The sequence below is a fragment of the Diceros bicornis genome, chromosome 4 (assembly GCF_020826845.1).
Source record: "Diceros bicornis minor isolate mBicDic1 chromosome 4, mDicBic1.mat.cur, whole genome shotgun sequence".
NCBI classification, from domain to species: Eukaryota; Metazoa; Chordata; class Mammalia; order Perissodactyla; family Rhinocerotidae; genus Diceros; species Diceros bicornis.
The window spans coordinates 84,770,695-84,831,642 of record NC_080743.1 but is presented as its reverse complement, the minus strand read 5'-3'; the positions used below and the strand labels follow the sequence as shown (position 1 = coordinate 84,831,642).

The window sequence follows — 60,948 nt, the reverse complement described above, 5'->3', positions numbered from 1 at the left end:
TGGATGTTGCTGGATTACTTTTACCATAATTGTCTGTCCTATGTTGCTTGTCCAGTACACTCCAGGTGGGCAACCTCCCCCCTTCTCTGTGGAACTGGCACCTCTGCTTGACATGCCTCGATGCAGAATTACCTTGCCTAACACAGTACCTAGCATGAGCTACAAGCTCAAGTAAATGTTTGTGTTGACAACTGAATGAGAAATATCTGCAAAGTATCCACAGAAACCCTCAGAGAATTAAAGAAAAGGATAAAATGATCAGTTCCTTCCTTCTCTCTCTCTTTTTTTTTTTTTTTTTGCAGAGGAAGATTCACCCTGAGCTAACATCTGTGCCAGTCTTCCCCTATTTTTTGTATGTGGGTTGCCGCCACAGCATGGCTGCTGATGAGTAGTGTAGGTCTGCGCCTAGGAACCAAACCCAGGCTGCCGAAACGGAGTGTGCCAAACTTAACCACTATGCCACGGGGCCAACCCCCCTTCTTTCTATTTCTACAAGAAGGCCCAGGGTGCATGGCGTTCTGGAATTACTGGAGGCCTGAAAATAGGCTCCTTTTCCCATTATTAAAGAGCAGGATGCCCTTTCTTAAAACTTACCCAGTAACTACTCACTGAACATTTTCTATAGTAGGTAACACTGCTCTCAAAAGTAGGAATATCATTCAGAGAAAATCAGACTTAATGAGATGATTCAAAGTTTTATCGAATATGCTTTATAAATGGACATTTTGATTGACATATCCAGGTACTCACTACAAATCATAAAACCAAAGCTTAACTTTAAAACCTAAAGCAATCTTGCTGCTCCTAAAACCTTAAAGAAAATCCTTAAGTTTGTCCCTTCCAGCTCTTCTTAACTTCATTCAGTGATACCCATTTTACACCCAGGAATACCTAAGATACCGTTTTTCCCAGCTCCTCCCACTACAAAGCTCCATCTTCACCACCACAGTGAGGATAATGGAAAGAACATCAGACTTAATGCCAGAATATCTGTTCGGATCCAGACAATGACACCTCCTAGGCATGTATTAGAGTCAATCAGCATGTCTCTAACCTTAGTTTCCTCATCTGCAAAATAAGGATTACAACATTTACCTTACGGGATTGTTTTGAAAACTAAAAGAGATAAAATATGCAGGTGTAATTTAGAAGTTATAAATTATCATAAAAATGTAAGGTAGCATTATTACTCCTCTATGAATATGGTTCATTCATTATTCAATGAATATATATTGTACATTACTGTGGGGAAGACACTTTGCTAGGCAGTAATGACACAAATCAAAAAAATATATTTCATTGGCCCTAGAGAGCTTAGATTCCAGTGGGGAAGAAGCACGCTCAAGGTGGAGAAAAGCATGCTCTGATGTGGCTACGGTGCTAGGCAGCCAGGAAGAGGACTCACACTGGGGTGTAGAAACTGAGGGTGGTCAGAGGACTTCTTGAGGAGGTGACACTGGAACTGTCTCACTACAGATCCAAAAGCAAGGAAACAAATCCAAGTCACTCCTTGTGAGGTGGTCTGCACACTCCATGGTCCTGGGCCGCAAGCCAGTTCAAAAGTGTCCCAGCCTCTCAAGACAGAGTTTCTCAACCTCAGTACCACTGATATTTCAGGCTGGATAATTCTGTGTTGCAGGGGACTATCCTGTGATCGCAGAATGTGTGGCAGCATCCCTGACCTCAATCTACTAGATGCCAGTAACACCACCTACCTCCCAGCTTTGACAACCAGAAACATCTCCTGACACTACCAAATGGCCCCTGAGGGGCAAAATTGCCCACAGTTGAGAACTACTGCCTTAAGGTCATGGAAAACCAGTGCAGGTGGTTCTAGAAGGAATGGAATGCATACAATTATTACCTAGACTTATACTAGTGCTCAACAAATATTGAATGAATAAATGAATGAGCCTCCCGGAGCCCATTTGACGTTCTTTTTGGGTCTCATGCAGAAGAGCCCTGGGCTAGTAATTAAGTTCTAAGGTGCCCAAGTGAGAGGTAACAACACCACCACATCCATTTATACAGTGCTCTGTACAGGTTGTATGATCTTGGGTAAGTAGCTCAAACTCTGAGTTTCAGGTTCTTCAGTTCTTCTCTGGGGATATTAACCCTATCTTGCAAGGTCACTGGGAGAATTACATGAGATAATTGATGTAAAACATACAGCATTAGAGGTCTAGGCATTCACTCCTTTCGTGCAATTGACAAGAGGAATCTCAGCAGGATGCCCTCCTAGCTCCTGCCCCCTAAACTCTACCCTTAAAAAGACCTAGAGTAATTGGAGCATATACCTTTTTTGTTATAAACATGTGGGAAATGCCGAGCATTGGACCAGGAACTGCTGCATCAGCCATCCAACTCATCCCTTCCAGGCAACCAGGTTAGTTAAGAGGTCCAGAGAGTAGTGACTTGCCCAGGATTACACAAGGCTCTGTCAGCACTCAGGGCTCAGCAACACTCAAGTGCTGACCACCACTGCCTCCCTCACACCAAGGCTTGTTTGAACTGTGTTTTTGGAAAATGCTTTCTGTATTCTGTGTTCTGTAGTTTCGTATAGACGTAGATGATCAGATCAGGAAATTTCTTCTGAAAATAGTGGGAAGGTATTCCAATTCTCGACTTCATCCTGAAATGAAACATAAATGCTTTGGCATGCTTGCCTCAAATTCTTCTTCCCCTCCTTACAACACATGGCTCCAGAGATCTCTTTGCTCCCTTGGTTTCTATGGCAAAATGAATGAGGACTTGAGAGCCTGACAGAGCGTGATTCATCTCCTGACTCTACAACTAATCCTGTGCACTTTGGCAGCTTATTTCTTGTGAACCTCGGTTTTATCATCCATAAAAGGCAGATAATACAACTCCACAATCACTTATCTACAATTCTAAAATCTAAAAGAGCCCTGAAAACTGCAAGTTTTTTGTGAGTTTGCAGCTAATATTCTTGGCAACAAAAGCTGATTTGACTAATGTGGGGCTACTTTCTAGGCTTTCATAATGCTACATTCATTGCACCCAGCTGCCCAGTCCCCTGTGTTTCTTCACACAAGGGAGTCACTAGCCTTCTGTTCATGAGGGCTCAGCAAAAGCTAAAAAGGAAGATGAGAGCCTACTGGGCATGTCCATGAGTTCACTGTAAGACCCTCGTGGAGTCCCTTTTCTGAACAACGGGGAGGAATTACTTTTCTTTCATCAAAATAAATGTTGTTCTTTCCATCAAGTAGCAGATATAAATTTAGAATTGGATTTTTTTAAATCATTCTCATCTCATATATGACTTACGGGAATGAAAACAATACTTACTTTTCATTCTTTTTCTCATCAATGTGTTCTCCAACGTTCCGGATGAACTTTAGCAGATCACCCACAGTGTTCTGATAGAAATTGCTACTTTCTTTATAAAACTTATTCATCTTTTGCATGACATAGCTGTCAATCTAAAAAGCAAAACATTATACAAAATGTAGGAGCAATACAAAATAAATCCTGATGGAATGTTACTGCAAAAAGGCAAAATACAAATTTTAATATATGCCAAAATTACCACTAATTAATAAAATAAATTAACAGAAAGAAAAGAATGGAAGTGAACACTCTACACCAAAATGCTAACTGTAGTTGTGTGTAGATGTGGAATTATAAATAACTTTAAATTCATGTATCTATTTCCCACGTAAATTGTTTTCATAAGATGTTAAATATATTCACATGGTTTAGAAAATCTTTGGCTGCTATACCAGGAAATTTGCTCATCATAATACACGTATTTTTATCCTTGTGGCCACCCTTGCAAATTCATACTTTATTACATTTCCTCTTTAAAGAAGGTTGTCTGTACTGAAACCAGGCCTGGCAGCCACCGCCAAAGTGAGTGGGGTTGTTTTTTTGTTTTATTTTCTTTTGAATTATGTCTCCAAAGGTTACATGTTTCTTGTTGCCTCTAGGCGTCCCAGGGTAACTTCTTTCATATGAATGCCTTCCTCTGTATGCTTGCACCCTTGTAGATGGCTCTTGTATTTAGAAAGAGTTTGGAGTAAGAGAACAAGATGCAACAACCAGGAAGCCAGAGGGTCCCTTAGGAAGAGTAACTAGTGACTAGACCAACCCTAGTGAAGACCTGCTGAGCCCGCCTTGGTGTACGACATGCAGAGCACGTCTGAGAAATGCTGAGCGATGTAGTGGGGCAGGATGGGGCAGCTTGTGGAGGAAGGCAGAAGTACACACTAGAAAACTTGGGCTGTAGACCTGTGCTGCCAAAAACTGATTGTACGACCAGGAAAATGGGCAAGTCACTAAAATCAAAAGAAAAACAAGCCTAAAATGGAAATTAAAAAATAAGAATTGAGTGACGTCAGCAACATGGTTGAGTGAGTTGTTCCCTGTGTCTCTCTCCCTTCAAACTATAACTAAAAGGATGTTCATGGATCAGCGGAGGATACCCGCACAGCACACCAGGACGCCTCAGAGACCCAAGCAGCTGTATATCTGAACTATATATGGACTACCCCCCGCCCCAAGAAAGTGGTGGAGATAGGTGAGGACCCTCTGGACCCCAGGCAGCCCAGCACACATGTGCCACTACTTTCCCAGCTGGAGTGATCATAGCATCGCTGGGGCCCCGAGGATGGGAGCGTGCCTCAGCATGACTGTGGAAACAGGTGATGGCAGCCCTGAACCCCCCATGTGATCACTTCCCTGTCTAGTGGGGGAGCCTTCAGGGCCATGCAGCCCACAGAGAGCAGCATAGGCTTGGGACCCAGTGGGGAAGCCTTACCCACCAAGCACAAAGGACAATGCTACCTAGGAGCAGAGGGGGGCTGAGCTCCCAGTCTGTGTGAACAAGCTCCCAGCTGCTGTGAACACCCACAGTACTGCTGCAGCCCCAAAGAGGGGAAGCATGTCTCAGCGAGACTGTGAGAACCTGAGGCAGTAGCCCTGAGCCCGCAGGTGATCACTCTCTCGTCTGGTGGGAGAATCCACAATCCTACCCAGTTCCAGGGAGAGGCTTTGGCTCAGTCTCAGAGGGGAGCTCCTGCCCACCAAGCACAACAGCTGGTGTGACCTAGGAGCAGAGGGCAGCTGAGATCCCAGTGTGGGTGAACAAGCTCCCAGCTTCCTGAACACCCATAGTACCACTGTGGCCCAGCAGTAGGGAGCACAACCCCCGGGGTCAGCGGGAGTAGGCAGCAGTGGCCCTGAGACCCCCACGTGACTACTTTCCCACTCGGTGGGAGACCCCACAGGGTCACTGCGATCCCAAGGAGTGACCCAGGCTTGGACAGGCACAACTGACAGGGATCGCAGCAGTGGGCTCAGATTACACAGCTCCTGCCCACTCCCCAAGTGGCAGCAGGCGGAACCTGCATCCAGAAACTATCACTATATGCCGGCACAAATCCACCCCATCAAATGGTATAAAGAAATTTATTAATACTCCAGATCAGAAGGAAAAAGAAAAACACCCAGAAACCAATCCTGAAGGCATGGAAATCTATGATCTTAATGACAAAGAATTCAAGACAGCCATCATAAGAAAACTCAATGAGCTACAAGAGAATTCTGAAAGACAGTTCAATGAAATCAGGAACCAAATTACTGAACTGAGAGAATTCTTCACAAAAGAGATTGAATCTATAAAGAAAAACCAAACAGAATTGTTAGAGATGAAAAAAACAAAGGATGAGATAAAGAAAAATCTACAGTCCTTAAACAACAGGGCTGATAATATGGAGGATAGAATTAGCAATCTGGAGGACAGGAACACAGAAATGCTTCAGATGGAGGAAGAGAGAGAACTTAGACTAAAAAAAAAAGAAGAAATTCTCTGAGAAATATCTGACACAATGAGGAAATGCAACATAAGGATTATAGGTATTCTAGAGGGAGAAGAGAGGAAAGAAGGAGCAGAGAGCTTGTTCAAAGAAATAATAACTGAGAACTTCCCAAACCTGGAGATGGAGCTGGAATTACATGTAAAAGAAGTCAACAGGACTCTTAATTACATGAATGTAAAAAGACCTTCTCCAAGGCATATATTAGTAAAGCTGGCAAAAGTCAAAAATAAAGAAAAAATATTAAGGGCAGCAAGGCAGAAGAGAATACCCTATAAAGGAAACTCTATCAGGCTTTCAGTGGATTTTTCAGCAGAAACCTTACAGGCTAGGAGAGAGTGGAATGATATATTCACAATTCTGAAAGACAAAAACTTTCAGCCAAGAATACTATATCCAGTGAAAATATCCTTCAGAGATGATGGAGAAATAACAACTTTCCCAGATAAACAAAAACTAAGGGATTTCATTGCCCCAAGACCCCCCCACCATATTTGATCAAGAAAGCCCTCATACCTGAAAAAGACAGAAAGAAAGAAAGGGTTTACAAAGCCTTGAGCATGCAGATAAATAGGCAAACAAAATCAGAAATTGCAACTCTCTATCAGAACAGATTAGCAAACACTTCATTATAACTCTAAAGATAAAGGAAAAGAAAACATCAAAAATAAATATTATCACTTCATTTTAACCACAAATTTACAACACTTAATGGAATAAGTTGTGACGACAACAACAACTTAGAAGGGGAAGAGGAGAGGGATGAAACCTGCTTAGACTAAGGGAACAAGACGCTATCAGGGAATGGACTATCTCATCTATGAGATCTTTTATACAAACCACATGATAACCACTAAACAAAAAATCAGAACAAAGACACAAATGATAAATAAAGAGAAAACTGAGAAAACCATCATAGAGAGCCACCAAACTGAATTAGCAGTCCAAAATACATGAGAGGAGAAACAAGGGAAATACATAACAACCAAAAAACAAGAGATAAAATGGCAGCATTAAGCCCTCATATATCAATAATCACTCTAAATGTAAATGGATTGAATTCCCCAATCAAAAGACACAGAGTGGCTGGATGGATTGAAAAACAAGACCCAACAATTTGCTGCCTCCAGGAAACACATCTCAGCTCTAAAGGCAAACACAGGCTCAGAGTGAAGGGATGGAAGATGATACTCCAAGCTAATGGAAAACTAAAGAAAGCAGGTGCTGCCATACTTATATCAGACAAAGTAGACTTCAAGATAAAAAAGGTAATGAGAGACAAAGAGGGACAATGTATAATGATAACAGGGACACTCCATCAAGAAGACATAATACTTATAAATATATATGCACCCAACACAGGAGCACCAAAGTACACAAAGAAACTACTAACAAACCTAAAAGGAAATATCAACAACACAATAATAGTAGGGGACCTTAACACCCCACTTACATCAATGGATAGATCATCCAGACAGAAAGTCAATAAGGAAATAGTGGACTTAAATGAAAAACTAGACCAAATGGACTTAACAAATATATATAGAGCACTCTATCCAAAAAGAACAGATTACATGTTCTTCTCAAACACGCATGGAACATTCTCAAGAATAGACCATATGTTGGGAAACAAGGCAAACCTCTATAAATTTAAAAAGATTGAAATCATAACAAGCATCTTTTCTGACCATAATGTTATGAAACTAGAAATCAACTACAAGAAAAAAGCTGGGAAATTGACAAAGATGTGGAGACTAAACAACATGCTACTGAACAACCAATGGATCATTGAAGAAATTAAAGGAGAAATCAAAGAATATCTGGCGACAAATGAAAATGAAAATACACCATATCAACTCATATGGGATGCAGCAAAAGCAGTCCTGAGAGGGAAATTCATAGTAATGCGGGCTCACCTTACCAAACAAGAAAAATCCCAAATAAGCAATCTTAAACTACACCTAACAGAATTAGAAAAAGAAGAACAAACAAAGCCCAAAGTCAGCAGAAGGAGGGAAATAATAAAAATTAGAGCAGAAATAAATGAAAATGAAACCAAAAAAACAGTACAAAGGATCAATGAAACAAAAAGCTGGTTCTTTGAGAAGATAAACAAAATTGACAAACCCTTAGCCAGATTCACCAAGAAAAAAAGAGAGAAGGCTCAAATAAATAAAATTAGAAATGAAAGAGGAGAAATCACAACAGATACCACAGAAATACAAAGGATTATAAGAGAATACTATGAAAAACTATATGACAACAAATTGGATAATCTAGAAGAAATGGATAAATTCTTAGACTCATACAACCTCCCAAAACTGAATCAAGAAGAAAAAGAGAACCTGAATAGACCAATCACAAGTAAAGAGATTGAAACAGTAATCAAAAACCTCCCCAAAAATAAAAGTCCAGGACCAGATGGCTTCTCTGGAGAATTTTACCAAATATTCAAAGAAGATTTAATACCTATCCTTCTCAAACTATTCCAAAATATAGAGGAAGATGGAACACTTCCTAACATGTTCTATGAGGCCAACATCACCCTGATACCAAAGCCAGACAAGGACAATACAAAGAAGGAAAATTACAGACCAATATCGCTGATGAACATAGATGCAAAAATCCCAAACAAAATATTGGCAAACCAAATACAGGAATACATTAGAAAGATCATACACCACAATCAAGTGGGATTTATATCAGGGACACAGAGATGGTTCAACATCCGCAAATCAATCAATGTGATACACCACATTAACAAAATGAGGAACAAAAACCACATGATCATCTCAATAGATGCAAAGAAAGCATCTGACAAGATCCAGCATCCATTTATGATAAAAACGCTCAACAAAATGGGTATAGAAGAAAGGTACCTCAACATGATAAAGGCCATGTATGACAAACACAGAGCCAACATCATACTCAACTGGGAAAAACTGAAAGCCATCCCTCTGAGAACAAGACAAGGGTGTCCACTCTCACCACTGTTATTCAACACAGTGTTGGAAGTTCTGGCCAGAGCAATTAGGCAAGAAAAAGGAATAAAAGGACTCCAAATAGGCAATGAAGAAGTGAAACTCTCGCTGTTTGCAGATGACATGATTTTATATATAGAAAATCCTAAAGAATCCATCAGAAAACTATTGGAAATAATCAACAACTACAGCAAAGTTGCAGGGTACAAAATCAACTTACAAAAATCAGTTGCATTTCTATACTCCAATGACAAACTAACAGAAAGAGAACTCAAGAATACAATCCCATTTACAACCGCAACAAAAAGAATAAAATATCTAGAAATAAATTTAACCAAGGAGGTGAAAGACCTATACAATGAAAACTATAAGACATTATTGAAAGAAACTGATGATGACATAAAGAAATGGAAAGATATCCTATGTACATAGATTGGAAGAATAAACATAGTTAACATGTCCATACTACCTAAAGCAATCTACAGATTCAATGTAATCCCAATCAGATTCCCAATGACATTCTTCACAGAAATAGAACAAAGAATCCTAAAATTCATGTGGGGCAACAAAAGACTCCGAATAGCTAAAGCATTCTTGAGAAAAAAGAACAAAGCTGGAGGCATCACAATCCTTGACTTCAAAACATACTACAAAGCAATAGTAATCAAAACAGCATGGTACTGGTACAAAAACAGACACACAGATCAATGGAACAGAATTGAAACCCCAGAAATAAAACCTCACATCTACGGGCAGCTAATCTTTGACAAAAGAGCAAAGAACATACAATGAAGAAAGGAAAGTCTCTTCAATAAATGGTGCTGGGAAAACTGGACAGCCACATGCAAAAGAATGAAAGTGGAGCATCTGCTTTCGCAATACACAAAAATTAACTCAAAATGGATTGAAGACCTGAAGGTGAGACCTGAAACTATAAAACTCCTGGAAGAAAACGTAGGCAGTACACTATTCATCATTTGTCATAAAGGGATCTTCTCAAATTCCATGTCTACTCGGATAAGGAAACAAAAGAAAAGATAAACAAGTGGGACTTCATCAGACTAAAGAGCTTCTGCGAGGCAAACGAAACCAGGATCAAAATGAAAAGACAACCCACCAGCTGGGAGAAAATATTTGCAAACCAGATATCCTACAAGGGGTTAATCTCCATAATATATAAAGAACTCACACATCTGAACGACAAAAGAACAAATAACCCGATCAAAAAATGGGCAGAGGAAATGAACAGACATTTTTCCAAGGAAGATATACAGATGGTCAATAGGCATATGAAAAGATGTTCAACATCACTAACCATCAGGGAAATGCAAATCAAAACAACACTAAGATATCACCTTTACACCCATGAGAATGGCTATAATCACCAAGACAAAAAACAACAAATGTTACAGAGGATGTGGAGAAAGGGGAACCCTCATTCTCTGCTGGTGGGAATGCAAACTGGTGCAGCCTCTATGGAAAACAGCATGGAGATACCTCAAAAAATTAAAAACAGAAATACTTTATGATCCAGCTATCCCACTTCTGGGTATTTATCCAAAGAACTTGAAATCAACAATCCAAAGAGGCTTACGCACCCCTATGTTCATTGCAGCATTATTTACTATAGCCAAGACATGGAAGCAACCCAAGTGTCCATCAACAGATGATTGGATCAAGAAGATGTGGTATATATATATAATGGAATACTACTCAGCCATAAAAAAGACAAAATCGCCCCATTTGCAACAACATAGATGGGCCTGCAGGGTATTATGTTAAGTGAAATAAGCCAGACAGAGAAAGACAAACACTGTATGACCTCTCTCACATGTGGAATATAAGCTAACACACAGACAGAGAGAACAGTTTGGTGGTTACCAGGGGCAAGGGGGTTGGGGGGCGGGCACAAGGGGTGAAGGGGCGCATTTATATGGTGACTGATAAATAATAATGTACAACTGGAATCTCACAATGTTATAAACTATTATGACAACAATAAAAAATAAATAGATAAATAAGAATTGAAGTCAATCAAAATTCAATATAAGTCAATGAAGTTTAGGGGAAAGAATCAATGAAGTGGGAAACAAAAGAACAGAATTCTCTTCCCAGCTCTGCCAATCTCTGGTTTTCCAATTCTGAGTGTTTTGGGTTCCCTCTCTGAGCCTCAAGTTCCTCAGCAATTAAAAGAGTTGGTGGGGGTCGGCCCTGTGGCTTAGCGGTTAAGTGCGCGCGCTCCGCTGCTGGCAGCACGGGTTTGGATCCTGGGCGCGCACCGACGCGCCACTTCTCCGGCCATGCTGAGGCCGCGTCCCACGTACAGCGACTGGAAGGATGTGCAGCTATGGCATACAACTATCTACTGGGGCTTTGGGGGAAAAAAATTAATTAATTAAATTTAAAAAAAAAAAAGAGCTGGTGGACTTGATGGCATCATAGCTTTGTGCACGAGTGGCTTTAGCACATGGCGTCTGCCACCAGACTGCCCAGCTTCAAATCCTGCTGCATCCCTTCCTGGCTCTGTGCCTTTGGAAAAATTATTTGTCTGTGCCTCAGTTTGCCCATCTGCAAAATGGAGATAATGGCCTCAAAGATTGTTACAAGGATTAACTGTGGTAACTCACATTAATTCTTGAGAACTATAGCTGCCATATAGTCGGCACTACACAATCATTAGCGATTACTGTCATCTGCTCTGGTTTCAAATTGCTCTGATTCTACAAATTTAAGTGTTGGCTGAAGTTTTTTAGACATTCATTTAGCAAAGAGTCACGGCACACTTACTCCATACCAAGAATACAATAATGAACAAGACAAGGGATGGTCTCTACTCTGGTGGAAATTATAGGATAGCAGCAAAGACAGATGTTAAGCCAGCAATTATGAGTATGATGTGTAGCCTGGAGACGAGCGAGGGAAGGAAAGCAAAATGAAACCTAGAAACAAAGAGGTATGGGAGAAGCACAGTCCTAGATCAGGCTTAAGATAGGGAAGCAGTTGGTCTCACTCAAAGACCTGAGGATTACGGATTCTCCCATAGTGCTCTGCACATATCCCTGCGGCGCCCAGCATGTATCACACAGCCATCATTTCTGTGGGTCTCTCGGCCCCACATGGATAATGCTGTAGTCTGCTTTGTCTATCCATGGCCTCGCACGGGCCTGGCACATAACTGGTACTTGACAGATGGCTGCTAATTAATAATAATGAAAGTTCTGATGGTACTGACTAGATTGAGATGCTGATTCTTTTTTTATGTTCCACCATACTCAGTTTAAGTTAAGTGGACTTTTTCTTAAAGAAGAGGAATTTAGAAGGTCATCTTTTCTTCGTAGTCTCTTTTCTCAGGCAGAATGTAGGTGTGTATGCGGATCCTCAGAGCTGGGCTGTTCACAGGCAGTAGAGGCAGCTGGTCTCTCCTCAGACTGAAACGCCTCACGGTGGAGTGCCTCCTTTGGGTTAAGCTCGATTTAATCAGCTGCTCTTGTCACAGCAGTAACAGGATTGTTAGCCAGGCCTCTCTCAGAAAACAAGGTTTGAGGGAAAGAGCCACAGAAAAGGAATGGGATGGGACAAGGCCATCCTAAAGAGGAGCCTAGATGAGAGTCTGTCGGGGGAATCTGGCCTCTGAAAGACCCGAAAGTTCAAATGGAAACTGGGATGGGGAGGAAGGGAAGGAAAATCCCCTCTTTCACCCCTTGGTTGGGTCAGGCCAATAGTATTAAAAAAGTTAGAAAAACTAACATAGCACATTACACAGATTCTTATCCCTGGAATAACTCTCAGACCATAGGAATCGTTCATACCTCACGAGTCCACCGGGCAAAACTTGTGGAACGTTCAGATTTTCCAGGTTGCAGTAGTTGGAGGATCTTGCTTTCAGCGTTTCTCGTTTTGATGTCGGATTCATTTCCCACATTCCTAAGGGTCCTATAGCGGCTGAGGATGATAGAATTATCATGCTCATTCCATCCTTCCCACTCTTTCCAGAAAGAGAAAACTGTTAGATTTTGGGTTTTGATAAAAGTAGTAAAACCACGGCTCTAAAAATTCTGCACAATGGGAGATACAGGCTTCTCTCCTCTCCCTTTTTCTACTCTTCACAAGAGAAAACCAGAGTCCAGGGAGGTTAAGTCACTGCTCCAAGGACCCACAGCCAGGAAATGCCAAGCTGAGAGGAAAGCCTGGATCTGCAGATCCCCAGCCTGACTCCCGCCACACCACCTCGCCATGATGGTTAATTTTATGTGTTAACTTGACTGGCCACAGGGGGCCCAGATTAAATACTATTCTGGATGTGTCTGTGAGGGTGTTTCCAGACGAGATTAGCATTTGAATCAGTGGACTCGGTAAAGCAGACTGCCCTCCCCAGTGTGAGTGGGCATCATCCAATCTGTTGAGGGCCTGAATAGAACAAAAGGCAAAATTTGCCCCTTCCTGTCTGATTGCTTCAGCTAGGACATTGATCTTCTCTTGTCCTCAACTCTCTTGGTTCTCAGGCCTTCAGATCCTTTCTGGAATCCATATCATCAGCTCCCCTGGTTCTCAGGCCTTTTGATTTGGACTAAATTACACCATTACCTTTCCCGGGGTCTGCAGCTTGCAGACGGCAGATTGTGGAACTTCTCAGCCACAATATTGCATGAGCCACTTCCTCATAATATATATATCTCTATGAATCCTGAAGAACCCTGACTAATACACTCACTGTCTCCGTTCTGGAGACCTATGATATGTACTCAAGTTTTACTTACCTCTCCCAACTCCAAAAGAAGGGATGATCCAGCAGGCCACTCAGATGGTCCTTCACATTTTCCCCAGGGTAGAACAGGTGATACATGAGGTTCTGAGTCACCGCGTCTGAAGAAAGTCGAATCACCTCTTCATAACTTTGAGTCGTCAGCTTCTCAAAACAGATGGCTCCCTTCCTTACAACATACAGGACCAGCAGTCCAAGGGCCTGCACAAAAGCCACAAATCAAGCCAAATGTGCTTACTCACTCTATTTGGGTAAACTTGCAGGGTGTGGTGCAGGCTGTGAGCAAATGGGAAATGGGAGGAATCTCGAGGAATCCACAGGGGGAGAGAAGACACAGGTTTGTGCATTGTGAACTCTTCAAGGCAGTATGTGGTCCCCACAATCTAGGTTTATAAGGAGCAAAAGATAATCCTGGGCCAGAGCTGTCAGGGAAGACTGCTTAGAGGAAGAGGGATTTGAGATAGACCTTAAAGTATGGATAGGATTTAGATAAACAGAGGAAAGGGAAAATGTTTTAAAAAACAAGAGGAATGCCACGAATCTGGCTGGGCACTGGGAATTTAGGTCCAGGGCTATGACAGGCAGCAGATACAGGAGCCAGTCCAGGTCCAGCGGGACACAGTTATGGCCCCAGGAGTTAGGCCACAGCAGGGAGGAAGGGCCAAGAAGGAGGCCGGCATAGGATCTCCTGTACCTTGTAAGACAACAGTCAGGGAAGGAGTTGAAATCTGGAGCCATGGAACCACAAAGGCCGGACAGGGATGCAGAGCTCTTGCTCATCGGGTTGAAAGTTCAGCACCCTGGGCAACTCTCCAGGAGAGGTCTGTCCTACCAGGGTCAGAATCAATCTGGGAGCCTTGGTTGGCAGAGGCCAGGCTCTGTCTCTTCTCAGAAGAAACAGTTATTTCAGGGACTTAATCTTTTTGGCCAAGCTTAGTGTCTTTTGAGCTGGTGATCCACTCCCTCCTTTCCAGGTGTTTCCGAGGGCCTTAATGTCTGGCCCTCTTCAGAGTTTGAATGGAGTGGGAAAAGAAATCTCATTTACTTTGTCCTTAAGCAGAAAATACCTCCTGCAGGAATTTTGGAGAAAACCCCTGGAGGTAATTCTAGAAGAGGTACAGCACGCTCAATTTATTTACTATTTAGCTAGTGGAGGAAGAGAGAGATCCAAAGAGATACAGAAAGGAGCCACAGTGACAATCAACTCTACACCAACCCAGAGAAATGCTGCTGTCTGCAAGGGAGCGAAGGCCGTGAGCAAGACTAGGGGAAGGCCTGAGAGTTCTTTCCTTCCTAGTTAAAATAGGAACATCCTCTCATTGGCCGTAGGAAATAAGGTAATGAACGAATAAGGAAGCAGGAAGATGGAAAAGTAAACTGACTGTAGAAATTACCTTTAGATCTCTCTTGATTTCCTGTGGCTCGCCAGACCACTTGATGCTTTTATCAAAATCTGCCAGGCAAACAGCATTCCTGGAATCTAAGGGATAGTTTGTAGAGGTGCGTTAAAAATCTTCATTCTCCACGTTGTGAGTAATTAATTTAAATAAATATGTAGCACAATGTGCAATCCCTCATCTCTGAAAAAGGCAATAAAGCTTGTATCTGCATTGCTGTTTACTCCTCAGAACACTGTCATATGCACTGTGTCCTTTGACCTATTAGGCATCTGCCAAGAGCAGGACTTACATTTTATTTTTTCCAGGTCAGGGGGTGGGGACAGATGAGAATAAATTTAACCAGCTCCCCATTCATGTAATTCCTAGGGGCAAAGAGCAAAGATTTATAAAGGAGATGCTGGCAGGAGTTAAGATTATAGCCTATGGCTAAAAGAACAACTAACCAACAAGTCTCCAAATCAAAGACCACCTTAGCATAGCGCTCCACCAAATCGAACCTGCTAGCCACAGCCCACCATGATACTGTAATCAGTTATCATGGATCAACCATGTGCTTAATGAGTGACTGCCTCCTTGCCCTCTTCAGAACGTTTCTCCCTTGAAGGGAGCCACTGAGTCCTCAGAAAGAGAGATGCAGGGATGAGAGAGGTCAGGAACAAAATGAAAGGGGGGCAAGTCAGTGATTTGTCCTCTAAGAGGTGGCTCCTGCTTCTGGCTTCACGGAGTCTGAGGAGGAAGGCTAGGTATCCCCAGATAGGATGATGGCCAGTGCAATTGTGTGCTTCTCGAACCCCTTTTATTCTGAACTTAGACATCAACATTGTGTGGAAACCCAGAATCTAACAAATATGAACCCATCAAATTTTTCAACAAGTGTTTGGTGAGGGGAAAAACAACGGTGAAGGAGAACACAGGGTTTAGCATCTCTGGGCAAGGAGACTGATACTAAATTAACAGTTACACAGATAAACATAAAATTAATTGCAATTTTGAAAATGCTAGCCAAAGTGCAAGATGTTCTGAAAGTGTATTAGAAGAAGAGCTACATGGCTGTGGGGTGGGGGGAGAAGTCTTCCCTCAGGAAGAGACGCTTAGACAGAAAAGGTCAGTAGAATTTGGGTAGATGAGTGAAGTGAGGAAGAGAGGGGAGACAGAATTCCAGATAGGAATTCCCAAGGCAGAAAGGAACCTGGAGAACTCTACTCTGACAGAAGAAGGCCCAGGGGGCTGGAGAGGAGGGATGAAGTCAGAAAGTGGCCTGCAGTGAGGATGAAGGGGTGGAGGGGTACAGATCATCAACCACGGACTATTTTCAGTTATTTGAACCAATAAATTCCTTTCACTTGTTTAAGCCACTTTGAGTTGAGTTTTCTGCTACATAAATCTGAAAGTATCTAACGGAACTCTTTACATCTCTTCTAATACTTGATTTTTTATTTTTAAATTCAATAGACATTGTTAAAGTGCTTTAAAAAGTTTTAAATGCTTACGCTTAGTTTCTGTTCTTTTACAACCACAGACATTAACAGACTGTTGATGGGCAGAGCTGGGATGAAATCTGCCCTCTCCGCCTTGCTGCCAACGACTCAAGAACCTCAGTCCCCTTTTCTTTCCCTCTGCTCTTCACACTTACTCCCACCACAGCGATATCATCTAGGATTTTTTTGTTGTAATTTTTGTTTTTTAAAAAACAACACGTTCGGGTTACTTTAAAAAATTATTTCTTCGTTCATTTCGGCTTCTAAAAGTCTCCGTTTTCTCCCAGACTCTTTCTCTCCTTCCTTACACACATCCTCCAGTAGTTCTTTCACAGACGGTCTGTGGGTGGAAAGTTTTCCTGAATCCTTGAACACTTAAAAAAAATGTATTTATTTTGAATCACATGCGAACAACAATAATTTGGCTGTTGTCTTGGTGCCAGCTGCTATAACAAATTACCATAGACTGGGTGATTCAGACCACAGAAATTTATTTCTTCCAGTTCTGGAGGTTAGAAGCCCAAGATCAGGATGTTAGCAGGGTCAGGTTCCAGGTGAGGGCTCTCTTCCTGGTTTACAGACAGCCATCTTCTTGCTGTGTCCTCACATGGCAGAGACAGCTAGCTAGCTCTAAGACCTCTTCTTATAAGGGCGCAAATCCCGCCGAGGCAATTTGAGAAAGAACAAAGCTGGAGGCATCACACTCCCTGATTTCAAACTATATTACAAAGCCATAGTAACCAAAACAGTATAATACTGACATAAAGCCAGATATACAGACCAATGGTACAGAATCAAAAGCCCAGAAATAAACCCACACATATACAGTCAACTAATGTTTGACAAAAGAGCCAAGAATACTCAACCGGGAAAAGATAGTCTCTTCAAAAACTGGTGTTGGGAAAACTGGACAGTCACACGCAAAAGAATGAAACTGAACCCCCATCTTACACCACTCACAAAAATTAATTCAAAATGGATTAAAAACTTAAAAGTAAAACCTGAAACTGCAAAACTTCTAGAAGAAAACACAGAAAAAAAGCTCCCTGACATTGGTCTTGGCAATGATATTAGGATACGACACCAAAAGTGCAAGCAACAAAAGCAAAAATAAATAAGTGGGACCACATCAAACTAAAAAGCTTCTGCACAGCAAAAGAAATGACAAACAAAATGAAAAGGCAACTATGGAAACAAGTGGAAACATAGCGGAATAGCCAGTGTGGAAAACAGAATGGAGGTTCCTCAAAAAATTAAAAACAGAACTACCATATGATCCAGCAATCCCACTTCTAGGTATACATCCAAAGGAAATGAAATCACCATCTTGAAGAGATATCTGCACCCTCAGGTTCACTGCAGCATTATTTACAATAGCCAAGACATAGACAAAACCTAAATGTCTTTTGACGGATTAACGGATAAAGAAAATGTGAGATACACACACAATGGAATATTGTTCAGCCTTTAAAAAAAGAAATCTTGCTGTTTATGACAACATGGATGAACCTTGAAAGCATTACGCTAAATTTAATAAGTCAGGCAGAGAAAGACAAATACTATATGATCTCAGTTATATGTGGAATCTAAAAGAACTAAACTCATAAAAACAGAGAGTAGATTGGTGGGTGCCAGTGGCAGGGGGTAGAGGAAATGGCTGAAGGTGGTCAAAGGGTGCAAACTGCCTGTTACAAGATGAATAAGTTCTGGGGATGTGATGTCCAGCATGGTGACTATAGTTAACAATACTGTATTATATACTTGAAAGTTGCTAAGAGAGTAGATCTTAAAAGTTCTTACCACACACACACACAAAATGGTAACTATGTGAGGTGATGGATGTGTTAACTAACCATATTGTGGTAATTGTTTCGCAAAACATATGTATAGAAAATCATCATGTTGTACACCTTAACCTTACACAATATTATATGTCAGTTTTATCTCAATAAAGCTGTAAAAAAATAAAAACTTTAGGGGCCAGCCCCCCGTGGCGTAGTGGTTAAGTGCGCGCGCTCTGCTGCTGGTGGCCTGGGTTCGGATCCTGGGCGCGCACTGAAGCACCACTGTCAGGCCATGCTGTGGTGGCGTCCCACATAAAGGGGAGGAAGATCAGCACAGATGTTAGCTCAGGGCCAGTCTTCCTCAGCAAAAAGAGGAGGATCAGCGTGGATGTTAGCTCAGGGCTGATCTTCCTCACAAAAAATAAAAAATTAAAAAATAATAAAAACTTTATTTCCAGTTTTGGGGAAAAAAAGCACTAACCCCATTCATCAGGGCTCCACCCTAGTGACCTAATCACTTCCCAAAGGCTCCACCTTCAAATGCCATCACATTGGGATTAGGGTTTCAACATACAAACTTTGGTGGAACACAAATATGTGGTCCACTGTAGCTGTTAAATAGGTTCTTTCTCTTCAGCTCTTTCTTTTTGCATCCAGGTTGCTGATGAGAGAAGTCTTATCCCAATCTGATTCTGGTTTCTACATAGGTAATTTGTCTTCTCTTGGCAGATTTTGAGTTTTTCTCTTTTTTGTTGATATTTTGAAATTCCTTTACCATGTGACTCAGTGGGGTTTTTTTCCTTATTTATCCTCAGCTTTTGGTGACTCTTTTTTTTTTTTTTTTTTTTTTGGTGAGGAAGATCAGCCCTGAGCTAACATCCACGTCAATCCTTCTCTTTTTGCTGAGGAAGACTGGCCCTGGGCCAACATCTGTGCCCATCTTCCTCCACTTTATATGGGATGCTGCCACAGCATGGCCTGACAAGCGGTGCATCGGTGCGCGCCCGGGATCGAACCTGGGCTGCCAGCAGCGGAGTACGCACACTTAACCACTACACCACGGGGCCGGCCCCTGGTGACTCTTTTCAATAAGAGAACTATATCTATCTTTAGTTCTGGGACATTCTCAGCTATTTTTTTCAAATATGGCTTCAACCTCATTCTCTTCCTTCCCTCTGGAATGCCTATTAGAACTTCTGGATCTAATTCATGACTCTAAAGTTTTTTTTAATACTTTCCATCCCTTTACGCTTTTCCATTAATTTCTAGGAGAATTTCTCAGGCAAATCTTCTAGCTCACTAATTTAATCTTCAATCCAGGCTGGAGTTTTTTTAATTTAAACAATTATTTTTTTAATTTTCAAATTCTCTTTTTGGTTCTTTTCACAATGCTCATCCTTGCTTCTTGGATGGAATAACCTGTCTTTGTTCTCTAGTTTTACTAATTATACTTACTTTAAAGTTGTGTTGTGGTTACTCAGTATGGCAGACTGAATAAATACCCATGTCCTAATCCCTGGAATATGTAACTGCTTCTTTATACACCAAAAAATAAAATAAAATAAAAAAGACTTTGCAGATGTGATTAAGTTAAGAATCTTGAGATGGGAGAAATTATCCTGGGTTATCCAGGTGAGTCCTAAAGGTAACCACGTGTATCCTTATACAAGAAGGGCAAAAGGAGATTTGACAACAGAAGAGAAAGCACTATGACTATGGAGGCAGAGACTGGAGTGATGCAGCCACAAGCCAAGGAATGCAGGCAGCTGCCAGAAGCTGGAAAGGAAAGGAACAGAGTCTCCTCTACAGTCTCCAGAGGGAATTTGGCCCTGCTGACACCTGATTTTGGGCTAGTGGAACTGATTTCATACTTCTGGCCTCCAGAACTGTGGGAGAATAAATTTCTGCTGTTTTAAGCCACCAAGTCTGTGATCATTTGTTTCAACAACCATAGGAAACTAACAAACTTGGTTAGCTATATTTCTTTGGGTGTAAATTCTTCTGTTCCGTGCATCTCTTTCATAGTATCGGCACTCCTTTAAATATCTTAAGTGATTTCTCACTGTAAGTCTTACTTTGCAGTTGAGAATCCCTGATGCCCTGTGAGCTGCTTCTGGTAATGCCACCCAACATAGGGGAGGGATGAAGGCAGTTGTCAGAGCTTTTGCTTTGCATTTTATTCAGTGAACTCAGGGGTAAACAGGACATGCCACTTAGTAGGGTGTTTTGGCAGAAATCTTGTGGGTTTAACTGCTCTTTGTGTCTCTTGAGATCGCTAAACACCCAGTGTTTCAGCAGTACCCTTATCTGCACACAGACAGGCCTGTCAAGAGATGCCTGGGCCCTGGAGAAGAGGGCATGCACAGGGTTTGATCTTCCTAGTTTCTGTTGATGCAGCAATCTGCTTCTCAGCTGGTCCTTTGTCCTCTCCTGCTCCGGCTTCCATTACTCTCGAGTGGCACTTTTTTGCACTGCTCCCACTATCATGAGTATCATTTAGCTGTGGCTTCCTGCATCTGTCCTGGGCTCCTGTGTCCTTCTCCAATCCAATCCTATCCATGTTTAGTCTCTTTATGATTCTTCAAAGATTTTGTCCTGTAAAAATTCTTTTTTTATTTTGATCTCAGCTATGAACTCATGTGAAAATCTTTTCCTATCATCTTAGGGATTTAACATGGGGAATAGTCTGCAGTAATCAATTCTTTATTGTCCAAGCTTAAGAACGGAAGAGGTGATGCTAGAAATTCCAGGGAATAGGTAGCCACAAATTATTTTTCTTTAGAACATGACATACGACTCTTTCTCATCAACATCAGCAGTTAGAACTGGGAAGGACTTCACCCTTGGCTAACTCTCGCAGAATCTGCCTCACAGAGCCGCATATATTTCTGGCCCTTGTCATTCTCCCCAGCAAAGTTGTTTAAAACCAGGAAGGAGTGACACTAGCACCTGTCCTTGAACTAAAAGCCAGACCCCAGTCGTGTTCTTATGTGCACCTACTCCTCTTGTCCAGGACCTTAAATACCATCCTCCGCCTCAATGCCTGACCCTCGTTTTGCCCTGCTCCCTTACACCGAGCTTAAATCTCAATGCATACCTGCAGGTTACATATCTGCTTCTGCTTAGCCCTCTAGACAAGCACCTGGCCTTTGTTGAGCACCTACAATCTACAGGCAACTTGTCTATTTAACACACTGCACTTAGACCTCATAACAACCTTATGAAGGAGGTATTAGTCTCAAAGGAGGAATCCAAGGCTCACAGAATTAAGTGACTTGTTCGAAGTTACAAAGCTACAAAGTGGCAGGACTAGGCTGCAAGCCGCCCTGAACAGGGCTAAAGTCCAGGCTTTTCCCACTGCACCACATTGCCTCCCAGGACTTTACACAAAGCTCTGCTTTTTTCCTTACTTTTGTTTGTTTTGTTTTAGGCTTGGACCAGTGGATGTTGACTTGTTCTGCCTGCCTGGAGTCTGTTTCACTGTGTCACATCTTGTCCTGCCATCCCCAATTTTGATCTCAGTTTTGCCATTAAGTTTCACAGGAACTGCCACCTTGTCTGAAGGAACACACCTTCAGGATTCTCTGACTTGCAGGCTGCTCTAGGAATTCAAATTTCTGGAGCTGGCTCCATCTAAGACATACTTTCATATTTGTATTTGCCAAGGGAAATATAGAGCTAGCCTGGCATTCCCTTGGCATCTGTGACTTCCATGTGGAGTAAGGGTCATAACTGGTAGCAGAAGAGACTGCACTGTAACTAAGAATTCGTTGCATTAATCCTCAAACTGAATAACCCACGTTTACTCTAGGCCTCTCCTATCTGCAATGAAAACCCTTTCCTTTTGTAAATAAAGACCTTATAATTTCTAAGAGAAGATTGGGGACTCACCTATTAAGATGTTTTGTGGCTGCAGATCCTGGTGAGTGTATCCACACCACAGGTGGAGTTCTTCGACAGCCTTAAATACAGACAAGAGGATATTTCGAGCAAACTCATCTTCCTCATTTTCCACAGCCTCCTCTCCACGCGTGGCCAAGAGCTCCTCCAGTGTCTGCTCACAGAGGGCGAGGCACACATACAGACAGCCGCTGTGGCTCTCACGCCCATAGAATGTCACCAAGTTACTGTTCGCTCGACTGCTCTGCAGACAGGACACTTCCTTTTGTCCACGTGTGCTGCCTTCACAGAATCGCTTCACAGCTGCTTCCTGCTCTTCATAGAACCCCAGATAGATGCCCCCTTCAGAAGTGTCAGCAATTTTATATTCTTCATCAATAAAGATTTTGAGTTTGCCAATCATAGGGCGGTACATACTATGGAGATGTTCCAGGGCTGTCCCCCAACGTGAGCTCTGAGCCTTCCAGTCTACACCAGGAGGGTGAAAATCTTCTCTGGCTCCACGACGGAGAAGAAAACTTGCAAGGTCATTGTCGTAATTGCGCCTCGCTATCCTAACAAGATCCCCACAATCCGTGCTGGCTCCTTTGTCGCACAGCAACTGCGCAATTTCCTTCTGTCTGAGTTGGACAGCAAACAGCAGTGCTGTTTTGCCCTCGCTATCTGTGTCATTAATCTCTATACATTCTTGTTCCAGAAGCATCTGCACCAAACCCAAGTGCTTCTTTTCCACTGCCAGGATCAGAGGCGTCTTCCCGCCTTCTCCTCTCACATTGACATCAGCCCCGTGGTCCAGCAGAAGGCGAGTAACGACCTCCACATTCCTATTCTCGGAGTTCCGAAGAGCACGGAACAAAGCATTTCTGCCCATATTGTCACGGGCATTGACATCTGCCCCCATCTCATCAAGGAGGATCTTCAAGACGTCTACGTGTCCTTCTTCAGCAGCATCCATGAGAGCTGTGGCCCCTCCTTGCCTAAGCCTCTCTTGATCTTTCTTTGTCTTTCGACTCAAATTCACCTCTGCCCCATTCTCATACAAGAATCTTAAGGCTTTGACCATACCGTACACAGCAGCCTCCATGAAAGCTGTGTAGCCGTGAAAATCACACTCATTGACATCTGCTCCTTTAGACAGGATAAGTTTGAGCAGCTCCACACTTCCCACAATCCCAGCAACGATGAAGGGAGTGGCCCCGTTCCTCTTCCTCAGGCAAGGGTCAGCACCATGGTGGAGCAGAAGCTCCACGATGTCCTCCCTGCAGTTTTGTACTGCATTATGCAAAGGCGACCAGCCTCCTTGCTCTTCCTGGAAATTGACATCAGCTCCTCTTTCCAGCAATTGGTGGGCCAGCTCAATGTCTCCTTCTGTCACAGCTTTAATCAACAAAACATTGTCTTCCACCGAAACCCTCCTGTTGCTGGAGCGTGTGGGTCTCTCCTGGGGGTTGTTATGGCTCTTGGTCTCCATGATGGTAAATACCACTGGCTAGAACTTTTTGCCTTTTCTTTGAGAAAATGAAAATTTATCTCCTTGATACTTGATCAGAGAGACGAGCTCTTAGAAACCCCTGTCAGAGTAAATAAGGATTATCTGGCTACAGAGCAGCAGTATGAGGAAGGACAATACTCTTGGAGCCTTCTGACATTCCACCTAGAGATGAGAGAGGTATTTTGTAATTTTATAATAGTGAGAAAACATGTGAATAAGAGAAACTAATTTTACTAATAACTTTTTCAAAATACATCTACTTTTTTATTATAGAACTTTTTATTATAGAATATTATATATATAAATTAAAAATAGGAAAATTATTACTCTATAGTCCCACTGTCCAGAAACAGACATTGCTAATATTTTAGTATATTTCTATAGATTTTTAAAAAATAATTGGGATTATTCTGGGTAAGTAACTTTGTTTCCTTCTTCCTTTCATTTAATGCCATACTATAAATAATTTCCTATGTTATTACAAAGTCTTTTAACATTTTTAATGGCTGCGTAATATGCCATCATATAGTTGTTTCATTTCCCTATTACTGAGCAGTTCTTAAATAAGATTTTTTAAATTAGAACTTTTTAACAATTCTAAATAACATTGCAGCAAATTTAGCTTATTTTAGCTTATTTTCTTATGATGGATCTTAAGACAGATTTCAAAGAATTGAATGACTGGTCAAAGGATATGATTATTTTTAGGATTCTCAAAACTATAATATTAAATTGCTTTCAATGTCTTTTAAACACATTCTGACTAGAAGTAAATGGCCTCTTTAAAAACAAAAACAAAAAACAAAACCTAGAACCTTCATTTAACACGAAAAAATGTAGTTTTGTCGATTTGCATTTCTTGTACCACTCAGGGTGTTTGCTGGCTCTGTGCACGTCTTCTCTGTGCACTGTGTGCTCCTGTTCAAAGTAGGATAAAGCAGTAAAAGAACTGAGACTCCGACCTCAGCAAGATCTAAGTTTGAGCCCCTGATTGTGTAACTTTAGACTGTTACTTCCTAATTGTGTAACCTTAGATTAGAGTCTCAATTTTCTGTTTCCTCAAACGGAGGCAACAATAAATACTGTCATGCGTACAAAATGCATTCAAGAGGGGGAGTGGCAAATATTAGGCATTCAATAAATGGTAGAGCTAATTATGTCCCTTCATGAAAAAAGCTTTTAGCAAATCCTATTCTCCCCACCCATGTGCATATACATAGTACAGAAATAGGGAACCTGGGGGTGTCAATTTAGTCCAACTGCCCTCAATCAGATCTGAGCAATTTAGATCCAATTCAAGCACCAGACAGCACCAAACAGTTACCTTAATATTTATATAACTGCATCTGCTACGATGCAACATACATACGATGAAATTCACAAAGCAACCATTTTTCAGCAATCTCTCCACTCTGTCCGTCTCAAAGCCCCCACCCTCAGAGGTCTAATCAATTGTGCTACAAAAGCACAGTCACCCAGCAATGAAATCTTTGAGCCAAATGCTTGTATAAACCGTTCCTGTTTCAGTGGGTGTGAGATGGGCTGGTGTAAGTAAAGGAGCGGAGTAGGGAAGAAAGTCAAAGGAACACTGAGTAAAATATCAGAGCAGAGAATAAAGACAAGCCAGCAAAAGCACTGCAATGGATGAGTCCTGATTTCAGTTTCCTTTTCTCCCTGTGACCAGAGCGCCTGATATACCGAGACGACTTGAAGGAATAATGTGTGGATTGTGGCAGAACCTTGGAGTTCTCAGGCGGGCTCAGGGGCCAAAGGCTCCCTGGGCCTGGCCAGCAGGCTCTGCGCTCTCTTCCGCTTCCCAATCCCACATCCCCTTTCAGCTGCGGTCCCCAAAGCCCAAGGAACCCCCTGAAAGAACCAGCTCTCTTCCTTCTGTCCATCTTACCTTCCAAACTCAGACGCCTCCGCAGGCATTCATTTGGCAACATTTAATCTTTAAATACTGTTCCCGGCAGAGAACCATTTCCTCCTGGAGACGTCACAGAGCCAGCGGGGCGGAGCCAAGAGAGGAGCGAGAGAGGAGCCAGCGGAGGGTAAACCGGCGCACGCTCGTACTCTGCAGGCGCAGCTAGAGCTGCAGCACTTCTAACCCCTCTAGAGGGCGGTGGCGGCTCCGCTCTGAGTGCTGATGGCTAATTTGATGTCCAAGCTCATGCTGCTCATCTTTCAACCTTTCAGACCGCAGCATCCAGCTCCATGCTTACCACGTTATTCCAAATCCCCTATCTTTCTTGAGGGAAATAGAATGGTAACATTTATCCAGCACCGACTGTATGCCTGGCACTATACTCACTGCTTCACAAGTGACATGGTCCCAGTTACCCCCTAAATAATCCCGCTGATGATGAAACTGAGGCTCAGAGAAGCTAAGTAAGCCCAAAGCCCAAGCTTCGTCGCTCCTCTGGGCACACTCAACTCACTGCCCTGAGGCAGCGTGGCGTCCCCAAAAGGGCGCTGGGCTGGAGGTCTGGAGACCTGGTCCTGCAGCAAGAGCTGTGACTGTTCAGCTGAGTGACCTCAGGCGGGTAGTGTAGTGATACTGGGCCTCAGTTCTCTCATGTAATAGGATTTTTAAGGTTCCTTTCTGCTCCAGAAGTTCTGCCCTTGACCATTTTCCTAGCACTGAGATGCACACTGGGTACGGAATGCTCCGGTGGAAAGTATTTCTGTCCTCAAAGAACATCCAGTCTTACTGAGGAGGCAAACTCCTGAGAGGGTCATGAACAGCGAGCAGAACATGGTCACGTGATGTTCCCCAGTGTCACGCCATGCAGACCCTTGGGCCTCTATCGCCCTTACACCCCAGTGACTCCCAAGCCTCTCTCTCTAGCCCCAGCCTCTCTGCTGAACTTCAGACCCACTAATCTTGAACATGTCCCAAACAGAGACCCTCATCTCTCCCTAAATCTGCTTCTCTTCCTCTTTCTCCGTCTCCATGAACGGCACCACCACCTGGAGGCCACTCCTCGTCCTCATCCCAATACCAAGTCTCCTGCTTTCACCTGCAAAGGAATGACTAACCTCAGCCCTTGTCGTGGCTTATTGCAAGAAACTGATGACTTGCTTCCTCACCTCTAATCTAGTGTCCTACCTGCTGCATTGACTCACCATAGTTTTCAGGACAAAGTTCAAAATTCTGAACCCATTGTTCCTTCACTTAACATTTACTGAGCACTGCCTATATTGCCAGTGACTATTCTAAATGCTCGCGATACAGTGATTTACCACACAAGTTCCTCATGGAGTTTGCATCTTAGCAGGCAGAAATAGGTCATAAACAATTGAGAACTGTGCTATATAACACGATTTCAGATTATGATATGGCCCCTGACTGTCCCTATTCCTCAGGCACATCATCATTACTACCATCCAGTTCCCCGTTACATCATACTGCTGCCGCCCTCCGTGTCTCTGCACACACTGCTTTTGCTACCTGAACTAATAATAATAGTAATAAGAATGATGATAGCAAATATTTATGTAGCTCTTTAGTATGTTCCAGGAACTGTTCTGAGCCCTTTGTGTGTATATATTAAATCATATAGTCTAATCCTTGTGAGATGGGTACTATTTTTGACCCCATTGTACAGATGAAGAAACTGAGGCACAAAGTGATTAACTTGCCTTTTGTTTCAAGGATTTGGGCTACGTCACTGAAAAACACAGAGAAAGATGCCTGCCCTCATTCTTGTTGGAGAAACGAGTAAATTGTACATGTCATATTTTATGGTGAAAATCCTACAGAGAATAATAAACTAGAATAAGGAGGGTTGAAATCATCAGGATGGGGATTGTAAACGAAGAGACACATTTCTAAATAATGGAGACTCAGACTCCGTTATCTAGCACCTAACTGCATTACATCCCTTACCCTTGGGATCATTCCTCAGTTATTTAAATTTCTAATCTTTCTTGTCTTCACAAAGCAATTTGAATAGCTGGACCAATTTAAAAGACTTAGTGACAGTGAATTACCCTGAGATCAGCACTCAATATGCCCTGAACACCTTTTTCTCTCTACCTAAAAGCGTCAATGTTTTTTCATTTTTTTCCAGTTTTATTGAGAAATAGTTGGCATACATCACTGTATAAGTTTAAGACATACGACATGATAGTATGATTTACATATATTGTGAAATAATTGACACAGTAGGTTTAGTTAACATCCATCATCTCATACAGATACAAGAAAAAGAAAAAAATATTTCTCCTTGCGCTGAGAACTCTCAGAATCTACTCTCTTAACAACTTTCCTGTATATCTTACAGCAGTGTTAGCTATAGTCATCATGTTGTACATTACATCCCTACTACTTATTTATCTTATAACTGGAAGTTTGTACCTTTTGGCAACCTTCCTCCAATTCCCCCTCCCCACTCCCCACCATGCCTCTGGTAACCACAAATCTGATCTCTTTTTCTATGAGTTTTGTGGTGTTTTTTTGTTTTTTATTGGATTCCACATATAAGTGAGATCATACAGTATTTCTTTCTCTGTCTGACTTATTTCACTTAGCATAATGCCTTCAAGTCCACTCATGTTGTCCCAAATGGTAGTATTTCCTCATTTTTTATGGCTCAATCATATTCCACTATTAATAAATATATATATATCGTGACTTTTAAAAAATTATTTTATTCAGGTCTCATTGGCTTATAACGTGTAAATTTCAGGTATATATTATTATATTTCAGTTTCTGTATATACTGCATCATGGTCACCATCAAGAGTCTAGTTTTTATCTGTCACCATATACATGTGCCCTTTTACGTCTTTCACCCTCCCCTACTCCTCCTTCCCCTCTGGTAACCACCAATCTATTCTCCTTATCTATGTGTTTATCTTCCTCATATGAGTGAAATCATACAGTGTTTGTCTTTCTCTGTCTGGCTTATTTCACTTAACATAATAACCTCAAGGTCCATCTATGTTGTCACAAATGGCACGATTTTGTCTTTTTTTTTTATGGCTGAGTAGTATTCCATTGTTGATAGATACCATATCTTCTTTATCCATTTATCTGTTGATGGGCACTTGGGTTGCTTCCAAGTCTTGGCTATTGTGAATAATGCTGTGATGAACATAGGGCTACATATATCTTTTTGAATTAATTTTTTCATGTTCTAGAGATAAATACCCAGAAGTGGAATAGTTGGATTATATGGTATGTCTATTTTTAATTTATTTATTTATTTATTTTTTTGGTGAGGAAGATTCGCCCTGAGCTAACATCTGTTGCCAATCTTCCTCTATTTTGTTTGTGAGTTGACAACACAGAATGGCCACCAATGAGTGGTGTTATGTCTGCACCTGGGAACTGAACCTGGGCCACTGACCCATGTCAGTGGGCCATGTGGAGCATGCCAAACTTAACCACTAGGTCATGGAGTCAGCCCTATTTTTAATTTTATGAGAAATTTCCATACTGTTTTCCATAGTGGCTGCATCAGTTTACATTCCCACCAGCAGTGTATGAGGGTTCCCTTTTCTCCAGATCGTCTCCAGCACTTGTTCTTTCTTGTCTTTTTAATAATAGCCATTCTGACATCCGTGAGGTGATAACTCATTGTAGTTTTGAGTTGCATTTCTCTAACGATTAGTGATGTTGAACATCTTTTCATGTGTCTGTTGGCCATCTGTATATCTTCTTTGGAAAAAATGTCTGTTCATATCCTCTGTCCATTGTTTGATCAGGTTGTTAGTTTTTTTGCTATTGAGTTGTATGAGTTCTTAATATATTTTGGAAATTAACCCCTTGTCAGATATATGATTTGCAAATATTTTCTTCCAGTTGATGAGTTGTCTTTTCATTTTGTTGATGGTTTCCTTTGCCGTGAAGAAGCTTTTCAGTTTGATATAGTCCCATTTGTTTCCATTCGTTTATTTTTTCTTTTATTTCCCTTGCCTGAGCAGACATGGTATTCAAAAAGATACTGCTAAGACCTATGTCAAAGAGCATACCGCCTATGTTTTCTTCTAGAAGTTTTATGGTTTCAAGTCTTACATTCAAGTCTTTAGTCCATTTTGAGTTAATTTTTGTGTATGGTGTAAGATAATAGTCTACTTTCATACTTTTGCATGTGGCTGTCTAGTTCTCCCAACACCATTATTGAAGAGACTTTCCTTTCTCCATTGTATGATCTTGGCTCCCGTGTCGAAAATTCGATGTCCATAGATGTGTGGGTTTATTTCTGGGCTCTCAGTTCTGTTTTGTTGGTCTATTTGTCTGTTTTTGTGCCAGTACCATGCTGTTTTGATTACTATAGCTTTGCAGTATATTTTGAAATCCGGGAGTGTGATGAAGCCAGCTTTGTTCTTTTTTCTCAGGATGGCTTTGGCTATTTGGGGTCTTTCGCTCTTCCATACAAATTTTAGGATTCTTTGTTCTATTTCCGTGAAGAATGTTGTTGGGGTTCTGATTAGGATTGCATTGAATCTGTAGATTGCTTTAGGAAGTACAGACATTTTAATTATGTTAATTCTTCCAATCCATGATCATGGAATATCTTTCCATTTCTTTATGTCTTCTTCAATTTCTTTCAGTGTATGGGTCTTTCACCTCCTCCGTTAAATTTATTCCTAGGTATTTTATTTTTTGTTGTTGTGATTATAATTGAGATTGTATTCTTGATTTCTCTTTCTGCTAGTTCGTTGTTAGTGTATAGAAATGTCACTGATTTTTGTATGTCGATTTAATACCCTGGAACTTTACTGTGTTCGTTAATTATTTCTAATAGTTTTTGGTGGATTCTTTAGGGTTTTCTATATATAGAATCATGTTATCTGCAAATAGTGACAGTTTTACTTCTTCCTTTCCAATTTGGATTCCTTTAATTTCTTTTTCTTGCCTAATTGCTCTGGCTAAGATTTCCAATACTATGTTGAATAAGAGTAGCAAGAGTGGGCACCCTTGTCTTGTTCCTGTTCTCAAAGGAATAGCTTTCAGTTTTTCACCACTGAGTATGATATTGGCTGTGGGTTTGTCATATATGGCCTTTATTATGTTGAAATACTTTCCTTCTATACGCATTTTATTGAGAGTTTTTATCATAAATGGATGTTGGATCTTGTCAAATGCTTTCTCCACATCTATTGAGATGATCATGTGATTTTTATTCTTCATTTTGTTAATATGATGTATCACATTGATTGATTTGTGGATGTTGAACCACTCCTGCAACCCTGGAATAAATTCCACTTGATTATGGTGTATAATCTTTTTAATGTATTGTATTCAATTTACTAATATTTTGTTGACAATTTTTGTGTCTACGTTCATCAGCAACATTGGCCTGTAATTTTCCTTTTCATGTTGTCCTTGACTGGTTTTTGTATCAGGGTAATGTTGGCCTTATAAAATGAGTTGGGAAGTGTCCCATCTCATTCAATTTTTTGGAAGAGTTTGAGAAGGGTAGGTATTAAATCTTCTTTGAATGTTTGGTAGAATGCACCAGAGAAAATATCTGGACTTTTGTTTTTTGGGAGGTTTTTTTTTTGTGTGTGTGAGGAAGATCAGCCCTGAGCTAACATCCGTGCTAATCTTCCTCTTTTTGCTGAGGAAGACTGGCTCTGAGCTAACATCTATTGCCAATCCTCCTCCTTTTTTCTCCCCCAAAGCCCCAGTAGATATTTGTATGTCATAGTTGCCCATCCTTCTAGTTGCTGTATGTGGGATGCGGCCTCAGCATGGCCGGAGAAGCAGTGCATCGGTGCGAGCCCAGGATCCGAACCCGTGCCGCCAGTAGCAGAGTGCGCACACTTAAACGCTAAGCCACGGGGCTGGCCCCTGGGAGGTTTTTGATTACTGTTTCAATCTCTCTACTTGTGATTGGTCTATTCAGATTCTCTATTTTTTCTTGATTCAGTTTTGGGAGATTGTATGATTCTAAGAATTTATCCATTTCTTCCAGGTTATCCAATTTGTTGGTATATAGCTTGTCATAGTATTCTCTTATATTCTTTTGTATTTCTGTGGTAGCTATTGTAATTTCTCCTATTTCATTTATGATTTTATTTACTTGAGCCTTCTCTCTTTTTTTCTTAGTGAGTCTAGCTAAGCATTTGTCAATTTTATCTCTTCAAAGAGCCAGCTCATAGTTTCATCAGTCCTTTCTATTTTTATTTTTTAGTCTCTATTCATTAATTTCCATGCTGATTTTTATTATTTCCTTCCTTCTACTGACTTCTGGCTTTGTTTTTCTTTTTCTAGTTCTTTTAGGTGTAGTGTTAGCTTGCTTATTTGAGATTTTTCTTGTTGCTTGCAGTGTCACTGAAGTCTCATGTGTCACCACCAGTGTCACCAGGCTGAGAGCACCTCTGCTGCTTCCAGGGCCACCTGGGTCCTATGTTCTCCCACTGGCTCTCCACAGGCTTGGATGCCGCTGCCGCATGTACCACCTGTGCTGCCGCTTCTGAGCTGTTTGGGGGTGCTCACTGCCAGGTGCACTGAGTTCACAGGTGTCGCTGTCGCTGCCAGGGGTCCAATGACCCGGGGACTTGTATGCAGGCCATACAAGTCCTGGTAGAGCCAGTGGTGGGAGTGCCACCAATAGAGCCTAGGTCACCAGTTCTGCTGTGGTTCCTGAAGCCTCTGGTCACAGGTTCCACCTGCCACCACTTGAGGATGACAGGGGCTAAGCAGAGAGTAATTGTCATTGCTGCTTGCTCGGCCAGGTCTCTGGTGCGAGCTGGTGTGTTTTGAAAACTCAGGTCAGGGAACCCCGCCCCTGCTGAGAAGATCCGAGTTTTGTATACTGTCCCCACTGTTGGAAAGATCGGGCCGCTGCTGGGGGAGAGGGAGGGTCATCGTCTCTGTTCCATGTCCTGAACCCTCAGGGCATGTGTGCCACCCACCAGGTGGGCAGGGGCTAAGCCCCGAGTGCCTGTCTGCCCCTGCAGCCTTTGTTTGTAGGCACGCGCCGGTATGAAGATTGGCACCTTGGATCGCCACTGCTGGGGAATGGGCAGGGGCTGCTCCCCCAGTTCCACTGCCTCCTGGAGGTCCAGGCCACCCACCTTCAGATGTACAGATGCATGGATCTCTTAGGGGTCCTATGGTGCTGTGTAGGGAGTCCTCTTCTGGTCAATGGATGTCTGGTTATAACTTAGAGGGGAGAGACAAAGGGAATAACTCACTCTGCCATGATGCTGACATCACTCCTACCACGACTTCTGTATCCATTCATCTGTTGATGGACGCTTAGGTTGTTTCCATGTCTTGGCTATTGTAAATAATGCTGCTGTGAACCTGGGGGTGCAGACATCTTTTCGAGTTAGTGTTTTCATTTCCTTTGGATATATTCCCAGAAGTGGAATTGCTGGATCATATGGTAGTTCTATTTTTAATTTTTTGAGGAACCTCCAAACTGTTTTCCATAGTGGCTGCACCAGTTTACATTCCCACCAGCAGTGCACAAAGGTTTTTTCCACATCCACGCCAAGAGCATCAATTTTTAAAGTTAATTTCAGCCTTGTTGACTAAAGAAATCTTATTTTAACCCAGTGGGCTATCTTAGCAATTATGCTAATAATTCTCAGTTCTATTAAAATTTTTCATCTTTATTAAAATCTGTTAATAAACAAAACTGCAAATTATATCTCTTGGATATAAATCCAAAGGAAGGAGCCAAACCTAAAATATGAAAGTCAAGCAATGCAAGGAAAAAGTTTGCATAGCCTGACATGGCCACAGGGAGGCAGCAGAGGGTGAGGGACCGGCCTGGGGGCTGCCACAGTCACAGGGAAGTAACAGCACTGATTTGGAAATAGCCCTAGCTGTCCTGGGTTTGAGTGAGTACTGTCTTGATTAATGGCTCGACCCTTGATTGTCTCCTCTGAAATCCTAGAATGCTCTGAGCATCAGTTGAAATATAGTATTGAAAGAGCTGTACTATACTTGAATAGTAGACTTAGAATCCTGACTTTGAATCGTGGTTTTTCCATTCTATTCAAAAAGTCGATAAGTAGTTATTGACCGATGCCTACTATGTACAAGGTACTTGTGCTAAGTACTTGAACCAGGTAATTATAATAGCTAATATTCTTGGGACATCAACGTTGTGCCAAACACTTTTATTTCATTCAATGTTCCCTGTGAGGGGTGCACTCTTATCCTCATTTTACAGATGAGGGAACTAAGCCTTGGAGAGGCTTAATTACTTCCCAAGGTCATAGAGCAAATGAGCCAGGATTCCTTCACAGGCCCTTAAACTTAGAATCCCTCTTGGCATCACCCACAGAACCACCCCTTAGATCTGGGCTTAGAGTGTGCTTCCATGGAGTTTTCTACCCAAAATACCTGACATCTTATCACTTTACTCAGACTAACAATAGGGGAGAAATGAAAGTCAGTAATAGGTCCAGATCCGTATATAGACAGATAATGCAACATACAATTTTTTTTTTTGTGAGGAAGATCGGCCCTGAGCTAACATCTGCCAATCCTCCTCTTTTTTTTTTTTTTGCTGAGGAAGACTGGCCCTGGGCTAACATCCATGCCCATCTTCCTCCACTTTATATGGGACGCTGCCACAGCATGGTTTGACGAGTGGTCCATCGGTGCACACCCGGGATCTGAACCGGTGAACCCCGGGCCGCCGCAGCGGAGCATGTGCACTTAACCACTTGCACCACCAGGCAGGCCCCTACATACAATTTTTTAATAGTAGTAATCAGAAAACAAAATGAGGGGGCCAGCCCTCTGGCGCAGCGGGTAAGTTCTGTGTGCTGTGCTTCAGTGGCCTGGAGTTCGCAGGTTCAGATCCCAGGTGCGGACCTGCACCACTCACCAAGCCATACTGTGGCAGCATCACACATACGAAATAGAGGAAGATAGGTGCAGATGTTAGCTCAGGGTCATTCTTTCTCAAGAAAAAAGAGGAAGATTGGCAACAGATGTTAGCTCAGGGCCAATCTTCCTCACCAAAAAAAAAAAAAAAAACAACCAAACAAAGAAAATAAAATGAGGATTAGTAGGATAAGAAAGGAGAACAAGTAGGTGATGGGCAGAGGAAGAGCAGATTTGATCCTTTTGAACCTCTTCCCAAATTCTTTCAAGCCCAGCTCAACCCTCTTATTCCCTCAGCCTCTGGAATGGAGCAGCCTCATGGACAGAGTGGCTTCCTGCAGCTCATCTCAGAGACTTCTATCAAATCATAAAATACTAATTCTTTGAATTTATATGAAATCATAAAAGAATACTAATGCAAATCGAAAATAGGCCAAAGTGAAAATGCCACTGTAGTCACCACCTAACTGATAATGTATGGCTACTTGACCAAGAGGAAGCGCCCCTTCCGCTGTTACAAGCCGTACTGGGAATGGCTGGTGTTGGGTTGGGGGGACAAAGCATACGGGGTCTGAAACAACAGCCAAGCCCGGTCCAATCAACACAATACAACAGCCCCGCATAAGCTGGGGCTGTCATCAGCTAAAGGAAGTTACCGGTCACGGTGGCCACCGTTAGAACCAGGCAAACATGGGTCATTCACTTGTGCCTCTGCCTATGACGCAACAGCTCAGCCACCTGTCCTGTGGAATTTCCCGAGGTCAGTTCCTCCACAGCACTTCCCTTTCCCTCTTCCCGACCACAAAGCCCTTGGAGACACTATCTCGTATTTGGATTTTATTTTTATTTTACAAGAATATAACCTGCTGAAACAGGAAAACAGGGATTGAGTACATCATTCATACCTAGGAAACCAGCTCCCGTTACAATAATAAATAAATATTTAAACAGTGAGGAGTTCCTGACAGGCGCTAAAAGATTCCCAGCACGTTCAGAGGTAGAGTCTGGTGGAGAGAGGGAGACAGTCAGGCTGCCAGCTCCTGTTGAGATTCTCCAGTCGAGGCAAACTGAAGTTACAATAATAAATAACAATAGCAACAACACAAGAGCAACAAAAATAATATGCTATGACAATCGTCACAAAACCAACAATGTTATACTTAAATAATTTTCTCCTGGAGGAGCTCAGAGTGCAGAGAGAACAGTGTTGATTTTCTGGGGTAAAAGGGGGCTGCCTGGTCAATTCACCTCGCCAGCCTGAGCTCGTGCAGAAGTCCCACCATGGAATGTTTGTTCGGCGATGCTCTGAGGCGACAAGCAGGTTCTGATTTTCCCCCAGTCCTGCTCTTCCAAGCAGCCTCTCTCCCCAGCTTCTATGGTCTGTCCAAGGGTCATCATGGTCCCTGCCCCATTTCTCCTAACACCCCAGTAAGTGCACCTCCCATCCACAGGAAAGAAACACGAGGCTCCCCTTCCATCCTGGGGTGTCTCTTTTTCCCTGTTCTCAAACCCACAAAAAATATTGGCTTGATTTAAACAGGACTTTTGGGAACTGCCAGGAGATTTGCTTCTTACCATCCTTTTCTCCCTCGTTCCACACTGACGGGTATAAGAGCTGGACTAGCCCCTCACCAAGAGCCTCACACCTTTCCCCTCATGGACCCCACGTTCAAGGGCAGCACAGAACTAAAAGAGGGCACATCCCAGCAGGAGACCCTGGGCAGGCCCTGCCCAAAGGTGGACCCTGCTGCAAATGCAGGGTCAGAGGCCACCTGCACGAGGTCACCAAGAGCACCAAGATCAATTTCACATGAGCAAGAAGGCCTCTTTTCAGGGCTCTCTACTGACTTGGAAGGGGCTCAAAGGCTAGTTTTTGAGGTATAAAAATCTCATTTGGGGCAAACATCACATTGATCCCCTGGCCTTGACAAGACTGTGGGGCTGGACACGGGGGTGTTGAGAAGTACAAGCTAAGGGACCCTCGGGCAGCCCAGAGGCAGGTGAGGAGGACGGAACGGCTCCACATCCACCGCTCCCTTCTGTGCCCAAGCCAGTCTGGGAATTAGGAAAACAGGATGCGATCAGAGTCAACTGTTCAACAAGCAAAACAGATGATCTGGTTATCTTCCTCTTTCTCATTTTCCAGTTTCCCTTTATCACATGTTTCCCCAACTACCCTGGAATATTTCCGGCCCCACTGAGAATGACAGGAGCCAATGTTAACTCTTACACCACCATTCTTCTCCCGAGAGAGCCCCACACAACCCTCATCTTCAGCCCTTATCCACAGGTCCTAGAAGTGGGGGGAGCCCTCTCATGCATGGAATTCAGTCCCATAGTATCTGGAGGAAAGGGTTTTGCTTCCAAAACAGGCTGCCAGAACGGCTTTTTCCTTCACTGTCCTCTCACGCTTGCTTTGCAGAACCTGCCTCCCACACAGGGGCGGCCGCCTCAGGGATGGGTGACTCCACCTCTCTTCCCAGCTGGCTTCCTCACTGCCATGAGGCTCAGGTGTGCAAGGGCTCAGCTGGCCTGCTGGTGGATGGAGAGGCAGAGGTGGCCAAGGCTTGGGCAGCCAGGTCCCGGTAAGCGGGTGACTTCAGGAAGCGTGGATAGGAGTCCTTCTCCATCAGGGCACGTGTCTTCCCCTGAGCCACGTCGAAGCACGTGGCCATGGCAGCCTGCAGATTCGTCCTGGTCAGCTCCCTGGTCTCGTGGTCTATGTTCACCTGTGGGAAGGAGGGCAAGCACATGGGTGAATGGGGGTGGGAGGAGAGTGGGCAAGGCGAGGGGTCCGGCAGGCCGAGGGAGGACTAGCTGGCAGGTGGGGCAGTGGAAGGAACACTGGATTCTGAACCAGGAACCTGGGGTCTTCTGAGTCAACCATTAACTGGCTTTTCCATGCTGGGCCTGTCCCCACATCTGATCTAGTGTCTCTAGTGTCTGCTCTCCACTCTCAAAATTATCAAGGATATATTAAGAATGTATACAAACCCAACCCCTTTTCACCCCTTCCTCTGTAACAACCCTGGTTCAAGTCACCATCGCCTTTCTCCTAAATTAGTGCCAGAGCCTGCTACAGGGTGTCTCTCTGCTACCCTTACCCCCGTGGTCTGTTCTCCACCCAGCAGCCATAGTGAGCCTTTCAAAACCCAAGTCAGTTTGCTAGCAGCTCTGCTGTCTTCTCATGTCACTCAGAGGAAAAGTCAGAGTGCGTGCTGGGCCCACATGGCTACCTGAGCCCACATCTGGCCATGTGCCGCCTGTCTGACCTCATCTCCAACTCTCTACCTCACTCTCCCTGCTCCACAGGCCCACTTGCTGGACTGTGACTACAATGGGCACTCTCTGGCCTTTGCACTTGCCATTTCCTATGTTAGAATGTTTTTCCATAATTCTTTCATGTCCGTTCATGTCACCTTATCGGACAGCAAAGTGGAGACTTTGTTTCGGTCATTGTTACATCCTAATAACTATAAAAGTGCCTCGCATGCAATGACTGCCCAATAAATCTTTATGGAATAATGTGGAATAAATAAAAGTGCTCAGAAAAAAAAATACAAAATAAGACACAGAAGCAAGGCATTACTATTCTCCGTCCACAAGGTGGCCCCATGTTCTTAACCGAGTGTGGACACCAAGCAGTGGAGGCCTGAAAGGAAGGTTGACAAGCTCCCTGACCACAATCCTGCTGGCCAGAGGCAGGTCAGCCAGGGGACTGAGCCAGATTACACAAGGTCCCTAGGATGACCTGTCTCGCCAGGTGTCTAAGACTTTTGAGCCTCTAAAAAAGGCTCAGTCTACGAAAGTGGGTATGGACAGAAGCCAAAATACCTGCCAATCCCCCTGGCCCCATCTGTGAGTCTGAGGGTAATAGCACCCAAGGGTGGCATGGAGCCTGATTTTCCTAGTCTCCAGAAAGAAGCCCACTCACTACTGTGCCAAATAAGGCCACTCTACGCCTAAACTCAATCCTTCACCTGCTGGCCCCCACCACGGTGGGGAAGGAGCAGGCAGGGTCTGGAGGATTCATGGAATATGTCACGGCTCTGACCTCTTTAGGGGCTTCGCTGCAGATGAATTCCTCAAAGATCCGGTGAGCCTGGGAGGCCAGCTTGGTAGCCGACCGGATCTTCTTAAACTCCTCACAGGCCAGCCAGAACTCCAGGTTCTCCTCACTGAACTCTGTCTTCAGGAAAGTGTGGAAGGCAGCCACTCCATCTGGGGTTGGGATGAGAGAGGAAGAGACAGGTCAGACCATGGGACAGCCAGGAATAAAACAAGAAAAGACAGCAATTGTGGTTAATGGCTCTATTTTTAGGATGTAATTTTCTTGAACAAGGACCTGCCTTTGTATTCTGAATAGAGGCTGGCACACTAGGGGATCATTATTATTATTCCTACTGTGATTATTTTGCCCACGCTTTCAGCATCCCTCAGGCTGGCTCCCAAGCACATGAGCACACATGTGCCTTCCACAGACAGACACCACGGGGCAGACTCACTTTTACTGCTCAGCAGCAAGTCAAATGACTCTTTCCACCCCAGCACATCTTCTGAGAAGTTTCTGGTAGGGGAAAAAAAAAAAAGCCAAGATTTTAATTAAAAAAAAAAATCAACAAACTAACGTGTAGCACAAATCCTAGTCAGAATCCAAGGGGAGTTGCATAATTCACACAAAGGTTTGCTCGGTGATTATTGGAGCTGACACCTCAAACTCTTGGTTGGGGTTAGGGGAAACAGAGGACTATTTAGGAACCAGAAACCAAAGCCAGGGACCTTTTGGCCCTCAGTAAATATTTCTAAGGCCATCTCCTTGCATCCAAAATTGTTTCCATTCCCCTGACTCGCAGAGTTTTGTTTTGTACACTTCTCCAAGGAAATAAGGGCCTCATGAATAGAGATTATGTCTACCCATAACCTCAGAGCCTAGCACAGCACCTAGCATAGGTGACGTTCAAAATGAAAGGGTTTCTAGGCAAGGTGCATGCTAATGGAAGTACAGTCATTGATTAAAAAACAGGGGCCTCAGACCCTGTCCTGGCCTCGGTTGCATGCACAATGACATCTCCAGGTGGGAGAGTCTGGTAACTAGACATCCAGACACTGGGTACACTCATCTGTTGGTGGACCTAGAACCCTGGAGCCACCCACCCACTCACCCATGAGCCAAGCAGCCATAGCAGACCAGCAAGAAGCTCTAGCAAAATCTCCAGAGAGGGGTCGCCAAGGTCTGCCCTAGCATGTCCTAATTTCTCCTTGTATTTTCTCATGACTCCTTTCCTAAATCTGACTCCCTCCCTCTAGGGGCCCTCAGCTAATGAACAGGACTTACCTCTCTTTGCTGTGTTTACTGCCCCATTCAAACTTGCCAACACTCCCAGCATCAGAGCCCAGCTCTGATTTGTGAAGCAAGATCCCCAGCCGGGTCTTGAACTCTTTGGCTCTGGAAGACAAAGCGTGAGCATGTAAGGATTCTCTATTTGCTCAGCCAGGGCAGAGAGGTTTATGGGGTCCCAGAAGAGCTCAGGCTAGTGCCACCCAAATTCTAGCCTCAAGGGTTCCTGGGAACCCTAGGCTGTTCCCAGGGCCTAAACTTTGCTTCCTTCATTAGTGTCATGAAGCCAGAAACAATGAAAGCAATGTTTGAGCTTTTCCTTGGTAGGTCGTACGCTTTCTGGGTTTCCAGCACTGCACACATGGGCTTTTTCCCACGTTAAGTCACATTGATCTATCTCTGTGCCTGTTAATTAGCAGAAGGCAGTTCAGCACCCTCTGGGCTTGTCATGAATATTTCTGGAACTGTGTGGAAACTGATTCCTGCCTTCATTTTTACCTTTCCTTCCCAGCCACCAGTTCCAGTAAGAATGGGAGGTGGCTGAGTAGCTCTCTGGGAAGCCGGCACATCCCTCACTGGTGGACCCAAAAAACACCTCCCTGCTTCCCAGGGCCAGAGGAGGCCATGCCCCTAGATCTGGGCTATAGAATGAAAACCACGTGCTGAAGAAACTGGGGAAGACTCAGTTCTGCCTGGTGATGCCAACGTGGTCTTCCTGCAGCCAGGTCTTCAGCAGGTCACCTAAGAAGGACTGCCATTTGTCAGAGGATGGGGAATGGCAGTAAGCACTAGTCCCTTTGCTTCCCTTTGCCTTTCCTCCTCCCTTGTCTTGGCCTATGGCTTCCCTAAGATTCTTAGGGAAGCATCTAAGAACATGGAACCAAGCTGACCTCTGCCTCTCAAGTCACTAGCGTCCCATTCTCCCGTCCACCCAGGTCCCCAAGCCTGCCACTCCACTCCCTAAATGTTGGTGGGACCTGGACTTCTTCCTCCAGGCAGCAGGACAAGCTCCTCTTACCTCTCCAGACAGGTTGTCGGGAAGGCGGCCAGGGTCCGGCACATGGCTGCGGGTGCAGGGCAGCACGTCGTGGGGAGGATGGTGGCGGACTTCAGCGGCCACCGCAAGCGCGACGAGGCAGAGGAGCGGCAGCTAACACCCGCGCGCGCAAATTGCGTTTATTGAGCTGCTTGCGAGGAGCTGGCGCTACCGCGGCTTTTATTCTCTCGGAGGGGGCGGGGCGAGGCTGAGCGCCGCCGACCAATCGGAGAGCGGGACCGAGCGCGGCGAGGGCGGAGGCGGGGCGCCTGGCCGCGGGCTGCGCCTCCCCTACCCGCACGCAAACTTCACACCTGAGGGCACACGGGGCTGCGCGCTCCTCCCCCGGGTGGACGCCGGTGTGGGGAGGGAGAAGCGGCAGAGAAGTCACACGGAGATGAGATGCGCACACTCAGCTTAATAGGAAAAAACCCTCCGGGCTCCAGTAAAAGGAGGAAGGCGACTCACGGGGGACGGGAGGATTTGGCGGGGGGGGGGGGGGGGGGGGGGGACGGAAAGGAGGGGTACGTGGCGGGCAGGTCTGAGAGGCACACAAGTTATCGATCACAGCCGGATCCTGAGCCTGTTGGGTCCTGAAGGACAGAAGCAGAGTGCAAGCCAGGCAAGACAGCATCATGATTATACTCATAACTACTATTTACTATGCTCCTACCCGGATGGCCACAGAGCTAAGGAAGCCCTTTAGCATCATCTCATCATTACCTCCATTTTATAGATGAAGAAACTGAGAAAGCTGGAGACTTGCCCAGATCACAGTTGGCAATAGCAGACACTTGGCGGGGGAGGCTTTATTGAGCATCTACTATGTACCAGGCACTTTTATTAAGACTCAGGTTAAATAACTTACTCAAAGTTGCACAGTTAGTAAGGGTTGCACCAGAATTCAAATACGAATTTACCATGCTTTTTCCACTGCCCCACCCCCTCCAAAATTAGAATCCCGCTACCTCTGTAACTGATGAGTGATCCTGGGTTTAAGCGGTTGCTAGTTCAGTGTCCACATCTCATCTCTGAGATAAATGTGGTAAATGCTCTGCCTCTCTCCTCACCTTCCCATAAAGGCATTACAGCCTCCCCCATTGTCCCTCTGTTCCCTTTGGGATTGCTACCAAGGGGTTGCATGTGAGGTTAAGAGTGTGGGATCTAGAGCTAGATTTCTGGGTTTCAAATCAAGGCTCCACTGTTTACTGATGGGAGACCTTGGGCAAGCTTCTTCACCTTTCCATGCCTCAGTTTCCTCGTCTCTAAGATGAGAACATAATACACTTATTTCATAGAGTTGTTGTGAGGTCTAAATAAGCTAATTCTTAATTCAAGTTCTCCAGGAAACAGTTCTTCTGAGGCAGAGACTTGCTGGGGAGAGTTCTGGGAACTGAGAGAGAGTGAGGGAAGCCGGGTTGGGCAGAGGGAGGAGTTGAATGCCATGCCACTGCAACAGAGACAGAAGCTGTTCCCAGGGGATGCTCTGGAGTGGCACGGCCCTTTGGAGCTGTCCCCCACTGAGGCAAGGGGGCAGTCCTTTCGTCAACCTTTCATTGGATGCAGTTGCCCCAAGAAGATGGCCTCATCTTAGGCAAGGCAACTCTCCCTCTGTCAAGGGAACTCCTGGAGAGAGACTGCGCTATGAGCCTGCAGCAGATGACGTGCTGGAGGCTGGGGGATGAGGGCCTCAGTCCCAAACAGGGCTCTGTGCGGTGTGCCGCGGCACCTTCAACACGTAAGGCACTTAGAACAGCGCTCAGCACGCGGTCAGCACCCGATAAATGTTAGCTCCCAGGTTTACTTGATACGGAGATTGCTAGACAATAATGAGAAGTAGTGAGTTTTGTGTCTCTTGGAATTTAGGCTTTTATTTCATGAGGGGCATCTAAGAGCTGCTATTCCTCAGCAAGTCCTGGAAGTAAAGGGTCAGAAAGGAGAGAAACAAGAGGAGAAGAGGTTCCCCACCTGAGAGAGCTCGGTGAGGAGGCCCAGAAAAGCTAGTCGGGGAAGGCAAGAGAAAAACCACAGAGAGGAAGAGAAGAAGAAGGCCCACAAGACAGTCATTAAGGCGTTGCTAGAGCAAGAGAGGCCCAAATCAGACAATGTGTGGGGTCCTTTGTCAAAGCAGATTTCCTTGTTAAGCCAGGGCCTGCAGAAGATGAGCCGGTTGGTCAAAACAGAATGCACTCTGAAAAGCCAGAGTCGAACCCTTCGCCAACCTCCCAGTGGTTAGTGGAGCAAGGGGCAGGTCCAGCAGCAGCTCCCACATTGGCAGCACTGTCTCAGATGCCAGCATCCCACCCTCACCCCCATCTCGCTAACCTAGGCTCTTGTTCTTCCTCTCTCACAAGTCCAGGGCTGGAGTCATGGGTGCAGGGAGATGGGTAAGGGTGGAGAGGGGGGCAGTGGTCTGTGTTTCTCAGCACAGTCCTTCATCCACACGATGACACAGCCCACGCGGCCCCATCAGCAGGACGTTCTGCTGGAGGAGTCTGTCAGCTGAGGTGAGGGTTGTTGTTCCACCTGGTGCTGCTCGTGCCCCAGTGCACGTATTTATTATGCAGCTGCCAGGTGGGGGTGTGGGCGGTGTCTGGGACAGTTTTTCTTCCAGCGACAAAAACGAGTTTACGGATGGACTGAACCGCCAGTCTCGCCACGTTGGAATCAGCCCAGACATGGCCCCGTGACAACAACAATAGCGATCACACAGAGAACCTCCTCAAACCTTCCTGTCCTTTCTGCATCCCCGTGAATAGGCCAGAGGAGCTTTTTAATTCACATTTCGCAGACAACAATACAGCGGTGCCTAAGGCCCCCTGAGTCAAGTGCACTGGAACTGGAAACAGCTGAAACCAGGGCCCCATTTCCAGATCCCTGAGCCAGCGCTTTCTCCCATTCAACAAAGAAAGCAAAGAGACAAAGGATTGATGAGCGGGGCACATGCAGACAGGCAAATCCAATCCGGGAGCACAGAGCTCCCTGTTCAAGATGAAGAGCCCTCTCTGAGTTCAACCTGCCTCCCGGTTGCCATGGTTACCTCTTCAGTTTCCAGGCAGAAACTTTTTGAAGTTCACAATTTATCCCAAATTCTCTTCCCAGCAGGTAGGTCAGTTCATAACGGAAATTTCAGTAATGACTCAACAGTTGCTGTAAATCCAGCAGGTTGAGCTCACCCCTGAATTGCCTCAGCTTTGACAGACCCTGACCTCATTTTTGCCCGGGGCTTCCAGGGCAGCTGCGCTCTCTTTAATGGAGGGTGTGTGGACACAGCTCTGCAGCCTGGATCATCTGGGGTCAGCAATCCAGGCAAAGCTGGGGTCAGGATTAAACATCCTGCAACATCCCGGCCACATTGCCTTCCATCTCCTTCAGCCCCTCAGACCCCCAGCAGCACCCTTTCCACTGAGATGGGTGTCTAGACTGGATCTTTGCTGAAAACATTTTCTCAGCTTCTGATTTGGCACAGACGATCCCCACAGTGGTCTGGATGTTCCAAATTCAATCAACAATCTACCAATAAATATTTATTAAGAATTTACTCTGTTCCCAAGTCGGTGGGGGAAATAACAGCTCTTGAGGCTCTTCCCTGACTCTAATGACCTTATATTTCCCCCTGGCTGAGGAAACAGAACCAACATAGGAGGAGGGAGAGGTGAAAGGAAATTATTGCCTGGCGTCCCAACAGATGTCCAGGTAAGGGAGAGGTCAGAGAGGGTCAGCAGCGTTAAAAAAGGAGTCAGAGGAGTTTGAGTGCCGCCATGGACAACGGCCAGAATATGCGGGACGTGGAGGGATCACGCTTCAAGTGGGAGAAATAGCTAGGAAAAGCCTCTTGTAGTTTGGAGGTACAGCGAAGGTGCAGAAAGATTTAGGAATTCCTTACTCCCTGGCAGAGGTGCTTAGGCCTGCAGGATGCACAGTTGGGTGCCACTTCTAGCTTCGGAAGCATAAGAACAGCAGTGGCAGCACATATCATGAGGATGCTGGATGAGGAGGGAGAGATCATACCTGAAGACTTGAAAAAGACAGTCCTTGGGGGTCATTTCCCTGCTGGGTCAGGACAAAAACTGTGGGTGGCCTCCCCTCCTGGGGAGGAGAGTTGACCGAGTTCAGCCTGGGTGTAGGAAACCCTGTTCTTCCCTGATTACCTTTTAGGGCACTGGGTACAGCGCAAGTTGACGGCTGTGCTATTCCTCTGGTTTCTTCTCCTCTTTCCTCCCTCCCTCCCCTCCGGGCAGAGTTCTGAGGGGATGGGAATGTGGGAGGCCTGCTTCTCTCTACCCAACTGGGCAATGGACCCCTAGCCTCCAAGGCAGCGCAGTCTCAGCCACCTGGGGAGGAGGCTGGAACTCTTCAGTGGTACCCGTGGCTGGTAGGATCATGTCAAGACTCCTCTCTATGGCATAGAAGGCTCTAACCACCTGATCTCACATGCTTCACCTCACACCCTAAAAGCCAGCCAAACTCAGCGGTCGGCAGGTTACCACAGTCACCATGCTGCCTGCACCTACAAACCCCTGAGCATGAGGTTCTCTCGGCCTGAAGGCCCCTCCCCTTCCTGTACTACTCATTTTAAAAGATATTTTTCACTAAACTAACTGTATTTATATATATTGAGATATAATTTACATATAGTAAAATGCACAGATCTTATGTGTACAGTTTGTTCGATGAGTTTTGACAAATGTATGCACCCATGTAACCAATACCCAGTCTAGCTACAGAACACTTCCATCCCTCCAGAAACTTCCTTCGTGCTCCTTCTGCCAATCACTCATCCCACCCCCATCAGAGGCGACCACTAGTCTGAGTCCTACAACCATAGGGTTAGGGTTGACTCTTCTTAACTTTTCTACTTATTTTTGAGACCTAGCTCAAGTTCTTTCTCATTTCTGTGCCTCGTTCTTCCCTCTTTTGCCCTGTACTCATGGAATTGGTTATTTCCAGTCTGTTTCCTCTGTGAGCTCCTGGAGGGCAGGGACCATTGCCTTGGTCATCTCTTTATCTTTAGCCCCTAGCACGATGCCCAGTTCAGTGTATTTCTATAAATGTTGGCTGAATGGATGGCTTTGTTTCAACACAAATCATAACAGCTAACATTTATTGAACACTTACGACATGCCAGACTCTGTTCTGTGTGCTTTCCCTTGAATTCTCTTTCAGTTCTCACAATACCCCTTAAGATGGGTACTCTCTTGTCCTCATTTTACATTTGAGTAAACTGTGGCAGAGATTGATTAAGTAACTTGCCTCTGCTCACACAGCCAGTCAGTGGTCGAGCTGGGTTTTGATTTCAGACAGTCCAACTCCAGAGCCTGTGTTCCTAAGCAAACCCCATGTGTGTGGCTTGCTCTGTGGCATCTTCTAGAACTCAGAATTTGCTCACTATGAGAAGAATGAAGCACAAGCTTGGGAAATAATGGCAGGACACCACAACTCCTCCTCTGTCGCCTATAATTCTCCTTCCTCGAATCTTCTTCCTATCCCTCTCCTTTGCTCACCGCATTCCTCTCTCACCATTCACATTTTCCACTTTCTGTCTTTGCCCTTAGCTGTGTGTCGTCAGTGGCTCTGGACTTTCTACTTCTCCAGTCCCTTGTGTACGCAGTTCCCATGTGTGGCGGGGAGAGCCCCTTTCTCTGCTAAAGTCCCTCGATTAACATTTGGCCTTTTGTTTATCTTGGCAGGAAAACGCAGAGTTGAGCTGCTTTGCCCTGCCGCCCTTTCTAGCTGTGCTTCCCCATCCCTCTGCTCATGGAGGACCATGGTTCCCACCTGCAAGGGGCCCAGGGGCAGCTTCCGAGGGAGGCAGATCTTCAGCCCCCAAAGTCTTTGGGATGTGCTGGGCCCTGGGGACCTTTCCTCTCCTCATCCTCCTGGGAGCCTGACTGCTGGGAGACGGAGCTTCTGGTTTTGATGTTTTCCTGGTTGTCGCATGCTGGCTGTGGCCCTTCACAGGCCCTGTGCTAGGTGTTTTGTGGCCTGCCACACACATGCGGGCTTGCCTGCCTGGCTGTGACGTTCTGCTTTACCCCACACCCTAACTGGACTGTCCTCCTGAATTCTTCCTGACTGCCAGTGCCCGGGGTCCCCCTGCAGCGTGCCTGTCCTGGGCCTCTCCCCACAATTGCCCCGTGCTAACTCAGTGCTCACCTGCAAATACTCCTGCCATCGTATTGATGCATTCCCTAAAGTACCAACGAAATCAATGGCAATAAATGAGCCCCATCTCACCCTAATACTGCCAATTCCAAAATAGGAGAAATGTCTTCCTCTTTCTCACCCTCCCTCCCCATCCCCTTCTTCACCTTTGTCATGAATGTCATTTTTCTGAGAGCATCTCACTTCCATTCACTGAGACTTTGATACAAAGTTTATCAAAATCTGGATTTTCCTCACTTAATAATGTTCCAAGGCCCTGAGAAGCCACTTAGAATGAAAGATTAGAGGGAAAAAAATGAGGCCTGGGATTTGCAAATGACTGAAAGGTGACGTTTACAATTCCAATTCCCTGTTCCTTTCCAGGCTGAAGAGTGAGCACTTTTGGATTCCACAACTGGAAAGTCAGGCAGGTACTGGTCCGCTCTCCAGGCAGGAAAGAAGCCCTGGGGGAATTTAACAGATGCCACCCCCTAGTTGGGGGGCAGGGGGGCAGGATTCTGACCAACTCGCTCCCTCTGCGGGGTGTTCACCGACCAGGCCGACCGCCAGTGCTGGTGTGTCATGTTGTGGGCAACCAGAAGGCACGCTGCTCTCTGGGAAGACTCTTCAAACAGACTAATGGTTGTGTCAACGGGGGGAGCAGAGATAGAGAATAGATGGAGAGAAAACATTGTTTTACTCTCAAATTCTGTGTGAGTGTGTATGTGTGTGTGTGTGTGTGTGTGTGTGTGTGTGTGTGTGTGTAGGGGACTGAAAGACCCTCACAAAGGGAAACTTCTGGGAGTTGCAGTCTCTGTCCCAGCCCACCCACCCTCATTTCTTGGGAAACCTCAGCACATCAGACTACCCCTGCTTCCAGAGACGGTCGGTGTGCTCTCCTCGGTTGGAAAGCTGCCTTGGAGACGTGGGTGCTCGTGTGGGCAGGTCTAAAATGGCCTCAGGGAGGCCTGGAACCCCAAATCTTGGTGCCTAGCACAGGGTCTGGGGTAGTCTAGGTACTCATGAAATTCTGAATAAGGAGTGAAGGAATGCGTCCCAGTCTAGATATGGTGAATACCTTTGGAGAGTCATTGTCAACCCAGCCTCCCCAGGATCCTTGGGATCACAAACATTCTTGGCTGAACTTCAACCAGATGACTTCCTGGAAATGGGTCACAGACAGACTGGATTATGCAGTGAAACTAACTATTACGCATCCCCCGAACACACTTCTCCCCCTGTGGCTTGTGGAGTCCCCCAGCGCAGGCAAACTGAGCAAAGTCAGGGAAGGCTCTGGCCGACATCAGTGGTTCCAGAGCCCAGCTCAAGTTGGAAACAGGGCACTCAACACACACGGAACCTGGTCACCTCGTCCTACCTCTCTGAAGGTCTTCAGTAAGGAAAGCCCCCAGCATGCCTCGCCTCTCTTCCCTCCTCTCCTAGGTATTCCAGAGAGGCGTGCGCTAGGGAGAAGCTGTGGGCCCAACCTGAGCTCTGTATTGGGTAGTAAGAAGAGCGTTCAGGCAGCTGCATGCACCTAACACGTGGCCCTGCTGGAGACCCTGTCTTGGAGGAAGGGAAGCTGCCATTTCTGGGCCTGCCATAATCCAACACTGAGCCCAGTGCCTCACAGACATCACCTCTGCAGATGGGGAGCCGGACAGCAGTGGGTACATAATCTACCCACAGTGACACGCCCAGGAAATGGAGGGGCCAAGGAGGAACCCAGTTCTGTCTAGCAGGTCCAAACCCTGGGCTACTCATTGCCTCTTGTCTCTGAGCAGCTCTCACTCTGGACCCTGGCTGCTACTTCAGGCCATTTCTGCACACTGCCCTAATTAGGGATTTCTAGCTGCTTCCATAGGCCGCAGATGAGACACAAGGACTGCAGGGACAGCCAGCCCCAACATGTGACCATCACACGCACGTGCAGAGATGTTAGGTGGGAGATACAGGAGGGGTTTTCGCCATCTCCTGGGAGTTAGGGACCTGCCCTCTATGCGGTCCTCTCTCCCTGCTTTGAGTCACCTTCCATAACCCTCATTTTAATAGGGAGAGTGGGGTGTGGGGCTGGGGAGGGCCAATGCAGGGGCACAGAGGAAAAGTGGTTTCGTAGGAAAACAGGGGAGATTTGACAAAGCACCACACCAGCTGTGAGTACAGCAACAAGTTGTTAGGAAACGTGCCTCTCACAATGTGCCCACCACACCGGAGCAGAGGGAGAAACGTGGACTGATGTGTGAGCAGCTGGAGGCTGGGGCTAGCAGAGTTGGGGGGATGCGGGGGGGAGCAGTGGAAACAGGTGGTCCTCTCACAGGCTCCCAGGCCATCAGCCCCTGACACAGCAGCTGTCCTAGAAACAGGGCCAGGTGGACAGAGGGAAGAGCACAGCAGGGGGTGCATGGTGTTTTGCAGAGAAAGAAATGAGCTCTCCCTAATGGGCCCCACACATCTGAGCACGGGTACACATCCCGTGAGCTGTGTGACTGAGCCTGGGTGAGCCACTCCCTCTCCACCAGCCATCTGGCTATGCTGTTCCAAGTATGGCCACAGGGGAACCTTCTAGATCCAAATCCCCAGGCTTCCCGAACCCCTGGCTGCCGTAATAGCAATGATAATTGCTAACATTAGGTGAGCATTTTCTGAGCTCTACATTTATGGTTATTATAGTTTTCATCTCATTTAATCCTCACACTAACCTCTGGAGAAGGCACTTTTACTGCTGTTTTACAGATGGGGAAACTGAGGCATGGAGAGGTTAATTGAGGAAGGCACAGAAGGCAGAGCCGTGATTTGATACTGGGTCATCCGACTCCAGCGTCCATGCAGATAGCCACTCACTCTGCTGACTACCCCCCGCCCCTTCCAGAGTTGCAGAAAGTTCTTTCCTGCCCTGGGTTCCAAAAACACTCACATCCCCAGCTCCAAGAAGATTCGAGAGATGAATGTTTACCTTCTCTTATAGTTCAATCGGATCTTCACTTCTTGGGAGAGGGCAGAGGGAACACAGGAAAAGGACTTTCAGCTTACAAGGCGCAGTTTATAGAGGGCCAGCCCTGTCACCCCAGCTGCTTTTGACCCTGGGGCCACGCTCTTCATCTGGAACGTCCCTCCACTCTAAGAACGGTACTTTCACTTATCCAGCAACTACCAAGCCCTAGCCTGGAGTTTGGAATTTCACACATGAGCTCATCTAATGCTCATCGCAAACCTGCTGGGCGGGCTGGCCGCACTCTGGCTCATCTCCCACCTTCACGGCTGCTCCTCTTCTCCTCCATCTGTCCATGCAGTATAGGTGCTGCCCAGGGTTGTGACCTTGACCCACTCTCTTCTCACGCTATAGCCTCTTCCAGAGTAAGTTGTTATTGCTTCAACCATTCTCTGTATGCTGATGATCCTCCAAACCTATCTCTCTGGCCCCTACTAGAGTTCAGGACCCATATTTCCACCCGCATATTAGGTGTCTTCATACTTAACTTGTCCAAAATGAATTCAGTCTCATGTACACAGCACCACATTTGACTAGATTAATGGCATTAATTAATGGCAGTAAAGCATCGATTCGGTTGCTTTTGATAGAAGTCTCACTCACCATCAATGACCCCTCACTTCCATCCCTCCTATTTCCAGCCAGCCTCTAAGTCCTACCTACTCTAATCTGATCTCTGGACTCTTCCTCCTCCATCCTCATGACATTATCCTCACCCTCTTACTTCCTAACCCTTCTCCATCCCACCCATCCCACATACTCTGGTGCCAGATAAAGGAAAATCAGAGCATCTCCCTCTTTCCAAGCCTCCAGTATCTCCCACCTCCCCCAGGGTCACATTGAAACTCCCTACGAGGACATTTCAGTTCCTCTACAGTCTGGTTCCAATCAGTTGCTCCAACCTCCTCTTCTACCATTCTCCAGCCCCTTCAGCTCTGGTCACACTCAACAACATTTCCCCCAAACGCTCCACGTTGTTCACCCATTTGCTTTTGCATGCATTGTCATTGCCATTACCTGGAATGACATCCCTCTTTTGTCTGACAAACTCCTATTCATCTGACAAGACCAAACTCAAAATGCACCTCTTCAAATGTCCTTATTCTTAGAAGATGCATGCTGAAATGTTTAAGAATGAATGTCATGGCATCTCTCTCTTACTTTCAAATGATTCAGCTATCTGCCTACATAAATGCGTATATATCTATGTGTCTCTAGCCACACATCTGTATATCAAAAGAGAGAAAAATAATATGGCAAATGCTAACAATGGTTGAATCTAGGTGGTGGTTGTAATCATCTTTCAACTCTTCCATATGCTTGAAATTTTTCACAATTAAAATTGGGGGAAAAAAATGACCTCATCTGTTATTGTTTCCTCATTGCCCCCGACAAAGTAAGTTACCCCTTTCTCTGTGTGCCTATAATATTCTGTGTTTTCCAACAACACAGTGCTACACTACATTTGAGTGTAATTTCGTGTTTAACAACTTTCTCTCCCATAAATTGTGAACCTGCAAAAGCACAGAAGTTGCACACGGTAGGCCCTTAATAACTGTATTTGCATGAATGAATGTCCTCTCCTGTGAGGCTGAGCTTGAGAAGCAATAAGCCATAGGAACAGAAGTCACAGGAGTTACCATACACCAGCGTCATTCTCCATAACATGGATGCTCATGAGTGCAGGAAAGGCACCGTGGGATGAGGAAAGATAAGAAATGGCTATTTACCGAATGACAGACATAGTTAAAACTCAGGAGATCTAGCCTCTGTGACCGATTCTATGACTAACCGGCTGTGTGGCCATGGGCAATCACCATCCTCTCTGTGCCTCAGTTTTCTCACTTGCAAACAAGGAGTAATAATGTCTGTCCTACCCAACAAATGGAGGAAAGTATGTGAAAGTGCTCTGAGAAGTCTATGATTTATACAAATAATATGGTGCTATCCTCATTTTTGTTATTAAAATGAGCAAGACTTTGCCCTGACCACGACCAGTGAAGAATTCTGAGTCACTCAGTTTTGGGGCTGGGGGCGGTGCTTCGCTTAGACGAAGGATGGGAATTTCCACCCAGCTGGAAGTAATGAGCACCTGTGGTTTAGGCCTCATTTTCTCCCACCCCCGCTTTCCCTTTCCTCTGACCAAGTGACAACTGCTGGGAAATGGAACCGAGAATCTTAAAATAGAGCAGCAAATGTCTGCCTGGACTCACAGCCCCAGGCTCGGTTACACCATCAGTCGACTTATGCAGCATACACACAGAAACGATTGGCTCACGTGGCACCCAGTTCCCTGCACCGGAAGAGCCGAGGCCATGGAAAAAGTAACACATTGATTCCAGAGGTACGCAGTCATCCAGGAATGCAGTGTTTGGGTTGGCTGCCTGGCCCCAGCTCCATCCGGGTGAGATGCCGAGCCCTGATATTCCTGTATCCTCCAAGGCCTGGGGCTCCCTGAAGGAGCGGCTCTTTCTGGAAGCAGTGGCAGTCCCATTGGCCCCAGCAGGCTGGGAAAGACAGTGAGAGGCCTTGGGGGAAGGGGGCGGAGGGGGCTCCGTGACTCAGTGGTTTCAAAGAAGCTTGACTTCCCAGGCTCTGAGCGCTTAGGTTTAGGACGCCTGTCTAACTAAATGTGAGCAGCATAAAGTGCTCTGAAGTGGAGAGTCACCTTGAAGACCGGACCCTTAGATCTGTGACCCAGCAGACACAAAATTCCAACCTGGTCAACTTTCAGCCTGACTCTAGAGAAAGGGTCCCTCTGGAATGTGAAAGTTGAGGTGATGGGACAAAGATCATAAAATCCTGAAAAGCAACTGTTATCCTCATTTGAATTTTTCCTAAGTTCATTCACTCATAAACAATATGTGCCAGGCACTCTTCACATATATGCACTCATTTCATTCTCACAATAACTGTATATAGGAACTATCATTATCCCTACTTTACTGATGCAGAAGCAGAGACACACGGAGGTCCAAAACCTCATAATGGCAGTGCCATGATTCAAACCCCTGCAGTCTGGCCCCGGGCGCCATGGGTGTAACCCTACACTACGCCAGCAGCTTCTAGGCGCCTGGCAGTGGAGGGGCCGTGATGAGGATGGCAGATGAGGCCCCTCAGGCAGCTGACATTCGAGGAGGGAAGACAGATAATGAACGAGGATCAAATTGGTAAAATAATTGCCAACAGTGATTAACACAATAAAGGACAGAGATAGCAAAAGGGGGAACTACTCTAAGTAAGGTGGTTTGGGCAAGGTCTCCTAGTCAAGTTCTTATTGCTAAGGTCAGAAACGGACTTTGTCTGACTTAGAGAAGAAAAAAATATTGCAGGGAGTTTGGGGTAGCCCACAGAATTTTCAGGAAGTCTCAGAACACAGACAAGAACAAAGGGAGGCTCGGCAGCCAAAAATCCCTCCGCAAAACCACTCTGGTAAGAACCCAACAGGTGCCAGGGCTGAAGGCTAGACGCCCCAGCTTGCGGCACAACCAACGCTGGAACTCCCCAGGCACGCCTGCTGCCTCCGCCGCCCTGGAAACCGGATGCAGCCGCCACCACTAACCACAAAGTGGATTCTCCACCACCCCATTTCTTTGCATCGCCAGCTCCTGACTCAAAGTCCCAGAGGGGTGTAACTGATTGGTGCTCTGCTGCTTCTGATGCAAAGTTCCAAGCTGTGACGGGCAGACAGGCAGCTTCTGGCACTGGTCCCGGTGCCGCAGAACATGCAGACCCGAGCTTAGGGCAGGGCGGGGAGGGTGAGGGGGGACTGACTATCCATTCACTCTTTATTTAAGTCCCGCCCCCCCAACCCGATTTGGCTGACACAGCCACTTTCCCTCGATGGGGTTTCAGCCCTTCTTCCAATAAAAATAATAGCTACTAATTTTGAGTACCTATTATATGCAAATCTTTCACAGACAGCATCTCTAAGGCTTACTACCTCCTTGAAAGGTAGGTAGTTACTCTCTCCATTTTCAGACGCAGAATCTTGTCCAGGCTTTCTGAGCTAGGAAGCGGCCAAGCTCAAATTTGAATGCAAGACTGTTATGTTCTTTGGAGCACAGGCTGGCTCCCAAGGGGCTTAAAATTCAGGCAAATTTTCTGCGCGGAAGTGATCCTCGCCCTCGACTCCTGGCTGTGATATGTACATGGTGGGGGTTGGGGGGACAGTAAATACTATCTGAATTTAGGACCAGAGGCTCTACAGCCCTTTACCTGCCAATCACCTACGGCCCCTATTGATACCCTGGGACAGCAGCTGTCCCAGCCTCCGGATAGCTGAGCTCTATGAGGCCATTTGGCAGGGTTCTCTGGTTCCTTCTTTGTCAAGGCAGACCCCTCCACCCCACTGAGGCTTAGACCACCAGGCCCGCATAAAGCCCTCCTGGGGTTCTGTACTGCTGGGTTTACACTGCTATTGGCAGGGCTCACTTTCACAAAACGCATATGGTTCCCAAAGCTGCGTGTGAGTTGCATCTTTGTGAACCAATTCTACTCATTGGCTTACACCCTCTTTTCAGAAATCATTGTTAATCTCTAACTGCTCTTCAAGGCTCATTGATACCAGGGTACTTCAGCTGCAAGTTTCATCCGCCCTCCCCTTTCCCTACTTCTCTACGCAAGCAAAGATGCATACACCAGTATTTAGATGTAGCAGGAAAGCTCACCATTAGTAGAAACCCAAGAGGAATCATCTGATAAAGTGAAAAAGTTCCTTTTGATAAGAAAGATCATCCCCAAAGACATTCATGTTGTGAATTGGATTTTTTCTTCTTGGTTTTTATTCATCAGATTGCATGTCTATACTTAATCTAGTAGAGTCTAGTAATAAATCAGTATTTTAAAATGGGTAATTTGGTCAAAGAGAATGGAGAGAGAAAAAGAGAGAGGCAGTGAGAACGAATATGGATTACTGGGCCTTTCTGTTACTGGTTTACCATGGGGCACCCAGCCAGCCATTCAGGACTCAGTTTCTCTCTTTGAAATATAGAGCATAGAGTCTCTTGTATATTTCATGAGGCTGTCATGAGATTTTAATGAAGCTCTCTGGTTATAGCCCTTTGAGATAAGCACAAAGTATTGTTAGAATGCAATCTGCGTGCATCTGTTAAGAGAGCAGCGCCTCACCTATAGGCATGATGAAGAGATTGCTGCCACTGCTTGCGAAGTGCCCTCCCCAGGGCCGGGCTTCTATTCTCCCAAAGTGCTGGTGCCTGAGTCATGCCTAGCAAGGCAAGTTGGCATTGCATCATTTACACAAGGCCCAAACAACAAGACAAGCGAAATGGCTGTGAGGTTGAGGACTCAGTCTCTGGCTGCTGCTGGAATCTGCACAGCAGTGTTTTCCCTGGCAGCAGACAGCTGCCGTGTTAGGTGTGAATCAAACACGCAAACCTCTGGAGATTTGTCATTTGCTTCTCTGAGATACAGCTTAGCAGAACTGCTGAAAATATGGTGACACATTGCCCCAGCAACAGGGCTCTCAGGGAGATGGAGGAGGGGAGGGGAAGATTGCTTCTCACCGGTGCGCAGGGGGAGTCCAGTCCCTGCCGCCATCCTCCTGTGTGCCTTGGTGCCCTGACAGCGTCTCTCTTCTCCACCCTGCCTTTCTGGGACTACCAGACTATAAGAAGCAGGGCATGCCTCTAGCTGCCCCAGACACCCGTTTGGCACTGTGATTACATCTCCAGAGGCTCTGAGGCTCTGCCTGGAGACCCCTGGGCAAGAGTCGGGCTGGAAATGAGCTTGGTTCCCTCGTCTCTCCCCTGATTACTTGAGCTGGGAACCCAGTCCATGTGTGCATGCATTGTACATGTGTGCACACACACGTGTGATTCCTAAGCTAAAGGACTGAAATTCTCTCCAGAACTGTCAGCAGTTTCAGCTACATCTATTTGACTCCCCATTGGAGGGCTGGTGACTCCTTGATGGTGGGTGAGTGGGATGATGCAGGGTAGAATCATCTTTCAGACTCCTCCAATGATGGATGCAAGCTAGACTTACAATGTAGGGGCTAAGGGCAGCCAAGGAGCCTTCAGAAGCCTTGCCAGAACTCCTGCCTTTGGGGCCTAGGAGTTTACTTTATGTCATTATTATTTGGTACACTTGGCATTAGTTTATATGCAAATATACATATACTGGGTATGAATCCCAGTCCATGAACTACTGTTTTCTTTGTTTCCTATAGCTTCACCTAATTTCTCAATTTGAACACTCATTCCACAGACTGCTAGAGAGGCAAAAAGCAAAACAAGAAATCAGACCTTCCCAGGCCACCTCTCTATGAAATGGTACCAGGGTTACGAGGCTTTATACAATGCCAAGGCATCAAATAATGGGAGTGAGTGGCCCTCTGGTCTTTGGTTCTCTGTCCTCTCAGGTTTCTGCTAAGACAGCCACATCCTTATCTACAATCAGGTCCACCAGCTCTCTGATGCTTTGTTACTTCTCTTGCTGAAGAGGAACCTTTTGCAGTACTGTCTATGGACCCCTTACCCTCCCAGCCATTCCTGTCTAGGATCTTGCTGCCCGCCCTGGGGACAGCCCTGGAAAACAGGTCCCAGGCCTCCTCTGCTTTGATAATCCAGAAACTGTTTATTCCTCCCTCCGCCAGCTCTAGGGGAATCTCTTTCCAATGGAGAAATCAAACTGCTCCAGAGAGGAGACTTACAGATGCTGATGTTTGGGGTTCCCCGTGGAAAAAAACAGTCAGTTGCTCTAAAAGTGCTGCTCACGCACACAGAACTTCCAGTCACCTTCTTAGTGCCTCACTCTCAAATATGAGTGAATGACCAAGGATCACCAGACCTTAGAGCGAAGCCTCAAACACAAAAGAAAGAGACTAAAACAAAGAATAAAAAGGAAACCAGGAGAAACAGAAACAATGCAGGGAACAGAATAAAAAGTAAACAAACTAAAACAAAACCCGTCATTAATATCCTCGGAGAAGTAGGAGAAAATATTGCATCCATGAAACAAAAACAGAATTTTGTCTTCTAAGGAATAATCAGAGAAAAAGTACAAGCTCCTAGAAATTAAAAATATGATAGCCAAAACAAAAACCAGAAGTGTTCAAAGATAAGGGTGAGGAAATCTCCCAGAAAGTATAAAATAAAAAGATAAAGAAAAGGACAATAGGAAAAAATGAATAAGAAAATTAGAGGATAAAGCAAGGAGTCTCATTCCTGTCTAACAGGAATGCCAGAAAAAAAAAAATCAAACAGAGAAAACAACAATGGAGAAGAAATTATCAAAGAAATAAAATAAGCAAACCATCCCCAAAGGGAAACAGTCAGTCTCCAAATTGACAAGGCCTATCAAGTGCTCACACTGAACGTAAAAAGCCCCACATCATTGTAAATTTAGAACCCTGGAACTAAAAGGAGATCCTAAAAATTTAGAGACCCTCCCCAGGGTGAGGGGGGATCAGAATCACGTCAGTCTTCTCAATAGCAGCATTGAAAACAGAAGACAACTGTCACACCTCCAAAGTTCTAAGTGAAAATTATTTTCAACCTGGCATTCTATGCCACCCAAATCAAGAGTGAGCAGAAAGTGAGATTTCGGTCAGAAAAGTCTCAAAAAAAAAATCTCCCATGCATCCTTTCTTAGAAAGCTACTACTAGAAAATATGCTCCATTGAAATAAAAGCAAGAAAGAGAATGGGGTGGGAGATAGGCATGAGGACACGAGAGAGGTGAAACGAATTCTCAGGAAGTCAGCAAAGGAAAGGGCTCCAACATCTAGACAGCAGCCTGAGAGAGCAGCTGATCCCTAATAAGGGGGTCACCTGACTCCAGGAGAGATGTCTGGGAGGGATGGGGGGATATCTGACAGACTTGACAATGTGGAAATGTTGAGCAGTGTGTTATAGAGCTGTGGGAGCATGTAGGAGGATTTAGTCAGGTGTTGACAGAAAACTAAACAAATGAACATTAGAGGCAATTATTAACCCCAGGAAAAAAAAATTCTGCAAGAATGGATATGTAATTAAAATACATTAATTGACTTAATAGTGAACAATACGTATACAATCATGACAACAAAAGCATTGTTAACCAGAAACTGGAGAGGGCTAGAAGAAGAGAAGAGGGAAATGTACATGAGTTTAAAATCCTCGTTACATAATAGGAAGTGTATAACTAATGTCTAAAACTGATGAATCCAGAGCAAGCAGCACACTCTGAATTAGAAATATAGGGAAAATATTAGATGAATAACTTAGAGCCGAGAGTGGTTTTCTCTGTGGAAAGGGAGATAGGGCAGAGGGGAGGCGAATGAGAGATAGCTAATTTTTATTATTTTTTCTACATATATAACTTAAAACAAATTGCCCGCAATACTTTTACTTAAAATAAAAGTATGTTAAGAAAATACTAAAAACAAACCTCACTGGTCATGTGTGTGAAGCAGGCACATAAACAGATCAGTACAGGAAAGAGTTACAGGTGCTACCCGTACACAGGTAAGGTGTGGGCATAAAAGACAGTAGCCAATTCCACCTAAGGAAGGAGGGCCAAGAAGTTCCTGACTTCTACTCTTTCTTATCCAGGGACATTGCTGTCAGTGTGCATGTACAGATGTGACTCACATGAAAAAATCTGAGAAGCAAGGTAGAAACTCATCAACACTCCTAGAGAGGTGGTAGGTTCTGCTGGTTAGGAGCCCAAACCTGAGCATCACACTGCCTGGGTCTGAATCTTGGCTCAGCCACCTACTAGCTGTGTCATTTTGGACAAGTTACTTACCCTCCTCAGTTCTTCAAATGTTCTTACCTCACAGGGTTACTTCAAGGATTAAATGAGTTAATGAGTAAAGGGCTCAAAACAATTCTTGGTACATATAAGTATCATATACTCTCAACAGCCACCAGACAACTCTGCTGAATTCAGGCACGGGAGTAGTGGGGCGGCGGGAGGGTGTGGCACAAAGAACTCTAAGCCTGTCCTGGCCCTCCAGGAGCTTAAGGAGGGAGTAGGGAGTGGGGGAGAAGACACAGTCATAAATAATCATATTACTAGCAATAGTGTCCAGGTAGATGGATGTAGAATGGGGGGACTAGTCTCCTAGACAGTGGCTGGGAGGGAGAGTCTGGGAGACACCTTCCGGATCATGGCCCAGTATCTCTTTCTTTAGGAATTTCCCCTTCCCCTCCTGCGCTCCACACAGTTGCAGCAGAAGCTGCTGTGTTCTGCCTCATCGCCTCCTTGACCCGAGGAAGCACATCCAAATCAAGCTGGACCAGTTGTCTCTTACCTGGGAATTTTGGGCCCAGGACTGAGACATAGAATGGTCTCGCTCTCAATGTCATTGTGTTAGGACTCATATGTAAACATGGGAGCTATTGACGATTTTTTGCCATGTGAACTGGGAAACAGAGAAAAAGAGTCTACAATAAGAGAAAAGGTTGCAGCAGGTGCACAGAGAGAAGCTGAGAGGGGAGGAAAGATAGGGCTTCCGGGTTCCTTAGGGCTCTGCTCACTGTTTCTGATCCAAATGGGATGCCATGGGATTCCCCAGTACTCTGGCAAAACCCCCTTTTATTAATGCTGGTTTCAGTTGAATTTATGTTGTAAACCACAATTTCTTCAGCAGTAGAGGGGGCCTCCCCACTCCTAGCTCCTGTACAGGAAGCAGGAAAAAAAGATCTGATCATATTCCCTGGTCTGGTGAGGCATTTGATAAATTTAAACCTGGAAAAACCCAAAGGAGTCCCTAGGGTTGCATTGAGATGTAATCTGGCTGCGCGCCCAGGACAGAGCAGCTCTGGCTTCCTGGGACGGACTTAGACTGTGGGAAGGGATGAAAGGCTGATGTTCCGGGCTGTGGAGGAAGGCGAGGGCATCTGTGGCTGGGCTTATTCAAGCAAGGAGTGCAAAGGCTGCAGGGGAGGATGTGAGAGGGGAAGGCGAGGAGAACCAATAGCTGTGGCAGCAGGAAGGTGAAGAAGGAGTGGCAGAAGCCACCAAGGCAAAGGTGAGCTGGAGGAGGATGTGGCCACCCAAGAAGCAGGGACAGGCCAGTAAGTAGTAGCCTTTGCCATCCATTGACTGTGTCCTCTCCTGCCCATTGTATGCTAGGCAGCAAAATTTGGGGGTGAGGGAATGAAAGACCAGCTTTTCAGGGCCTCTGCTATGGAGATGAGTCATGGAATCATGGGGGGTTTCTGTTATACTCCCTGAGGTAGGTGTGGCTGAAGAATCACCCCTTAGCAGATAGAGATACCATTCAAAGCTACAATTCAAATACTCCAAAGAGGCAAATATCAGAGACTACGGCTGGTCGGGAAACCTGGGAAGGCTTTGTGGAGGAAGTGGACCTTGAAGGATGAATAGGACTTAGACATTTAAAGGCCAAGCTTTGCAATATCCAGTAGCCAGATATGATTCCTTTTTGTAGCTCCACCTCCCACAGTCCTAACACAGCAGATGCTCAAAAAATTTTGCTTAATTGAATTGGATTCCAAGCAAAAGGAATAACAGGAGTAAAGGCAAGGGCTGAGAAAGAGTATGGGGTACACGTTGGGGCCACAAGTAGAGTAGTCATCCTATTTGTTGGTAATAGGAGGCATAAAACCCATCAGCGGAAGATATGCTGAAAAAGAAAGTTGAGGCCAGAGCTATAGCTTAAGAGTGGCTGGTCAGTCCTTGAACTCCCTGAAGACAGAGACCATGACCTTTATCTTCATCTGCCTAGTCATGGGCTCAGAGCCTGTGCACAGAAAGTATTTAAATGAATGAAAGAATATAGAAAGTTATCCCATTAACAAAAAGCTCACCACTGGGTTCCTTGAAGTCAAGTGTGCCTTAGTTCATTTAATTTTGAACTCAGTGCACAGAAATTATATTTGCACACAACATTTAGAATGAGCCCATTGACATAGTAAATGTTTTGACATGTGGGCATGTGTTTGAATCCCACTCGACCATTGTGGAGAATACTTACTTCTGATACCTTTGTTTTCATGTGAAGGGACTTCCCTAAAGTTAGACTTGTGGTGT

The 60,948-nt window shown here is 45.0% G+C and overlaps 2 protein-coding genes across 2 annotated transcripts; both read right to left on the bottom strand.

The window, feature by feature from the left end:
* Positions 1-679: 679 nt before the first annotated feature.
* Positions 680-25,624, bottom strand: RNASEL (ribonuclease L). Its single transcript, XM_058539916.1, is given in 8 exon segments — positions 680-2,517; positions 2,519-2,632; positions 3,310-3,443; positions 12,628-12,760; positions 13,576-13,781; positions 14,975-15,060; positions 22,134-23,796; positions 25,538-25,624. Coding segments are annotated over 7 exon segments (2,223 nt in total). The 5' UTR covers positions 23,614-23,796; positions 25,538-25,624; the 3' UTR covers positions 680-2,447.
* Positions 25,625-35,745: 10,121 nt separating this feature from the next.
* RGS16 (regulator of G protein signaling 16) lies at positions 35,746-40,932 on the bottom strand. Its single transcript, XM_058539915.1, has 5 exons — positions 40,795-40,932; positions 39,774-39,884; positions 38,944-39,005; positions 38,493-38,659; positions 35,746-37,167 (listed from the first exon to the last, which is right to left on the bottom strand). Exons 1-5 carry the CDS (start codon positions 40,836-40,838, stop codon positions 36,946-36,948), a joined length of 606 nt encoding a protein of 201 aa, XP_058395898.1. The 5' UTR covers positions 40,839-40,932; the 3' UTR covers positions 35,746-36,945.
* Positions 40,933-60,948: the final 20,016 nt, after the last annotated feature.

Coding starts and splice junctions, on each gene's coding strand:
- RGS16 (XM_058539915.1), bottom strand. CDS start 40,838: ATGTGCCGGACCCTGGCCGCCTTCCCGACAACCTGTCTGGAGAG. Junction 39,006..39,773: donor AGTAAACACAGCAAAGAGAG/GTAAGTCCTGTT, acceptor TTCCCCTACCAG/AAACTTCTCAGAAGATGTGC. Junction 38,660..38,943: donor CTTGCTGCTGAGCAGTAAAA/GTGAGTCTGCCC, acceptor TCCCAACCCCAG/ATGGAGTGGCTGCCTTCCAC.